At 34.2% G+C, this 72089-nt stretch overlaps 1 protein-coding gene across 4 annotated transcripts; it reads left to right on the top strand.

Moving 5' to 3' along the window:
• Window positions 1-50129: 50129 nt before the first annotated feature.
• Window positions 50130-67120, top strand: LOC127839315 (uncharacterized). Of its 4 annotated transcripts, none has more exons than XM_052367613.1 (11): window positions 50130-50312; window positions 53059-53081; window positions 53486-53533; window positions 56880-56986; window positions 58688-58759; window positions 59288-59349; window positions 59613-59665; window positions 61094-61203; window positions 62556-62627; window positions 66544-66691; window positions 66926-67120. In XM_052367613.1, the coding sequence occupies exons 2-11, from the start codon at window positions 53078-53080 to the stop codon at window positions 66994-66996; spliced, it is 747 nt and encodes a 248-aa protein (XP_052223573.1). In that variant the 5' UTR covers window positions 50130-50312; window positions 53059-53077; the 3' UTR covers window positions 66997-67120. The 4 variants fall into 4 exon arrangements, with proteins under 4 accessions (XP_052223573.1, XP_052223577.1, XP_052223574.1 ...); XM_052367614.1 differs by lacking the exon at window positions 50130-50312 and adding an exon at window positions 50959-50977; XM_052367616.1 differs by lacking the exon at window positions 50130-50312 and adding an exon at window positions 51057-51103.
• Window positions 67121-72089: the final 4969 nt, after the last annotated feature.

The following is a 72089-nucleotide window of genomic DNA, read 5'->3' as shown; positions in this document are numbered from 1 at the left end:
TATGTTGATTTTACTGTTATTTGCGGATGATATGGCTTTTTTAGACAAGTCGCCTGATGAAGTTCAAACACATTTAGATAACTTATACTTATATTGCAATTGTTCAGAGTTAAATGTGAACACTGCAAAAACGAAAATAATGGTATTTCGGAAGAGGGGTGGATTAAAAGAAAACGAAAAATGGGTGTATGATGGTCATGTTATTGAAATTGTTTACAACTTTAACTATTTAGACACAGTGTTGAATTATACTGGTTTTAAACTAAACCAAGAACATTTGGTTGGTTTAACCCTTAGGACCATGAATACATTATTGTCTAAATGCAATGAATTTGACATCAAACCGAAAATATTTTGCCAGTTGTTTGACTCTTTTGTGTGTTCTATATTAAACTATGCTTCAGAAGTATGGGGTTTCACGAAGTCTGATGAAATACAGAACGTATACATTAAAAAATTTGCAAACGCTTACTTCAAACTAGAAATGGCGCGGCAGAGGCCGACGCGTATACCCACGCCGCATTTTTGACCCAGGGAGCACCCCAGGGTTGCTAATGGGGTCATGCATAGTTGAGATTGACCGTATTATCATCAGAGATGTTCAGTATCAATTGGAAGTAAATCGGTGTAGAAATGAAGAAGTTAATGTAAAATAACATAAAACAAGAGATGTGTTTGTCAGAAACACAATTCCCCCCTCCTGCGCCGCTTTGATCTATTTAAAGAAATCATTTGGCAGGTTCAATACTTACCTCCCTTTAAAGCTCATTACTTCCCTTTGATTAGTTTTTTTTAACCTTTGACCTTGAAAAATGACCTTGACCTTTCACCACTCAATTTGTGCAGCTTCATGAGATACACACATTCATGCCAAATATCAAGTTGATATCGTCAATATAGCAAAAGATATGACCAATGCACCATACCGGGGGCATAAAATGAGTGAAAATCTCTGACCCGGCCCGACCCCAACCCCCATAACTTTTGACCCAGGAGTCAGATAAAAATTCCTAATAGTGCAGGGTTGCACATATGCTCATAGCTACCACTAGTGCTTATAGTGTAGGAGGAGATAGTGGCCAGGACGGACGAACGGACGGAAGACGGAGATAACCACAATATCCCCACTTTTTCTCCGAAAAGCGTTGGGTTAATCAAATTAAATACATATGATGTTGCATTTTATTAATAATTCGGTAGATATCCATTGTATGTTAACAGGATTGTTAAAATTATTAAATATTGGTTTAAAGTTATGAACAATTAAAATATCATAATGCGTACTGTGTACAAACAAGCCTTGGGCGATTGTAATAGAGGTTATATAAACTGGGTCTCACATGTTAAGAACATGCTAATTGTTAAATGATTTTAGATTTGGTTATGTATTTGAAAATCCAAACGTTGTACAAGTTAATAGTTTTATTAGCGAGTTCAAATGTAGAGTTGTTGACAATTAAAAAAAGAGTAGTACGGTAAATAAATGAAAGTACTGTAGTAGATATGCATAAAGCTTTTAAAAGCGGTTTGTAATATTAAACATATTTCGAATTACCTCCTCGACGTAGGCGATTATTTTTGTAAGATTTAACTCTTTCAGTGCTGGAACCGATTTTGGAAGGCCTTTGCAAACAGTTTGGATCCAGATGAGACGGCACAGAACGTGGCGTCTCATCAGGATCCAAACTGTTTGCTATTCTGATAGTATTCTTTGAAAAAAAAATCGTAGAAAATACTTATTTTAGAATTTCAGCAGACGACATTTTAGCAGACGACAAATTTCCCATTATGCAAAGGGTTAAAGTCTCTGCATATCCTTTGAGAATACAAACTGGAAGATACGCCCCAAAAACACGACGAAATGAACGTTATTGTTGATGTTGTAGTGACTTGGATTTAGAAGATGAATACCATTTCATATGTATATGCGTATGTTACACTGATTTAAGGAAAAAATGTATAAGCCGTAAACTTTATATAAACCAGTCTGTATATAAATTCCACAAGTTATAAGTTTCATGTGATGATGTGACAAATCAGTTATTTATAATGTATGTAAATATATCAAAGAAGCTCTTGTTATAAGAAATGCGATTCTAAATAATACTGTTCAATAATTTCATTGCCGCATTGATAGTTGATTAGTATGTGTACTCTTAAGTGTCTGTTTTAAGTTATGTAATGTTATTGTGTTATACCTAGTGACGTGACAGACAATAATATGTATACTTTAGTATGAAGACGATGTACTTGTGTATATGTCTGAATAAACTGTCTGTCTACTACAACACCAGTGCCTAGTCGATGCCACTCGTATAACCTATTTATGCCTAGTGGACTCTCCCATCCTTCTATTTTGGATCAATTCATTTCCAAAATTAGGGATGTCTAGTATATTTATTTCTATATTTAGAATACTTGTTACAGAAATTCCTTTAAGCAAACAGCGCAGACCCAAACGAGACGCCGCATCATGCGGCGTCTCATCTGGGTCTTCGCTGTTTGCCAAGGCCTTTTTTCAGGTCGCTAGGCATAAATGGGTTAAATTACTGAATAAACTGTCTTTCTGTCTGTCCACTAGAACGCCAGTGCCCAGTCGATGCCAATCGTTTAAATTAGCCTGCTAGTGCCAAGGCTGGCTAGACATCAAATTTAATTTTTGTATAGGTATAAATTTCATTATATAACCGCATTCCCAATCCGACATTTTAATTACTAGTATAACATTACGATTTAATAAACAACAACTTTAATATGAAATGTTTTTCGTCTTGGTCTCATGGGACCCTGAACTGTCGCGGAGCCCATGGGTAGTTGCCTATTCTGCCTCAAGGTTAATCCGGGACTTCCCGGGACTTATATATACGTTGGGTATTTAGACGTTTATTACAATATGCGAAAATCCTATCGATTATTAATTTAAAATGAAAAAAATCAACACACATTTATGTTGGTTATAACTTTAGTATATTTAAATTAAACTGAAACCTTGGTGTTAGTTTCTAATATTTACAGTCAAGTATTTCGTTAAATGGATGAACCGTACACAGAAAAGCATCGCTAATGCTATCAAGATACGGGTGAGCTGGCTCCGCTTAGAGATCTCCAAAACGACAAATCCTAGGATCATGTGAATAAATTCTTTAACCCTTCACATACATGTGAGATTTTATTTGAAAACCAATTTTGCGTTATAATATTATTAGGGATGGTAGTTGTCAACTAAATGCGTTAGCGTGAGAACTTAATTGAAAACCAAAAGAACCAGGGACATTTTGAGTAGAATAACTGATTGCCGTGATACACTTGGAATAATTAAAAAAATGGAGTTCAATAGGAGTTTCCAATGGCTTTTCCTCCGCCTGGAAAATTGTTAGTTTTGTAACGAGGGTTGGTGCGAGATACAGAAGACGTAACGTTCAAGCGACAACCGTGTGTCGTTTAAGTACCTGGTGTGAAGCCATGGCCACCTCGGACGAGTGTCTCATGTAAAAAAACAAGTTAAAGGGTTGAGCGGAATTATTGTCGTCATAAAATTACACTTGTTAAATATTTCAGTTGATAGGGTTTGATTATTTCTACTGAAATTATGCATACTCACAATTTAATTGTCAATTATGCCATGTGATAACATTCACCAACTATTTGTAAACTTCTGATATCTTTCAAAACCAATGAAGAAATATTAACTCGGTTAAACGTTTACATAAAATAAATTGCAATTGAACTCAGAAATCTTTCCAAAATGGCGATTATAAAACACTATAACTTTGAATTTTATATGCATTCAACAATTGTCTTTACAGTGTTTTTTCAGTTTTTAAATTCACAAAATACTTTTGCAGAAATTGTTTTCTAATATAAAAACATTTATTTTCTCAGAATTATTTTTGTAAAAATCTACAATTCTCGTATTCGTTTTCTTTATGGTGGTTAATTGAAATGTTCTAATATATCCGAAAAAACACTTCATGATTGCATGTAAACCATTTATACTTGCACAGTCAATATAAACATAATGAGATAAATAATGCCGAATTATTTCACGATCAGCGACTAGATTATTGTAGATTAAAAACTGAGCACGATATTCTGAAACAAACCGTCGGCGGATAACAGGGTTGTTAAAGTAGTGCCGTAAATTATCAAGTAAAAGGCACATGTGTAAATGCGCAATCTAACAAACTTGTGTGTTCGTTACTTAGCGCAGTCACACCACATTTAAGTTCACAAACATTATAACGTTTGGTTTGCTGTGCATCTATTGGAATGCTATTTTCACTTTATTAAACAATATATACGAAGTCACATTGATTTTTCGATCTATTTTTATTAATGAAGCCGACTTCAATGTTTGGCTTGGGGCGTAGCCCCAAGGTCCAAGGTCATAGCAATGACACCAATTTCTGAGCCTATCCGAATTGGCTGGCTGCCAAAACCCAAATTCCCAAACCTCCGATTTACCACTTAATTCATGGACAATAAAAGTATTTCTTCGCAGATCTCAATAACTCGCCTTGTAAATACAGAACATCACTGTATAACATAACAGTTTCATAAAAAAGTGTAAACAAAATTTATTTAAGCAAAATTGCTAAATATGGCTACGACATGGTTTTTATTGTTTACATATTCATGTAAGATCAAGTTCCTCACTTGACAATCTAGGCCGAAAAGATACGAGTACTTACTGAGACAGTAAGAAGAATGTTTTTCTGGGACATTTTTTGAAGACATTATATTGGTTTTTATAAACATATTTTGCAATACTTTTATTTTGCGTTCCAGCAAAAAGAAAATGAAAAAAAAAATTCACGATTATTCTCGGAAATAGACGAAGTTACCGGATAAGGTATTTCACTGCGCCGATCGAGCGCGCAAATCCAGCGCAAAAAGTTCTACATGCGACAAAGTACATACTCTGTACACCTTTCTTTATCAGGGTAAGTGGATTTTCTTTAGTATACAAATTACAAAGGAAGTATGAGTGTTTTCCTGATCTGTTAATTACTAGTATGTAATAGAAAGCTAATTTAGGCTATTGAACGTGATTTATTTGATTGTAATTTGGTGTTTACATACAGTACATACATGTCAATAATTGAAAGCGAGGTCAGCGCACTGACACGATTTTGATTTTGCACATCTCATAACAAACCAGATTTAATCAATGTCATTGAAATGAATTGTCAGTGCCACCAAAAACAACATCTATGCCACCTAAAAGCAAGTGTTCATCGTCAGGTCAAACAGGTGTTGAATGTCTAAACAAAACTGACCTGGATGCACATGACAATCAGATTGGCCGGATAAGGGGAAAGTTGAAGATACTCGCCCAGAGCCAAGGCGCCCAGATGAAGCTATCCCAGATGGTATCACACGAAAAGATTAGCTAATGAGAGATACAAAGTTTTGTTAACTCATGACTGGTATTCAAGAAATAAAGGCAATAATGCACATTTAAATTATATACAAACCATCTGCTGACAATATACAGGCAAATGCAAACTTAAGTTATCGGTATATTATAATTTGTTATGTATTTATTTGCAAAACGTGTCACCGTTTGTCTCCGAAGTGCCAAATATCGTAGAATTAACACATGCATCCATTTCGAAATTACATTAAATGTACACGCCCATACGCACATATGTTCAAAGGCTGACCGTTTTTTCAAGCACAAATGCTTATACGATTGTTTGTGTAGAATGATACGAACAGTAATTGTGTTGTCAAGTTCATTTCACTTGTATTACAACTTGTTATGATAGCTACATTCTTCATATATTAACACGAAAACTAGTTGATTTACAGGCCATGTGCATGCAAGAATAAAAAGGTTGACTAATTATATATGATAACGTAATGATAACGTATGGTGTGTTTTATTGATGAAGTAAGCTTGAGTAACATGTGTTGCTTGCTGCGCAAGTTCTCGATGAAATATGTCTGAATATATTTCGACGTGAACATACATATGCACGTTTTTGTAGCTTAATGATTAAGCAATTCTGCATTTTGCTGATGTATTGGAGAGCAATTATTCCCACCCAGAACACGTAAACAACATCGCTAGGGTGCTCCCAGATGGTTTTCAACTTATGAAACGTGGTGAGGGCGATTTCTGTTGGACATCGACCTGTTTTTTTGTCATGATAGTTTTCTAACTCTTCAATATTTGCGTTGTTATTTAGTTACATTGAAAAGCAAAACAATGATTGTACGTAGTTTATTTTAGGATTTCCCATGGGTTATAAGGGAACATCGTATGTTTAAAAATGGTATTGTACTAAAATCAAGCAGTACATACATATTGAGAAATTATTATCCGCTTGTGAAACTATTAATTGCTTTGATCACTGAATGCATATCCACAATGTGCCAAAATAAATATCATCATATTTATATTCATGCTAACATCATACATACTACAATTGCATGATTATGCAAGACAACTTCAAAGTTTCACACACGTTATTATGTTAAATAGTTTGTCCCTTTTTATGTCCATTTGCTCGTTATGTGCACAATTATAAAATAGGTATGTATATTTGTTTTAAAGAAATATTTCGATTATTAAATGGACGTGCTAATATTCCAAATGCATTATAGGTATCTTTCATATAAATACTGTTAGGAAACTTTCTGAAGGCTAAGTTTCCAGCAAAACAAATTCACGTTACGAAACGAAATTTTCCAAAATGGTATATGAACTGTGAAGGTATGAATGGAAATGTGTTGTCACTGAGATCAACTTATCGTTCGATTTTAGCAAACTGTTCATGTTTCTCAAAAAAAAAGTATTACGTAAATTGTTCGTACTTCGCTTGATAAGATGGGTCCAGTTACAGTTTTCACCTTGTTAACCTTTACATTCATTGTTGCAACGGCTGAGTAACTCTGTGCTCGCTCATTCAAATCCGACGTATTTCAAGTGTCGTAATCAACTGCGCATATTAGCATTGTCAACTGCACGCATTTTATCCTGTTTACGATGTAATTTAGTTGCATGCAATATTTTCTGAGAAATGCACATATGTTCAATGTCAGGTTGACATGTTGTTTTTGTCTTGTCAGAATGACATGATTAGATAAAAATATTGAGTATTTTGAATTAAATAATACACGGCAATATTTTCCGAGAAAGCGCACATGTGTTAAATGTCAGGTTGACATGGTTTTTTTTTAATGTCAGGATGAATTGATAAGTTTACGATATTAAAAAAAATATTGATTATTTAGAATTAAATAATACACGGCAATATTTTCCGAGAAAGCGCACATGTTTCAAATGTCAGGTTGACATGGGTTTTTTTAATGTCAGGTTGACATGAAAAGTTAAAGGTCTTTATACAAAATATCGAGTATTTAGAAGTATATCCTACGTGTAAACATTAACTGTAAGTAAAACAGAACTATTAACTCGTGCTTTGTTGAAATGATTTTATTATCAAACGGTAGTAGTAGTAGTAGTAGTAGTAGTAGTAGTAGTAGTAGTAGTAGTAGTAGTAGTAGTAGTAGTAGTAGTAGTAGTAGTAGTAGTAGGTAGTGGTAGTGGTAGTGGTAGTGGTAGTGGTAGTGGTAGTGGCAGTAGCAGCAGTATCAAATTACTGCATAAACATTGGGCTATGAATTTTCCAGATTTTTCATCAAAAGTCAATAACATTAACTGGAATTATTGACTCTTTTATGTATTATCTGCCTATGGCAATGTTGAGTGCGAGCTGCACATCATAATTATGCTATTGGTTTTTGTTCCATGAATAATGAAATCAAAGCACAATGCCTTATAATATGTAGATTATGTAACTGTTTCCATTGTTTATCAGTCTAATTACAACCATTTATTGTAATGGCCTTACATATAGATGATACAAGTGTTGTTTATTCATAGATAAATAATTGATGGAACTTGAAAATAATTTGATCTGGAAAAAATTTGAAAATTGGGAACCTTGATACTGAATTTTGTCAAACATTGTTTTGTTCCGTGAATATAGAGTTTTATGTTTTGCGTTCATTGTGTTATGGATTTTGTTGTTTTTCTGGTTTAAAATGTGTAAATAAATCACATGAAGAAAAGAGAAGCTAGTTGTTATTTTTTTATTTATTATTATATTATTATATAACACAGCAAAACATATCTGCAAGAATGTAGAGTGGACACATTATTAAAATAAAAGTTTCGTTCAACCCAGTACAATAAAATAGGCATCATTTAAAATGGACAAATCATAAATTATTACATGTAACTGTGTCATGAATCAAAACTAAAGAGCATAAAGAAGGCTATAATCTAATTAATGCACGTGCGTAAATTGTTTTACCAGATTGCCTGTTCAGTCCACACTAATCAGGGAGACACTTTCCGCTTTTGTCGTATTTTTCTATGAGCGAAAATCCAGTTATGGCAGGAAGTATCGCACCTGATAAGCCTGTGCGGACTACACAGCCTAATCTAGGACAACACTATGTACATGCATTAAAATCTCTTTTACAGAGCGAGCCTCAAGTATTTATTAAATGATTAATTACGTCTTCTCACATTTTTTTTTAAACACTCAGAAAACTCCCAGTAAAAGATGTTTATTTGATAGCAGGCGCAGGAAAATTAGTTGAACTTAAAAGTAAAATTATTCAGGAAATGTACATGAAGTTCCAAGCTTAACTAAACAGCACTGTCATTTCAAGCAATATATCGAAAAAATGTCTTGTCACTCGATAGTGTGCACGAAAATCGTCGATATATTTTGGTATTCCCATCCAATTTGGTACTGTATGATGTTCTTGTTTTGAGAGAGTATACTCAAAATAGTAAGGATACTGTATTCTTAATAACCCATCCAAACTAAAGCGCATTCCATCACTTACCCTACTTAACATGCGTGTTACAACTTCCGTTTCCAGACTAAAGTGTGCGATCGAAGTCGACCCTAGTTAACAGTAAAGATGGTATAGTTTTACAGCAAACGAAGTTGAACTACTTGTCTCTATTAAAGATAATAGCATATACAAAATATAAAAATAACAAAAAAATATGGGCTTCCATCCTGAGCTTAGAACCAGAAGAAAAAATGTGTGTTGATTGCGTGGAATTTCAGCCGATTAAACATCTTAAAGTAACGTGAACATTAACTCGCAACAATCACGCACCAATGTCGGAATTTTGACTACTACTCTAGAAGTGCTACTATATCTGCTGCAGCTACTATGTTTTGCGTTCATTGTGTTATGGATTTTGTTGTTTTTCTGGTTTAAAATATGTAAATAAATCACATGAAGAAAAGAGAAGCTCGTTGTTAATTTTTTATTTATTATTATATTATTATATAACACAGCAAAACATATCTGCAAGAATGTAGAGTGGACACATTATTAAAATAAAAGTTTCGTTCAACCTAGTACAATAAAATAGGCATCATTTAAAATGGACAAATCATAAATTATTACATGTAACTGTGTCATGAATCAAAACTAAAGAGCATAAAGAAGGCTATAATCTAATTAATGCACGTGCGTAAATTGTTTTACCAGATTGCCTGTTCAGTCAACACTAATCAGGGAGACACTTTCCGCTTTTGTCGTATTTTTCTATGAGCGAAAATCCAGTTATGGCAGAAAGTATCGCACCTGATAAGCCTGTGCGGACTACACAGCCTAATCTAGGACAACACTATGTACATGCATTAAAATCTCTTTTACAGAGCGAGCCTCAAGTATTTATTAAATGATTAATTACGTCTTCTCACATTTTTTTTTAAACACTCAGAAAACTCCCAGTAAAAGATGTTTATTTGATAGCAGGCGCAGGAAAATTAGTTGAACTTAAAAGTAAAATTATTCAGGAAATGTACATGAAGTTCCAAGCTTAACTAAACAGCACTGTCATTTCAAGCAATATATCGAAAAAATGTCTTGTCACTCGATAGTGTGCACGAAAATCGTCGATATATTTTGGTATTCCCATCCAATTTGGTACTGTATGATGTTCTTGTTTTGAGAGAGTATACTCAAAATAGTAAGGATACTGTATTCTTAATAACCCATCCAAACTAAAGCGCATTCCATCACTTACCCTACTTAACATGCGTGTTACAACTTCCGTTTCCAGACTAAAGTGTGCGATCGAAGTCGACCCTAGTTAACAGTAAAGATGGTATAGTTTTACAGCAAACGAAGTTGAACTACTTGTCTCTATTATAGATAATAGCATATACAAAATATAAAAATAACAAAAAAATATGGGCTTCCATCCTGAGCTTAGAACCAGAAGAAAAAATGTGTGTTGATTGCGTGGAATTTCAGCCGATTAAACATCTTAAAGTAACGTGAACATTAACTCGCAACAATCACGCACCAATGTCGGAATTTTGACTACTACTCTAGAAGTGCTACTATATCTGCTGCAGCTACTATGTTTTGCGTTCATTGTGTTATGGATTTTGTTGTTTTTCTGGTTTAAAATATGTAAATAAATCACATTAAGAAAAGAGAAGCTCGTTGTTAATTTTTTATTTATTATTATATTATTATATAACACAGCAAAACATATCTGCAAGAATGTAGAGTGGACACATTATTAAAATAAAAGTTTCGTTCAACCTAGTACAATAAAATAGGCATCATTTAAAATGGACAAATCATAAATTATTACATGTAACTGTGTCATGAATCAAAACTAAAGAGCATAAAGAAGGCTATAATCTAATTAATGCACGTGCGTAAATTGTTTTACCAGATTGCCTGTTCAGTCCACACTAATCAGGGAGACACTTTCCGCTTTTGTCGTATTTTTCTATGAGCGAAAATCCAGTTATGGCAGAAAGTATCGCACCTGATAAGCCTGTGCGGACTACACAGCCTAATCTAGGACAACACTATGTACATGCATTAAAATCTCTTTTACAGAGCGAGCCTCAAGTATTTATTAAATGATTAATTACGTCTTCTCACATTTTTTTTAAACACTCAGAAAACTCCCAGTAAAAGATGTTTATTTGATAGCAGGCGCAGGAAAATTAGTTGAACTTAAAAGTAAAATTATTCAGGAAATGTACATGAAGTTCCAAGCTTAACTAAACAGCACTGTCATTTCAAGCAATATATCGAAAAAATGTCTTGTCACTCGATAGTGTGCACGAAAATCGTCGTTATATTTTGGTATTCCCATCCAATTTGGTACTGTATGATGTTCTTGTTTTGAGAGAGTATACTCAAAATAGTAAGGATACTGTATTCTTAATAACCCACCCAAACTAAAGCGCATTCCATCACTTACCCTACTTAACATGCGTGTTACAACTTCCGTTTCCAGACTAAAGTGTGCGATCGAAGTAGACCCTAGTTAACAGTAAAGATGGTATAGTTTTACAGCAAACGAAGTTGAACTACTTGTCTCTATTATAGATAATAGCATATACAAAATATAAAAATAACAAAAAAATATGGGCTTCCATCCTGAGCTTAGAACCAGAAGAAAAAATGTGTGTTGATTGCGTGGAATTTCAGCCGATTAAACATCTTAAAGTGACGTGAACATTAACTCGCAACAATCACGCACCAATGTCGGAATTTTGACTACTACTCTAGTAGTGCTACTATATCTGCTGCAGCTACTATGTTTTGCGTTCATTGTGTTATGGATTTTGTTGTTTTTCTGGTTTAAAATATGTAAATAAATCACATGAAGAAAAGAGAAGCTAGTTGTTACTTTTTTATTTATTATTATATTATTATATAACACAGCAAAACATATCTGCAAGAATGTAGAGTGGACACATTATTAAAATAAAAGTTTCGTTCAACCTAGTACAATAAAATAGGCATCATTTAAAATGGACAAATCATAAATTATTACATGTAACTGTGTCATGAATCAAAACTAAAGAGCATAAAGAAGGCTATAATCTAATTAATGCACGTGCGTAAATTGTTTTATCTGATTGCCTGTTCAGTCCACACTAATCAGGGAGACACTTTCCGCTTTTGTCGTATTTTTCTATGAGCGAAAATCCAGTTATGGCAGAAAGTATCGCACCTGATAAGCCTGTGCGGACTACACAGCCTAATCTAGGACAACACTATGTACATGCATTAAAATCTCTTTTTACAGAGCGAGCCTCAAGTATTTATTAAATGATTAATTACGTCTTCTCACATTTTTTTTAAACACTCAGAAAACTCCCAGTAAAAGATGTTTATTTGATAGCAGGCGCAGGAAAATTAGTTGAACTTAAAAGTAAAATTATTCAGGAAATGTACACGAAGTTCCAAGCTTAACTAAACAGCACTGTCATTTCAAGCAATATATCGAAAAAATGTCTTGTTACTCGATAGTGTGCACGAAAATCGTCGATATATTTTGGTATTCCCATCCAATTTGGTACTGTATGATGTTCTTGTTTTGAGAGAGTATACTCAAAATAGTAAGGATACTGTATTCTTAATAACCCACCCAAACTAAAGCGCATTCCATCACTTACCCTACTTAACATGCGTGTTACAACTTCCGTTTCCAAACTAAAGTGTGCGATCGAAGTCGACCCTAGTTAACAGTAAAGATGGTATAGTTTTACAGCAAACGAAGTTGAACTACTTGTCTCTATTATAGATAATAGCATATACAAAATATAAAAATAACAAAAAAATATGGGCTTCCATCCTGAGCTTAGAACCAGAAGAAAAAATGTGTGTTGATTGCGTGGAATTTCAGCCGATTAAACATCTTAAAGTGACGTGAACATTAACTCGCAACAATCACGCACCAATGTCGGAATTTTGACTACTACTCTAGAAGTGCTACTATATCTGCTGCAGCTACTACCACTACAACAACTATTTCTACTGCTATTGCTGCTGGTTCTGGTGCTGCTACTGCACTGCTACTGTTACTTATACTACTACTACCACAAATACTACTACCACTACTACCAGTCCCACAACCACTACCACTACTACCAGTCTCACTACCACTACCGCTCCTACTATCACTACTACTACTACTACTACTGCTACTTCTTCTTCTTCTACTACTGCCACTACTACTACTGCTACTACTACTACTTCTGCTACTTCTAATGCTACTACTGCTACTAGTGCTACTGCTACAAATCCTGCTACTGCTCCTACTACTGCTATTTCTCATATTTCTGCTACTGCTGCTGCTACCACTGCTAGTACTGCTGCTGCTGCTTCAGCTGCTACTGCTGCTGCTACTGCTGCTAATTTTGATGCTGCTGCTCTGCTGCTACTACTGCTGCTGCTGCTACTGCTTCTACTGCTGTTACTGCTGCTGCTGCTACTGCCTCTACTGCAGCTTCTACTACTACTACAACAACTACTAGAGCTGCTACTTCTGCTACTGCAGCTAATCCTGCTACTGCTGCTACTCCTGCTACTGCTGCTGCTACTGATGCTGCAACTGCTTCTGCTGCTGTTGCTGGTACAGCTGCTGCTGCTGCTGTTGCTTCTACTGTTACTACTGCTGCTATTGCTGCTGCTGCTACTACTGCTGCTGCTGCTAGTGCTGCTGCTACTACTGCTGCTGCTGCTAGTGCTGCTGATAGTGCTGCTACTACTACTACTACTACTACTACTACTACTACTACTACTACTACTGCTTCTGCTACTGCTACTGCTACTGCTGCTGCTGCTGCTTGCTGCTGCTACTACTACTACTACTACTACTACTACTACTACTACTTCTACTACTACTACTACTACTACTACTACTACTGCTACCACTACTACTACTACTACTACTACTACTACTACTACTACTACTACTACTACTACTACTACTACTACTACTACTACTACTACTTCTACTACTACTACTAGTACTACTACTACTACTACTACTACTACTACTACTACTACTACTACTACTACTACTACTACTACTACTACTACTACTACTACTACTACTAGAATACCCTCGTCCGTTGACAAAACGTTCATGCTGGTTGGTAATTTCAAACTAGGTTTGCATTGTGGAATGGAGAGTTCATTATGTTGATTATGTAACGCTGTCTCTTTATTGTGTTAAGGATATTGAATAATATTAACAAATACGATTCTTTTATGAAATTATCCCTTGGCATGTGTTATCTAAACAATATTTAGATGAGTGTTTTACTGAACATTTAGTTATGTAAGTAACACATTTTAGATATCAGTCACTTCAGCCAATGTTCTTTGGTATATTGTTCAAAGCAATTATACAATAGTTATTTTAGCTCTGACAATTGCGGAGTGTAATATTGGCATCTTAAAATGGCTGAATTGAAGACTAAGCTTTGCTGAATTATATATTTAAGCTTTTGTAATGCGAACTAATAGGATATTTTGAAATGTTTCTTTTGCTCTCGTTCAAATTGTTGACATCACATGGACCACTTACACCGAGAAGTCAATACAGTCACGTGTTTATATGAAATAATTATTGAATGGTTTAGGCGTAACTCCTTCTATCAAGAGGACCCGGGTGAGAATCTCGTTGGGATCTCTATTTTATAATCATTTTTACAGCTATTGTTTTTAGAGTTATTTAACTTAAACTTTTTAGTTCCTATTCTTTAAGCTGTTACATTAAGACATTGAATGATATACTTTAACATACTAAACAATCCATGCACACGCTTAAACCGTCGGCTGACCGCGTATTAAAGTGATCTAAGTAATGTACAAGATAAGTATTGATGCAAAGCATCAAAGGGCGTCGGGAATTACAGTGTAAAAGGCACTCAATAAAGTTACATGGAACGATTTTTTTCTACTGTAAATATTAATATATTGGCCGATTATTTTAAACAAAATAGAAAAAGATACTGGTGTAACCGTCATCTATGATTTTGTATTATAACTCCCAAAAAACCATTGTCTATGATGTTGTGTTATGACCCCCAAATAACCATTATCTATGATTTTGTTTTGTAACCACAAAATAGTTCATAGTTCAATTTATTTACATTGGTTTCCATTTTTTACTGGCATCCGTGTACAGTTTTCATTAATGGAACAGAACTGTGTAGGTTTTAAAATATTTGCTTCATCTTGTAAGCGTAATTTCATATTTTTCTCAACTTCAAGGGGAGATAATTCTGAACTTATTCTTACGTTGCTCATTTACGATAGGGGTTGAGTACTCATTGCTATGAAAAGACTGTAAAAGTTTTAATGTGTTTACGAACCCCCCCCCCCCCCCACCCTCTCACACATATATTTCATGGGCATAATAAAAACAAAAAATGGTTACAATAAAACAGCATATTTATTTAAACTAAAATGTCTACATCAAAACAAAAAGTTAACATAGAACACAAATAAAATAATTTGATTCTACTGGGGCTCGAACCTTGGGCCTCTCACATGTGAAGCGAGCGTGTAACCACTACACTACAGAACCGCTTGAAAAATCACCTTCTTACTAAGATATTAATAAGTGACTGTAGTGTAACGGTTATCAATAAAGCAATAAACCGTGTAATCGCTGTCGTCTTGTAAAATTGAAGAAAATACTCGTTAACCAAAACTCGAATAGCAAAAGTCTTCTCTTTTGTTAGAAAAAACACAAAATAAATATATTTTGATTATGTTTTGTTTTTATACAAAACCAGAAAGTTCACCGGTTCGCGTATTTGCCCAGTCCCTGTGATCTTTTATTATTGCCCAGTCCTTGTGAACAGTTATCAATTAAAAGAATTAGCTTTGCATTATTGGCAATAAATGTTGTAGTAAATGTAATAGGCAGAAATGCAGTTCTTATTTACACTAATTTACACATAAAAAAACACTATGCAAGATATTCTGACAACAAAAATATATACATTGATCCGTAAAATAACTTCTTCTCCCATAAGCGAAAAAAACGTATTATATACGAGTCGCCGCACTTCAGTGCGACGCCAATGATTTGGAGGTCCAGGCATTTCCATACAGGGGAGGTAACCGCTGAGAGTAGTGTGCCAAACTCTCCAGCGGCTGCCTACCCTAATAATCGAAATATTCAGAACGAGTCACGATTGTACGTAGAGGTTTGCAGTATCATTATCATCACCATCATCATCATCATCATCACCACCATCATCATCATCATCATCATCATCATCATCATCATCATCATCATCATCATCATCATCATCATCATCATCATCATCATCATCATCATCATCATCATCATCATCATCATCATCATCATCATCATCATCATCATCATCATAATCATCATCATCATCACCATCATCATCATCATTATCATCATCCTCCTCCTCATCATCATCTTCATCGTCATCATCATCATCAGCAGCAGCAACAACAGCATCAACAGAAAAAGCAGCAACAGCAGCAGCAGCACCATCACCACAACCACCTCCACCACCACCATTATCATCGTCATTATCATTCGCCATCATCAATCGCCATGGCCACATGGCCATAATTGCCATGTTCGTTTTCATAACAATCATCATGATCACCAACACATATCATACTAATTACGACCACCATCATCAATAAACATCTACATTATTGACGATTTCATCTGATTGCGATTGTATTTGAAGATATTGCTGTTTCTGCATTATTTGAAGTGACTTACGGTTCATGTGGAAAAAGATCAACTTAAAGTTAAACAACAACAATAAACAAGATAGTGGTCATTGGTGCATTTCAAAACAACGATTTCAGCTTGTTATCATGTATGCAATATATTTCCATATAATTATTTTGCATGTCTGTACAGTTTCACGTAACTACAATTAGTTGCCATTTGAATATCGATTTCACAAATATGTAATGACGATAAAATAAAAGTTAACGGCAAGCATACACAAATCACCAGGAAACTGATACGACTCTAAACAGTGATTTCAAACAACTAAACGGCATTGTCCTACATATTATTTCTATTTAAAGACGATGCAATGAATGTAATCATTGGTAACGTATTTGTATAGTTTCATGTGAATATTATCGCAACCAGAAATTACTCAATTAAAAACAAACCTTTTTTAAAATATTGTTTAAATAATAATTATATATTCCTAATGACTAATTAATATTTATATTTATGCTATTAATTATAATTATTATTAATAACAAAATATGTATTAAATATATTTTTTGTTAAACTAACATTAAAGACGCAGATCAACCTAAGGTATTTATAAAAATAGAAAAATACTAGAATGTTGTTTGTTAATTATACACATAAAAAGTACCTTAGTTTAATGATTGTCTTGTTTAAGTATAGGTCAATTAATTAAAATAAAATATTCAGCTCCGAATTGTATCCTTTTCACTCGTTTTCAAATGCTCGAACAATACAAACGCACTTGTTGTTGTTTTAAACTAACAGGGAATTAACTACGTCTTTTGCATAAATATCTTTTAGGAACAGAAATTATAATCTTAAAGCAGAAAATGTATAATACTTCTTGCTTAAGAATATTGAGTCCAATAAGCAGCACATTTAATATAATTTATAAAAAATTCTGTTTGTATCTATCCAAATATCGTTTTCTTATATATATATATATATATATATATATATATATATATATATATATATATATATATATATATATATATATATATATATCGCGTATTCGCACACAGCACAGTGACCCGGTAGCTGAACATTTCTACACCGACGGACATTCCATGGATGATTTCCAAATAATTGGACTCGAAAAACTCAGCGGGTCGGACGAGAACCGCAAAACCATGGAGCAATTGTGGAAGTCAAAACTAAGGACATACCGACCATATGGCATCAACGTGCAAGAATAAACGTTAATAAAAGGGCGCGTAAACAACGTTGACGCCGGAAATGCACGACGTCATTTCCGTTCATAATAAAACATCTGAAAATAAAAAATGGCCGCTGATGAAGACCGTCAGGTTGAAAGCTTTGGGAAAAAATAGATACAAGACTAATAGAGACTTTGTTGATATATATATATATATATAATATTATTATAGGTGCTACCTAATTTACGGGCAAAAGCTTTTAAAGTTTTTTTTTGATAACCATGTATTTTTAATAAAATACATGGACATGATTGTGTTCAAAATATTATAATTGTTGCAATAATTAAGTAATGCATAAAAAAATCAATCTTAAAACGAGTTACATGTTCCAAGCTTAAAGATCTAGCATCTTATTTTTTTTGTTTCCTAGCCACAGGAAGTTATAGCTGGTTCGGTGTCTGTGGTATAGTGGATGGGGTGTCTGCTAACTGGCTTAGTCACTGGGAGGTCTCTGTATTGAACCCTTAAGTGGGAGCATTCTTTAGATAACCCTAAAGACATACTATGGCGTACCATTTGGGTTGAGTCAAGAAGACCTACAAGTTAAAAAGAGAAATGTACGGCGAAGTACAATACTTGTACGTCGACATAAATATAAAATACACTTCAAAGTATATATTTGTACGTCAAAGTACAATTTGTACTTCGACATACATGTTTGTACTTTTACGTACACATTTTCTGAACAGCCAATCAAAACACTAGTCTCTTGAGCCGCTTTTCCTTCAGATTTATTCATAATAAATGTTTAAAATCTCTTTTTTAATTGAGGACAAAATGGTAAAAATATCAGAATGGCAAAAAAAAACAAATAGAAGTTTTAAGTATTTAATGCATTGAAATAGATTATATACAAATTTAAAGAAGATTCAAGTGTTACCTTTTTAGAATCAAAATTATTCAGCATATTGTGAGTATTTATTGATCATGCGGGGCGGAGTATCACGACCGTCCAGCGCATTACTGTGTAGGAAATTCCCAACTGTAACCAAACAGTTACAAAGCATTAACAGGATAAATAATGTATTATAACCTCCCCGTTGGTCGTATTTTGTGATAACCATAACTTGCATAAGTCAGAGGTTAATTCCGCCACGCCAGGTCAATAAATACGCACACTTTCTATGAGTTAGCGGTTGATAGTCGCATAATTTGGTATAAATCATAATAATAATAATAATAATGTTCAATGTCAAATATCTCTAAAAGCAACAGACGTAAGGTGTCTTCTGATTGGCTAACACTCAAGGGTCGGTGAAAATTGTACGTCGAAGTACATTTCTCGTTCTACCTAGTACTTCTTGTAGACTTTCGACGTCATGGTACGTCATATAGACACTAAGTACTGGTCCTACCCAGGAAACAGTTTGTTTCATCAAATGTCTCGATTCAACTTGACAGCTTGCTTAACCAGTTGCATTTAGCATACAGTACACTGATTTAACATAATCAAAATCATGTGATGTGTCAAATCAATTTTGATTGACAAATTTGACAGGATTGTTTAATCCAATAAGTTTTAGACTGTCAAATAACACACACTACGTATTGAAAGCCATACCTGGAGCTTTCTTCTGTATATCACTGACTTCATCAGAAGAATGATTTCTACTGTTGGGAAACGTTAACACCACTAATTGTCTTCTTATGTATTATCAATGTATAGTTATGTGTAACAGCATAACAACATACTTGTTTCGCAATTAAAATATTTAATAAATACAGGTATCTTGCAGGTTTCTAATTTTCTTTCGCAAACTATTGTTGAATAGTTTAAATTTTGTCGCCACTAAAAACTAGCCATTTTGTAGCAATTCTAAAATCACAGTCTAAACTGCATACACTTAGCTCTATACAGAGCTCCAGAAAAGGATTTGTGAAATTAGAAAGAAAAGGAGTAACGCTTAAAATCAATTAGTACCTGTACTACCATATCCAAAAATACAGGTAGTACTGTACTACCCTTGTTCTTGGATATTGAAGGGTGTATAACTGACTTTACAGAAACATTTGCAGCAATTATAATAAATATATGTAGCTTCTTAAACAGTTACTGTATTAGGTTTTCCATTCTGAATTATGATGCAAATACAACTACACATTACAACTAATGACTAATACTATTTCTTCATTTTTCTTGACAAGAAAACACAAGCCAACTAGTAAGCTAAGTAAATGAACACTTATTTCACTGTCTCATTCGTTTCTCATCATTTTTTCTTACGTTTTAAGCCACCGATGCAATCAAATCATTTAATATCGGGGCGACAATGTCTTTTTCTGGGTTTACATATTTAATGTCAGGATGGTTAGACAACACCGTATGTAGCCATTTTATGACAACAAAGTGTTGTTTTGAACAGCTTTCGGTTAAGCCGGCATTCAATTGCGCGCAGACATATTGTTTTTGACAGATTTACAAGTTACAGGAAATCACGCGACAGAATCGACAAAAATATATGAACCCAGTCTACAATTTGTCGGTAATTTAAATTAACGAAAAGCGTTGTTAGGTTAGGGACCAATAAAATAAATCACGCCGTGCTGACGCAGACGTATCGGTACGTCCAGATTGTTTTCATAAATGCGTAAAATGGATATTAATGCCGTTATTGTACGTCCAGTTTATAAAAATAAATGCGTAAATCTTCATAAAAAAGGCGTATTTACGGCTGTACGGCCCTTATCTGGAGCTCTGTCTATAGTTACAATTTGAATGCAAATATTAGAATGCATCATGTTATACCATCCATATTTTTTTATTTAAACATTCAAATAACACATAACACAGTACATATATAAAAAGGTATGTGGTATTGTGTGCAGATACAAAACACTTCACATCATTTATTTGCACATAAAATAATAGTTACAAAATAAGTAAAACTAAAACACTGTCATCTACCTACATTTCAAGAATATTTACGTATATGAAATTACAAAGTGGTGTTATTGTATTACCTTTTACAAAATTAAGATTGCTGGTTTTGTACTAGCCATAAATCATTTATCATGGATTGACAAGTAACAACCAATTTATTAATTACACAATAGAATGGAAATCATATTAATTGCATTATGCATTTACTAAACAAGGTATTTGCTACTGTTTAGAATTACACTATCTTACTTAAAATGATCACAGGTACTTAGTGCTTTTAAATACTTGTGGTAAGTTTTGTATTACTAGTTTGACAACTATCGGCAGACACTTGTCGATATACAGACAAAATTTGCATGGGAACTTTCATATTTTTTCAGCATAATTGCCTTCAAATTGTTAATTTAACAACCCTTTGACATTGTTTGCACATCTGATCTTATTATACCATAGTTGATTTTTGTTTATAGATAGACATATATAGACTTTTCAAAGTTCTATAAAAGTTCACACATGTTCCATCCAAGTAAACAAACAGAACCAATAAAGATCACCACAGATAATAACTGTGTGTATAGATTGGAAATTTTGATAGTTCAGGAATCCCTCCTTTGTTGATATCTGTAAACCAAAACTGTCAGTTTTGCTGGATAGAATGGCTTGTATGATGCCCAGCAGAACAGCGGGTATGATGATATTAAAGGTGGTCCCGTGTTTGAACATACTAAGCTGTTCATTTGTACCTCGTGTGTGATCATATAAAAGGTTGTCCATTAGTACCTCGTGTGTGATCATATAAAAGGTTGTTCATTTGTACCTCGTGTGTGATCATATTAAAGGTTGTCCATTAGTACCTCGTGTGTGATCATATAAAAGTTTGTCCATTAGTACCTCGTGTGTGATCATATAAAAGGTTGTTCATTTGTACCTCGTGTGTGATCATATAAAAGGTTGTTCATTTGTACCTCGTGTGTGATCATATAAAAGGTTGTCCATTAGTACCTCGTGTGTGATCATATAAAAGGTTGTTCATTTGTACCTCGTGTGTGATCATATAAAAGGTTGTTCATTTGTACCTCGTGTGTGATCATATAAAAGGTTGTTCATTTGTACCTCGTGTGTGATCATATTAAAGGTTGTTCATTAGTACCTCGTGTGTGATCATATTAAAGGTTGTCCATTAGTACCTCGTGTGTGATCATATAAAAGGTTGTTCATTTGTACCTCGTGTGTGATCATATAAAAGGTTGTTCATTTGTACCTCGTGTGTGATCTTATTAAAGGTTGTTCATTAGTACCTCGTGTGTGATCATATTAAAGGTTGTCCATTAGTACCTCGTGTGTGATCATATTAAAGGTTGTTCATTTGTACCTCGTGTGTGATCATATCAAAGGTTGTCCATTAGTACCTCGTGTGTGATCATATTAAAGGTTGTCCATTAGTACCTCGTGTGTGATCATATTAAAGGTTGTCCATTAGTACCTCGTGTGTGATCATATTAAAGGTTGTCCATTAGTACCTCGTGTGTGATCATATTAAAGGTTGTTCATTTGTACCTCGTGTGTGATCATATTAAAGGTTGTCCATGAGTACCTCGTGTGTGATCATATTAAAGGTTGTTCATTAGTACCTCGTGTGTGATCATATTAAAGGTTGTCCATTAGTACCTCGTGTGTGATCATATTAAAGGTTGTTCATTTGTACCTCGTGTGTGATCATATTTAAGGTTGTTCATTTGTACCTCGTGTGTGATCATATAAAAGTTTGTCCATTAGTACCTCGTGTGTGATCATATAAAAGGTTGTTCATTTGTACCTCGTGTGTGATCATATAAAAGGTTGTTCATTTGTACCTCGTGTGTGATCATATAAAAGTTTGTACATTAGTACCTCGTGTGTGATCATATAAAAGTTTGTCCATTAGTACCTCGTGTGTGATCATATAAAAGGTTGTTCATTTGTACCTCGTGTGTGATCATATAAAAGGTTGTTCATTTGTACCTCGTGTGTGATCATATAAAAGGTTGTTCATTTGTACCTCGTGTGTGATCATATAAAAGTTTGTCCATTAGTACCTCGTGTGTGATCATATAAAAGTTTGTCCATTAGTACCTCGTGTGTGATCATATAAAAGGTTGTTCATTTGTACCTCGTGTGTGATCATATAAAAGGTTGTTCATTTGTACCTCGTGTGTGATCATATTAAAGGTTGTTCATTAGTACCTCGTGTGTGATCATATTAAAGGTTGTCCATTAGTACCTCGTGTGTGATCATATAAAAGGTTGTTCATTTGTACCTCGTGTGTGATCATATAAAAGGTTGTTCATTTGTACCTCGTGTGTGATCATATTAAAGGTTGTTCATTAGTACCTCGTGTGTGATCATATTAAAGGTTGTCCATTAGTACCTCGTGTGTGATCATATTGCAGGTTGTTCATTTGTACCTCGTGTGTGATCATATCAAAGGTTGTCCATTAGTACCTCGTGTGTGATCATATTAAAGGTTGTCCATTAGTACCTCGTGTGTGATCATATTAAAGGTTGTCCATTAGTACCTCGTGTGTGATCATATAAAAGGTTGTCCATTAGTACCTCGTGTGTGATCATATTAAAGGTTGTTCATTTGTACCTCGTGTGTGATCATATTAAAGGTTGTCCATTAGTACCTCGTGTGTGATCATATTAAAGGTTGTTCATTAGTACCTCGTGTGTGATCATATTAAAGGTTGTCCATTAGTACCTCGTGTGTGATCATATTAAAGGTTGTTCATTTGTACCTCGTGTGTGATCATATCAAAGTTTGTCCATTAGTACCTCGTGTGTGATCATATAAAAGGTTGTTCATTTGTACCTCGTGTGTGATCATATTAAAGGTTGTTCATTAGTACCTCGTGTGTGATCATATTAAAGGTTGTCCATTAGTACCTCGTGTGTGATCATATTAAAGGTTGTTCATTTGTACCTCGTGTGTGATCATATCAAAGGTTGTCCATTAGTACCTCGTGTGTGATCATATTAAAGGTTGTTCATTAGTACCTCGTGTGTGATCATATTAAAGGTTGTTCATTAGCACCTCGTGTGTGATCATATTTAAGGTTGTCTATTAGTACCTCGTGTGTGATCATATTTAAGGTTGTTCATTAGTACCTCGTGTGTGATCATATTAAAGGTTGTCCATTAGTACCTCGTGTGTGATCATATTAAAGGTTGTTCATTTGTACCTCGTGTGTGATCATATCAAAGGTTGTCCATTAGTACCTCGTGTGTGATCATATTAAAGGTTGTTCATTTGTACCTCGTGTGTGATCATATTAAAGGTTGTTCATTAGCACCTCGTGTGTGATCATATTTAAGGTTGTCCATTAGTACCTCGTGTGTGATCATATTTAAGGTTGTTCATTAGTACCTCGTGTGTGATCATATTAAAGGTTGTCCATTAGTACCTCGTGTGTGATCATATTAAAGGTTGTTCATGTGTACCTCGTGTGTGATCATATTACAGGTTGTTCATTAGTACCTCGTATGTGATCATATTACAGGTTGTTCATTAGTACCTCGTGTGTGATCATATTACAGGTTGTTCATTGGTACCTCGTGTGTGATCATGTAAATCTTGTACATTAATGCCTCGTTATGATCATAAAATTAAAGTTTTTACCTCGGATTTTCTACATTCTCCCTCATAGACATATTCTTCTCAAACAATGATTAGTAAGAAATATATGCTGTGGAATGTTATTTAAATATTTTAGCGCAAACAGGTAAACAATCGCATATTGTGAATATTTCTCTGCATTAAAAAAATCTTAAAAATTTGGTTATTGTAACGTTCAATTTGTACGGAAACACGTCTTGCATCATGCGTTTACTGATGGCATCGTATACTAAAATGCTTATATGTTAAAAACATATTTGTTCGAAATGTGTTGTCAACTTGGAAAACGTCTTTATGTAATGAAACATATCACATCTTTAATTATAAGAAAACTATGTATATGCCTTATGTAAGAATTATGTGTTCGATGCATTCGGTGGATTATTGCAAACTGATACAAAAATAACATGTGTTCCAGCGTTTAACAAACAGTGTTTGAAACATCTATCCATCTTATATTTCAATTGTATAGTCGTAAAAGCATTTGTCCGATAATGTATGACTTTATCAAAATCACTCGAATCGGAGAACACAAACGTTCGGTTACGTTCTTCTGTCGACGCCACCCACAGGCATATGGTTTAATATCGAAACGGACTATAAGACAAGCTTATTAAAGGGGCCTTTTCACAGATTTTGGCATGTTTTGAAGTTTGTCATTAAATGCTTTATATTGATAAATGTAAACATTAAATTTTAAAAGCTCCAATAAAAAATAAAAAATAAAATTTAAAAAGGAAAAAAAAAGTAGCCCGCAGCAGGGCTCGAACCAGTGACCGCCGGAATCCTGCAGTAAAAACGCATTAGCCAACTGTGCTCTCCTGCCAAGCATACATAAAATGCGTATTTTATACGTTATATAAGCAATCTTCGTAGTTTCACAAATTTAAACGACAACAACAGAACTCTCCAAATTATTCAATCGTTTCGCATTGCAACGCTTTATAATTTTTAGGTTTTTAAATCGTCAAAAGATGCATATAATGGCTATATTAGACCATGGCAAATGTTCAGTAATACTGTTTCCTCACAAATATCATAAATAAACCGAAAATTTGCGAATCTGAAACAACTTTTTTCCATTTTGTCAATTTACTAAACGGTGAAAAGATCCCTTTAAGAGCGGATTTTAGAGTAGATTGTTACACATTATTCGGTCAATGTATGATGAACTGAAATTATTTGTAAAACACACGGGCGTTGTCGGTTTTCTTAGGCGGCGAAGTTGAATTATTGCAAGGGGAGACATTCTCGCCTTCACTATGTTCTCTTTTCGCTAACGACATCGAATACTTTTTAAATAAAACCAATGAAAACATAAAAACGTTAGACCAGCTATATATATTTATTTATAATTGTTTTAACAAGATGCTGTACTTTTTTTCCGAAACACCGAAAAAGAGTGGACATAATTCACATAACGAGCCCGATGTTTATAACAATGAGCAAATAGAAATGGTTCAATCATTTAACTATTTCGGTTTTCTGCTATCAATTGATGGGTCATTTGTACAACAACTCAAACGTTATCAGATCAAGGCTTAAAGGCAAAGGGATCGTTATTTTTTCACTCAGCAAAGAGCTGCATGCTCCTGTTAAAATAATGTTGAATCTGCTTGAGTCGTATGTTACTTCACTACTGTGTTATGCGTGTGAGGTTTTGGGCTTTCCAAATGCTGAGGATATTGAAAGAGTTCATAGAAGATTTTTGAAACGAAAACTTTGTGTCAAAATGAGTTCTCCTAATACAGCAGTATACGAGTAAACTAGGGCGATACCAATTATATATAAATAGCTATGTACGAATTGAATACTGTTAAACAAACTATTATATAGTACACTATGTTATATGAGAAACGGCGCTGAAAATATAATTCGATGTGACAATTGGATAACTAAAGTACGAGACTTGCTTTAAAATACTGGTTTTGTAGATGTATGGCTGTATCAGTAAATTCCCATGTTTATATCCCAATATTTTAAACTAGACTTATTGATATGTAAATAAGTTTGTGGCATCATTTAAATGTAAAAAGTTCAGTACCATTTTACAAAGAGATGAAACATCGATTTGAATTATCTGATTACCTTAACATAATCCAAAACTTTAATTTAAGAAAAAAAAACATATTAAAATTAAGACTGTCGTCATATATGTACAAAATTGAGTCTGGGAGACAAATAAATATTCCTAAAAACGAACGTAAATGTAGTTTATGTTACTCAAACTATATCGAAGACGAGTACCATTTTGTAATTGTGTTTCCTCTTTATAAAAATATTAGAAGAGTGAATATCGACAAATTGTACTATAACCGACCTAGTTTGCTTAAATTAAAACATTTGTTAACAAATACTAACACTAAAGTTTTAACGAAGCTCGCGAAATATTGTGATATGCTTTTAAAATGCAAACGTTGAGTATAATAACTGCCTTAGTGCATTTTAAACACATTTTATATACTATTGTTGTCACTTTCGAATTGCTATGCATGTGCTTATTGCTTATATATTGTCAGTTTTGTATTTATAACAATGAACTAGACTTGTTCAAGTTATATGAATAAACTCTTTGTTCTGTTCTATAAAGATTAGCCTTGTTGTTTCCCTTTGAGGGAGGACGTGTTATTTTTGGACAGAGCAAAAAAATAAATAAAACATAGTAAAGTGAATATTTTCACTGGATTAAAGTGGTATTTGTGAAAAATGGAAGTTTTCTTGTAACGAGGTAATACGACTTCATTTAAAATTGAAAAACAACTACAATGTAAAAACTTTTTATAGTGCACATGGTCACGCTATGCTTCAAAAGAGGATGTCGCCATATTGAATGTGTACATTTTGACATATGTGTAAACTGACAATAATACACACGCCTGCACAACAAGATCAAAATATGTATACTTCTCAAAAGAAAATAGTAAATGGCGGATAAGCGAAAGCACATTAGTACAAGCGGGAGTGAGTTAGAGTCAAGTATAAGTGAAGTAGTGGTAGAAAAACAAAAGAAGAAAAAAGGTAAAATAGTCGCATCAAAAGGAAAAACGATCCCTGAAACACAGGGTGAAAGTATGGAGAGCCAAATTCAAGATTTGAAAGTCGAACTGAAATTGATGAGCGATAAGTTGACATCGTTTATAGATAAAAACGACTCATTTACAAAGGAATTGGTAACTAAAATAACAACACAGGTTAAAGCAGAAATAGTTAAGCCATTTGAAAAGAGAATTGAAATTCTAGAAGCAAAGTTGTTCGAAAAAGAGCTCGACAGTGACAAATTAAATAGGAAAATTGAAAGCCTTGAAAATGATCTGAAGAAAGCAAAGGAAAGTGAACAACATGACAAAACATGCATAATTAGGGTCATGGAAAAACAATCAGGTAAACTCAACGAGCTTGAGCAGTATGGAAGACGGAATAATATCCGGATAGCAGGGTTAGCCGAAGCGAGCAATACTAACAATAACAATAAAACGACAAGTGAAACGGCAGAAGACACTAGCAAGGCAATAATAAAATTTCTAAATGAGAAGATCGAGGGGCTTAATCTTTGCATAAACGATATTGACATAGCACATCGACTAGGCAAGAGAGATACCAATAGTAAACCAAGAGCAGCAATTGTGAAATTCGTGTCCAGGTACAAGAGAGATCAAGTGATGAAAAATAGAAGGTGCCTGAAAGGTTCTGGCATCTTTCTAAATGACGACCTAACAAAGCTGAACCAAGCTGTTTTGATGTCAATAAAACGTAAACTGAACCAAGAACGAAATGAAACAGCTTGGTCCTGGGAAGGGAAATTGTACGTGAAAACAGCAAGTGGTACAATTACCCAAGTACGATTTGACGAGTACAGCAAATGGACAGGGCCAGAATGGAACACCATACTCAAACAGTTTAACAATTCATAATATGTGTGCACTCTATCTTTCATCGAACAGTATACGCATAAGCGTTTTTCACGAGGAAACGATGCTTGAAACCATGCACTGGTGATTTTTGTTAAAGGGATATGTTGAATCATAATTTTGTCACATTTATAAGACATCAAGCTCTCCTAAAAATAGAAAATAATAGTTAACGAATTATTTGTATATTGACATACAGTAGTTTTTTTGTGTTTTTCAGCTTATAAAAACAAAGTTCGTTTATCAATGCATAAAAGCGTTCGTTAACTGTATTATAAATACATAATTACAGTTTAACTATATGCGTTTGTGTGAATTTTAAATACGATTTTGGATAGCTATGTACAATCTAATGAATTATTTGTATACTGCAAAAGGCTAGTTTTTTTCAATCTATATCAAAAAATAAGTTTTTTTTATTAATGCAAAAAATTATAAAGCGGCAAAAAGGTATTATTTGTAAAATATGTAATAAGATGTTCAAGTAGACCGATTTTATATGAATGCACCTATAACAATTAGAATGATAAAATATATGCATGCATTTTTGTAATATATAGCAAGTGGTCCGAATGCTAATCTAATAGATTTTTTTCGCTTTTTCGCTCCATTAGATAAGCTGATAATCGGATAGTTATGCAACAGGACATGTGTTTAATTTGTCAATTAGGATAGCAATCGATACAAACTTTTGATATGCTTATTGTGTCCAAAATAAGGCTAATCTAATGTGTTTTCGCCTTTTTAGCTTCATTAGATTAACCGATTATTGGATAATATTGTGACAAGTAAACGTCCTAAAAATCAATTATAGATACATAATTGTAGTGATGCTATATACATTTGGTATCCTTGATTAACTCTTTTCAAGGTAACCACTTACATGTAGAAAAACGTTATCATCTTGGATGTAGTTGCATGAAGACACAATCATATTGTTCAGCGATGCATAATGTATTGATACAGACAGTCCAGGCGTGGATAAATTTTATCAAATTGTAAAACATCAAAATTGCAAAAGAATACATTCTAGATCACCCTCGAAGTTATAGTGTGTCTTTTATTTAGTGGTGATAATGATTTTGACCATAATGTTGTTGTTTTTCTTGGTGTTATTGTACTGTATACGAATATATATGTGTTTAGTTTTTGTAAGACAAACAAATTTACTCTCACAAGTGCAAACGCACGCACGCACACACGCACGCACACACGCACGCACGCACGCGCGCACGCACGCACACACACACACACACACACACACGCACTAAGACACACACACACACACACACACGCACGCACGCACGCACGCACACACACACACGCGCACACGCACACGCACACACACCCTCACACACACACACACACAATCACTCCGATTGATTAGCTAATTATCCGATATTTATGCTACAGGATACGTGTTTAACTTGTTGAATAGTATGCATTTACTATAGATCTAATGCAGATTTGTACCAAGTTGTTAAAAATGTAAACAGATAAATGATAAGATGGCAAAAGATTAAACTGGTAGTATGCTATTTGTACCCAAAATAAGACTAGTCCAATGTGTTATTAATCATTTAAACTGCATAAGATTAACCGATTATCGGATATTATTGCAAACTTTCTATAAATCAATTATAGATAATATTTATAGTTTCGTTACATATATTTAAGTGAATTTAACTACGATTTGTTGACATCTTTGATTAACTTAATCTTTTAAAGTAACCACTAACATATGGCAAAACGATATCATCTTGGATGCAGTTGCATGAAGACACAGTTATAGTGTTCAACGGGGCATAATAATTGATACATACGGTTCTTACGTGGAGAACTTTTACCAAATTGTGAAGCCTCAAAATTGAAAAAGAATATATCCTAGATTACCCCCGATGCTATCGTTTTTTTCAGTGGTGATAATGATTTTGATCATAGTGTTGTTGTTTTTCTTGGTGTTATTGTACTGTATACGAACATGTATGTAATTAGTCTTCTTTAGAGAAAAACAAATCGGCTCGCACAAGTGCAAATACAAACCCACACGCGCACACACGCACGCGCATACACGCACGCACGCACGCGCATACACCAAACACACACACATTCACACACAATACCGCGTGCGCACACGCACGAACGAATGCACGTACGCTTTTCTGGAATTTTTATACGTTTGCATCCATAGATAGACATCCATATAAGTTGAGCTTAATGACTTATAGAAAAGAAAAAATGACAAAAGTAACAAACCACGCAAAAGAAATAATACACTCACATTGAACATGAAGTATATATGTGTATGTGTATATATGTATATGTATATGTATATATATACATATTTACACTCATGAGCTAATTATATTCCTTTTTTTATAAATATTTCATTTATACAAAAACTAACGACCACGCACTATTTTTTTATTATACATGTTATTCATGTCTTTAAACTCGTTTTTAACACAACTCTCTCATCTTAATAGGCAAGATCCATTATACATTATCCATTATTTCTTTTTACTTCTTCTTTCTATGGAATATTCATCTGTTTGTATCCCTAATTTTTGTTTTCTATTTTTGCTCGTATGTGTAAACATCTTATGTCTTATAATAGAGACTAACTGGATATGTTTAAAAAAAGAAACTAACTGGACAAGCACACACAAACTATCATTAACATCACCCTCCACCTTTTTAAATGATTAAATTATGTACTTTAAATGCTAAAGGGCTAAACAACAAAGACAAACGCATTAAAATCTTCAAATGGTTAGACGACAAAAAATATAGTATATGCCTATTACAAGAAAGTCACTTGACACATACTTTAGCACAAACCTTAAAAGATGAATGGGACGGAGAAATTTATCTCAGTGGAGAACATACAAATAAACAAGGCATTGCCTTTCTGATAAAAAATAATATAGGTGTCACAGTCGATAACTTTAAGGAAATAATAATTGGCAGACAAGCAAGTATAGATATCAAAATACACGAAACACAAATAACATTAATCAACGTCTACGGCCCTAACATAGACGATTCCACATTTTACGAAACATTACAATCCTTTATAATCAATAACCAAGATAAAAATATTATAATCGGTGGTGATTTCAATACTGTCCTGAACCCATTATTAGATAAAAAGAATGGAAACCTTTATACTCATACTAAAAATAGAAACATTTTAAACAACATAATTGAAAACTACAATATGATAGATATCTGGCGTACAATATACCCAAACGAAAGCAAATTCACCTGGCACTCAAACACAAAACCAACAATATTTTGTAGATTAGACTATTTTTTAATATCTGAATCACTTTGCAACATAATTGACACATGTAACATAAAACCAGGGTTTATGACTGACCACTCTCTAGTTGAACTTAAACTGCACAATATACAACCTGAAAGAGGCCCAGGATACTTTAAAATTAACAACAGCATCTTATTAGATACACAATATCAAACACAAATAAAACAGGAAATATTAAATACAGTTCAAAATAATAAAGATGCAAACCCAAACACCTTATGGGAAGTAATTAAAGGAAATATACGTAACACAACAATTAGATACACATCATTTAAACAAAAAGAAACACACAAACTTGAAAATGAAACCATCAAAACCATTGAAACACTTGAAAAACAATTGCATCAAACAAACACAAATGATACCACCGACATTGAAAATGAAATAACTTTAAAAAAGCAAATATTAGATGGAATTTATCATACACATCTCAATGGAATAATACTAAGAGCGCGTGCACAGCATGTTGAACACAATGAAAAAAATACAAAATATTTCGCAAACATTGAAAAACGTAGAAGTGAACAAAAAACTGTACACAAATTAGTAGTCAATGGCAAAGATATAACAAACAGAACTCAAATACTAGAAGAACAACGTTTATTTTTCGAAACCCTCTATAAACGAAAAAATGTTGAAAATAACACCCTTTTTAAAAATACACATCACGCTTTAAACCAGGAGGAAAAACAATTGTGCGACGGATTGCTTAATGAATATGAATGTGGATTAGCTCTAAAAGAAATGCAAAATAACAAAAGCCCAGGATCTGATGGCATCACAATCGAATTTTATAAAATATTCTGGAATGATATAAAAGCACATCTAATTAATTCACTTAACTATTCATTTAACAACGAAAACTTAACTACGCTACAAAAACAAGGTATTATATCACTTATTCCAAAACCCGGAAAAAACTTAGAATCCTTAGCAAACTGGCGCCCGATTAGTTTACTAAACAATGATTATAAAATTGCAACTAAAAGTATAGCAAACAGAATAAAAAAAATATTACCATCAATCATTTCAAAATCTCAATCTGGTTTCATAAAAGGACGTTACATTGGTGAAAACGTTCGTCTTATCCAAGAATGCATAAACTATTTCAACAATTCAAATAATCCTGGTCTAATATTCTTTGCAGACTTTGAAAAGGCATTCGATTCGCTTGATCATTCATTTATGTTCTCTTGCTTAGAAAATATGAACTTTGGTGAAAGTCTCATTCAATGGGTCAAACTGTTCTATACCGATATTAACAGTATAATTATTAATAATGGCTTCTTTTCGAACAGTTTTAACATCGAACGAGGGGTTCGACAAGGATGTCCACTCTCATCATCGCTATTTATTATTTGCATCGAGTATCTATCACATCACATCCAATCAAATAAACACATAAAAGGCATATCACTAGAACCTGACGAAGAAATCAAACAATCCCTATTTGCTGACGATGCAACTTATTTTTTAAATGACAATTACGATTCTTTCCATAACCTAATAGAGTCGCTAACCCTTTACGGAATGACATCGGGTCTTAAACTAAACAAAAGTAAATGTACTGTGCTTCGAGTAGGTAAATTAAAACAAAGTAATGTTCAATATAAAAAAGAAATGAAATTTAATTGGACATCCGATGAAGCCACAACGTTAGGAATTACTTTCACAAATAATGAAAAGGATACAGTTCTTAAAAACATACTACCTAAATTACAGAATTTTAAAAACTGCTTAAAATCATGGCATCATCGTAAACTTACACTAATCGGAAAAAACACAGTATTGAAAACGTTTGCACTTCCTAAATTGATATATGTTTTAACAGTCCTCCCAAATCCACCAAATAATGTTATTAACGATATAAAATCAGCAATACTTAACTTCATATGGGACGGTAAACCTGATAAAATAAAAAGAACTCAGTTAATTCAATCTGTAGAAAATGGAGGTATTCAATTAACGAACATTGACTCATTCTTGAATGCAATCAAATGCAGCTGGGTTAAAAGATACCTAGATAATACCAATACGAGTAAATGGAAATTATTCTACCAGAAAATCCTAAAAAAATATGGTGACTCCTTAATCTTTGAATGTAACATCAGCAATACTATCTTACATGACATTGCAAACGAAAACATATTTCTATCTGATGTTCTATCAGCGTGGAGTGATGTCACTCATAACTTAGAAACCCAAACTAGCAGTAAAACAATTCTATGGAACAATAAAGACATAACTTCAAACAATAAGACGCTTTTCTATAAAGACTGGTTTGAACGAAGCATTAAATATGTCGACCAATTATATGACTACAGAATTAAGGATTTCTACTCTTTTGATAATATATGCTACATATACGGAATACCTTCAAATAATTTTCTGAAGTACTACACACTAATCAAAAGTATACCCATACATATTAAATCTGAAATCAATACAAATAATACACCATGTACTCAAACAACATTTGTAGAAAACATACTTGGAAGAAAAAACAAAACAAATAAAATATTTTACACACTACAAATTAAAAACCCTACAGAAAACTCCAAAATCCAAAATAAATGGCAAGTCCTTTTTGAAGAAAATGAACTTAATTGGAAACACATATTTACCATGCCATATAAAGCAACTATTGAAAGCACACTGAGAAATTTTCAATATAAATACATCCATAGAATTATAGCTACAAATAAATATCTCTTTAAATGCAAATTATCTAACTCAAATCTGTGTGACTTCTGCTTTGAAAACATTGAAACTATAGAACATCTTTTTTGGGAGTGCAAACACATCCAGCCTATTTGGAATCAATTAATATCTTTTCTTGAACAACAACAACTTAACGTTAAACTATCTTTCTTAAATGTAAGTTTCGGAATTAACTCATTGAAATCAATAGACTGTAATAATATTGTGAATTTTATGGTTATATTGATGAAATATTTTATCTTAAACATGAAGTACAAAAAACAAGTACCAAATTTTAATTGCTTTGTCCATAGTCTTAAACTAAAAATCCAGATTGAGAAAGAAATAGCCCTCAGTAATGACACATTACAAATCTTTGAACAAAAATGGAATCGGATTAAATTCTCATAATGTTTTGTCCACTTATATACATTTTACCCTAATGTTAGTTTATCTCTCTAAAATAGTTTTGTTTATTTATTTTTTTTAATTTTTATTTTTTAATCTGACAAGATCATTGTGAATATAAAACAAAAAACACAAGTCCAGTATGCTTTCTTCCGACTTTATACAACTCATCATTTTTCATAACTATTACTCTGTTGTGCTTTTCTTTTCTCTCTAAAAAAAAAATAAATATATATTAGCATATCTTGTAAAACATGTCTGAACTTTATTGCTTTGTATATCACTATATTGTATGATCATATACATGTTTACATTGTATGTATGATATTGAATAAAAAAAAAAAAAAAAGATTAGCCTCCCTTATTCCAAATCAAATAAAACACCACGAACAAATACGATATTAGTATTCCACATGAACCGGCGACCCCAGAAGAACATTTTTATATAAATGTTCAAGCGACACCAAATCTCGGGATATATTGACTTTTAAAGAGCATTTAAATCTGCATTATGTCAGTTGATATATAGACCATTACAGAATATTTAAATCTGCTGATCATGTCAGTTAGAATCGTATATATGTGAAGTCATGTATATCTGTTAGACGTCAAATGATTCCATTTGTGAAATCATACAATACCTTCAATAAATATTAGGTAAACTCCATGAAAGCAGGCAGTCCCGATTCTGAAAAGAATGAACACCGAATAGAAATACATGTATGTGTAATATTAACATAATGACCAGTTCTGTGTACTATATTTGGTATTATAAAGTTACTGCTAACAGGAACAGAACTATTTAATCATATTAGTACAGAAGAAGTGCCATCTCTTGTACACAAAAAACATCAACTTTCCTGATAACGCTTATCTTAATCTAATGGGTTTAGCGTAAACGAATGCATAGCTTAAGAATGCTGGGTATATTAATTCAAAGCTATTAAGATAATGTTTATTTAGTTACCAAACGATGGTTTTGTATGTGTTTTTGAAAGCAAAGTTATTGTTATATATTTTAACAGATAAATTCGCTTTTTGTAATTATTAATCAAAAATTAATCAGCCATGTTCGTCAGCATTCTCTATGCATATCTCTGAACATGTATATATTATTTCAATTCAAAACAAGTTTAACATCATTCAAGGAAATAATTGGTAAGTATATTGAAGTTCTTTCGTCAAAGAGCTCATGTTCTGATCAAACCCGAGAACACTGGACCGCCGAAAGTTCAGGATTAAACAGTTAACAACTTATTTTAAACGCTATATAAGCAATACAAAAATTCTCCGTATTAGCAATTAAAAGCGTAACAAACGCTTACTAATTTTACCGATTTTGCTGGATGATTATCCATAAACACCCAGGCATTTAAAAAATGTTTCTCAATCAGGAGTTTTATGCAATTTGTTTTAATAGAAATGTTCACATTCTTTGACTTGTTTGTGGCAAAAAAATGTAATTTTGTCAAACTGTTAACAGGTACTTTTTATGTTGATAAACTTATGATATAGAAGCTGTAAATAAATATTTAACAACAACGGAACACAACGCAGAACTTCATTTTTTATATTTAATATCGGTAACAAATTAACATCAGCAACAACAATACAAAACAACCACCATTTCTAGTCTCTCATAAAGCTGTCCATGGCTGAGTCGTCAGCTATAGCGTCAACATTACCACCGTCACTGAACATAGAACGCAGTCTTGTTAATGTCCTCAAGGAGACGTCATCATTAACGTCATCAAAGACGTTCTTCTCCAACTCGCTCATGGTATCATCTTCGTCAAAGGCGCTATCCACTTGTGACGTCACATTGACGTCATCAATGATACGAGAGTCACACTCGCTGACGTCAAAACCACGAACGAAATCTTCATCAGACAGGAACGCTACATCCATGTCACATGATGAATTTGTAGAGGCGGCATCCATTCCGTCTCCTGATGTGCGGTCCGGAAGTTCAAACCTGGTTACATCATCAGCACCATCCCCTCGCGTCCTGTGCGGAAGTGATATATTGAAGCAAATCACTGGTGGGACACGGTAGACACTGCTTATATCCTTAATATAGCACTTGTTCAATGGTTTGGCATTGTTCAGATTGTTGTCCAGAGATGAACCTTCGTTCCCTTCAGCGTCAAAGAGCTTCGATCGAAGACGTTGTAACTTCCTCTTCGCTCGTGCAATTGACGCTCGGTTCGAAGCCAACTTGGAGACTTTACGAAGGACGAAATTTGTGACATTGTTGTCAATCCTTGACTGCACTCGCTTATATACTCTCGTCTCCTGAGGCAGAATTTTCTCTGTGCCCTTTCTGCACTCGAACATAGCGTAGCAAGCATCGTCTGAAGACGTAATACCGCGGATGACGTCATAGCACGTGGTGTGTCTGCTGATGTGACAGCGCATGCGCACGCCATCCATATCCACAGCTATCTCGACTGATTTCTTTCCAGTTGCCATCTGAAAAGTAAAGTACGTAAAAATAATCGTTTAACATAAGGAAATAAGTAAGCAACGACCGATTTAATATACTTTATAAATAAATAATAATTGAGTAAAATTAATTAATATCAGGAAATAAATTAATCTGTAAAAATAAATCAAGAAAGGAATGTACCGGTCAAAAATACATTAGTAAAGCATAAAATAAATATGTTAACGAAATATTGAGTGAACAGATATATGGTCAATTCTGCCCGATATCAATTGTGTAATAAAAATATTATTGCTCACAATCGCTAGAAATATAATTTAATAACAATTAAGTTAAACTGACTTCCACAATTACCTTGAGCAAGTTATTTTTCCTACACAAAATTCACTGTCGATATTTTTTAGATTAAAGATATATGGATAATCGTGGGCTTAATGTGCGTATTATTCAATGTCGATTTACAGATTGTAAGTGTGCCGATATATCAAGTTCACCGGGAATTTATTCGTGTCCAAGTTATTACTGTAATCACACAACACACGTCTAGCGCCAGTATTTCCACGGTCAGATTACATCCTGTCGCATGTTGCTAATTGGCACGCGTTTAATGATAGTTGCAAATTAAGGACATATTGACTGCACGAGTAATTAGTTGAGTAATTACTCCCAATCAACTGGTGCGAGTATTTTGTACAAGGCGTGAATACATTGGGTCTAGACAGACAGAATTGAAATTATGTAAATGACTTCATGATTCTATTCTTTGACTGATTTTGACATGCCTTTCTTCTTCTTTGTTTTACCCACTATTTGTATACATCGTTTTGTGTTGTACTTCTCGAATACATGTACCATGTCTATGCTATCTCAAACACATACTGTGTATTGGATATAAATTTGCAATATGCTGTTTAATGCCAAATAAATATTATGATTTGTTATGTTATGAAAGTGCAACGTTTTATTTGGTGAAAATACTACGCATGAATATTTGCACAATTATATAAATGTATGCAGTACATGATGTGTTTTGAAAAATTCATGTAAATGTCGACTGAGCTTTCACCCACCATTATTGCGTTTCTATAAAATTCTAATCACAATCTGTAAAAGACACATAACAATTTTGTACTAAGATTGGTTGATACATTCATGTGTTACATGGTTTTACTCTGGTGTACACACACAGGCCATTAAAAGGAAACTGTCTGAGGAAACAGTCTGAGTTGGTTTGAAGCCACACACCTTATTTAGCATAGTAAATTTAAGTTAAAATAAGGAACATATTTAATATATGCCAATTAGAATATATCTGGTGGTAACAATGTATAAATCAATGTTTTTGCGCTTTTAAACTTAACAATAATCGCGTTTGTCGAAATGGACGTATACGTCTAGAAAACCGTCTTTCGGTTGTTAAAGCGATACCGTTTTAAAAATAATTAATTACTTGCTAAATATTATATAGATTTAATTGTATTTATGCCAATTATAATATATCTAGTGGTTACAAGGTAGAAATTCGTCTTTGTTGCGCTTTAAAACTAAAAAATATTCGAGTGGGTCGAAATGAATTGACGTATACGTCTTAAAATCATACTTACGGTTTTTAAAGCGGTACCGTTTGACAAATAATAAATTACTTGCTAGCTAACTAGGCTCTAGATTAAGTGAAACTTTTGCACAATTTGATATTGCATCTATATGTATAGATCAACATGTATTTCATTCCAAAGTCAGAGGCAGGTTGTGTGGCTTTAACGATGTACTCTCATCAAAACACTTGATCTTAATATTACATGTAAAACTATGTAGGTTTTGGTAGTACGTTGGCTTAGGGATCGAGAGGTCCCGGGTTCGAATCCCACCCTGACCACTGCAATCTCCTTGAGCATGAAATTTATCACACATCTGCTCCTCTCCACCCAGGTGTATAAATGGGTACCTGTGAGGGAAATAAGCCAATGTGCCGTGGCTGCATACTGCGCCAAGATGTTAACGGACGACTTATGACCCAGTGATCAGGGAAAAACTGTAAAGCGCCTTTAAACGCATATCTCGAGTATGAAAAGGACTTTATAGAAATGTGGTATAAAAAATGTCCACAGTAAATAATTCAATTTCGTGTCTTAGTTGTAATGAAAGAAATGATTTTTATGATACATCATAAAAACCAGATTGCTATTGCCAACCTTAGATTAAACAACTTCCATGAAATAATACACATACCTAAAATGCTGAGTATTGTAGATCAAGGCACTAATGCGCATATTAAAATGAGTAAACATATTTTAAAAGAGCAAATACCAGCTAGAATAAGATCCTTAGTGGACTGGTTGGCAATGACCTTCTGTATTAAAGTCAAATGTATATATTCAGATAAGAAACGTTACATTATTGACATTGATGAAATATATTTCTTTTAAGATAAGAAGCAGTTAATATTCATTATGTCCATATCAATAACCTGATTAATATATATTGACCAAAAGACGCCAGTGAAAATATACTTATACATCACCCTGACAATATTAGCTATTTCTAATTTGAAAAAGGGGGGTAACTCCAGAGATCTTGATACAACAACAGTTTGCTGTCGTCAAGTACTGTAGTTTATCTCCCTTATAACAAATATAACGATATATTTTCACCTAAATATATAGGAAACGTCATTGCTGCACATGATATATAACCACGCGCGAAATAATAAATATGTAATGAATACAATTATAGAAGTATTAACTCGGAACTTTATAGTATAGTGTAATAGATATCTATATTATAGATGCAAACTAAATAATAATTTCTATTATGCAGCCACGACATATCCTTATAGTACTATATACACATAGTAAGCTGTGGCTTATAATTATGTCGCCATATGTATACACACAGTTACAGAGTAAATATCTATAAAGAGATTATCTAATTACTTGAAGCTGTGTTCGTATAATAATTTTCTTTCTAAACAGACTTTTTTGCAAAAAATGATACGTTTAAATTATATATTTATATTCGTATTACTGCGAACATATGGCGAATCATAATGCTACTGTCTTTACATAAAAATTCGAATGTTTATAATAATTATAATTTAAGAGAAATGCTTTACGCCTTACGGTTGGATCTGGCCTCAAACCATAATTCTGGTAGAGAAAATACCGATCATATCACATACAATGCACGTGTAAGAATAAGGCCGAAATTGAAGTTGTTTGTCTCCAAAAAAGAGTTTGAAGGTTGTTTAACGTGTTTTTCTATACTCAACTTATTTCCACTTTAATAAGGATGACAAACTCTCTATGAAACATTTAGGTTTTAATCAATTACTACTCTGTGTGTGTGTTAATGGCAAAATCTTTGCAACGTTACCATTGATGTTCTTTAGCGTTATTTGGGTACTGGTATGTGTTTCTGTGTGTGTGTTTTATTGCCAAATCATCTGCAATTCATACCTAAAATATCCTCATTCTTGACATTGGCATCTCTCCATAAGAATTATTGATTAATTTCTGCAGTGAACATCAACATTCAATGGACATTTTAGAAACTCAACTAATCTCTAGGTTTCTTTTTCGTTATGCACATTGTGTCACACGGGTATACATGTACTCAAATTGACACAAACAACAGAGTTTAAATGATAATACATAACCTCCATAGATAACTGTTTCTTTTATTTGTACATATATAAATTGATAGTAAAAAAACACTTGTTTTCACAGACTTCCGAATAACAACAACTTATAATTTTGTTCATGTACTGAGTACATGTATTTCCTTTGTTGTTCAGACCATATCCTGTCTAAATGCAAGTTATGTTTATAAAATAATATAAACATTGAACACGTTTAGATTGTCAATGAAAATACAGTGCCCATTTCGAGTTTAACGCCTCCTTATATTTCAAAACCTATTCTTTTCGGATCATAGTATTACTTATTTATACGATTTGTGTGTGGAATAAAGATTTTGTACTATGCAAACATGTAACGCATGGACACATATTTTACTACACAATAATTTTGTAAGAATTTTAGGTTAAATGAATTTTAAATTAGTGCATAATTTGAGACTTTTTGGGCATTAGACTATCAAAAATGGCCATTTCACACACAAATAAAAATTGATTGTATATTTTACACAAGCGAGACAAGATATTGACAGAAGTAAGGCTTTTTTACGGTTTTATATAGAGTTTACCAGTCAGAATATTACTGTACGTGGTTATTTGTTGAAAGAAAGTGTCAAGATAATGAAATTATATTTTAATGCATTAATTAAAGACATTTTAATATGATGCAAGTATTTAACATGCTTCTTTACTATTTCTTAACAAACTGAATTTCACAATTTTTACAAGTTGGTGACTCGTTTTTTATCAATACCTTCAAAAGTTCGCGACTCATTTTTTTCACAATTTTTACAAGTTTGGGACTCATTTTTTCCCGAAGTTAGGGGGTCATGGCTGCTTCACAAACTGAGGAAAAAGCCGGCATATATCAAGGGATTTGCACCTATTAATGCACTGAATTTATTTTGCGGGGAATATAAATTCAGCACATTTAATTGTTTTATATCCTGATTGGGCATTTTAGTTATCATACTTTTCAATGTGTAACTGAAGACAACTTGTACAAAACACAATCCCAATCATAGAACAAGCTCAGTTGCATTTAGTAATTTGCTTGAAAACATCATATGACAACACATGCATTAAAAATCTTACAATGCTTCATAACTGAGAATTATCTAAAATGCTTAATTGATTTGAAGAACGAAAATTAATATTTGTTAACTTTAACATACAGTTCGTGAAACATTATTTTCAAAGAAACACATGCCAGTGCGTAAATCTTGGCATTGCGTGATGTGCCATTTCAACAAATATTTCGCCCAAAAATTTGGCAAAATAAAGTTGTCCCATTAAACAACAGTTTTCCTTATTGCAATAGCCAAAACTTTCAACACAAGATGTGGTAATGTAACATGCATTTAACAACATACAAATGCTAGTTTGTAATTTTTTAGGGTACAATATATTCCTTTGTAATTTCATATAACATCTATTCCTGCAACACGCATCATTATCGAACTCATCCAAGATATCATTTGGACTTAGTATGTATCACATTAAGTGTGAAAAGCGTTTCCGAATAATAACTCGTCATGAATTGACCGGTTTGCTTGATACTTTACATGTGCACTGGCCTTGGAAAGTAGATGACCCCGAATGAAATTGAGCTCACTAGGTTAAAGGTCAAGGTCACTATAACACTAAGTGGTTTCCGATTTATAACTCGTCAACGAATTGACCGATATGGCTTGATACTTTACATGTGCATTTTCCTTGTACAGTAGATGACCTCAATTGAAATTTGGATCACTAGGTCAAAGATCAAGGTCACTAGCTTACTTTTTGTAAAAATCGTTTCAGATCAATAACTCGTCAACAAATTGACCGATAGGCTTGATACTTTACATGTGCTTTGGCCTTGGACAGTAGATGACCCCTATTGAGAGGTCACTAGGTCGAAGAACAAGTTCACTATCACAAAAAGTGGTTTTGGATTAATAACTCGTCAACGAATTTACCGATTGGTTTCATACTTCACACGTGGATTGACCTCAGACAGTAGATTACCCCTACTCTAGTTGAGATCACTAGGTCAAATGTCAAGGTCTCTATCACGTTAAGTGGTTTCTGATAAATAACTTGTCAAGGAATTGACCGATTTGCTTGATACTTCACGTTTGCATTGGCCTTGGACAGTAGATTAAACCTATTGAAATTGAGGTCGCTAGGTCAAAGTCACATTCACACTTAGTGGGAAAATGGTTTCCGAGTATTAACTCGTCAATGAATTGACAGATCTGCTTGATATTTCAAGTGTGTATTAGCCTTGGCCAGTAGATGAACGCTATTGAATTTGGGGACACTAAGTCAAAGGTCAAGGTCACTATCAATCTAAGTGTGAGAATCGTTTCCGATCAATAACTTGTCAGCGAATTGACCGATTGGCGTGATATTTCACTTGTGGATTGGACTATTACGTCACAAGTGAATTGGGATTGGACAGTAGATGACCCCTATTGAAATTGATGTCACTAGATTAAAGGTCAAGGTCACTATCCCAATAAGTGTGAAAATCGTTTACGATAAATAACTCGTTAAAGAATTGACCAATTGGCTTGATACTTCACACATGCATTAGCCTTGGCAAGTAGATGACCGCTATTGAAATTGGGGTCATAAGGTCAAAGGTCAAGGTCACTATCACAATAAGTGTGAAAATCGTTTCCGATCAATAGCTCGTCAACCAATTGACCAATTGTCGTGATCCTTTACATGTGCATTGACCTTGGACAGTAGGTGACACCTGTTGAAATTGGGGTCACAATGTCAAAGGGCAAGGTCACTATCACGCTTAGTGTTAAATTCATTTTCGATCAATTGGCCTTGTACAGTAGTTGACCCCTATTTAAATTGGGGTCACTAGGTCAAAGGTGACGGTCATTTTCACACTAAGGCTCGATTGGTCACTGTCGGCTCGGGTATTACTAACATGTACCCCGGGTACTCTTAAGTATACTTACATGTACCCCGGGTACGATAAATATATTTAATCGTACCCGGTCGATATTAGACTGTAGCCGAGTTGTATTCCCGCCTGAAATCCGATGTCGTAAAACGCGCTACCGATTATCTTAAACAAACTTCTCTTTAAAAAAACTGCGTCAACATGCTTTGTGAGTATGAGTTTCTATAATATAGAGGCCATTTTACAGAAAATTGACATACATGTGTATATAATTAATTAAAAAAAAATAGCCGACAACGACCGATTTAACGTTAAATTTCCCGGGTACGTTTTAGTATATTTACCGTACCCGGGGTACATGTAAGTATACTTAAGAGTACCCGGGGTACATGTAAGTAGTACCCGAGCCGACAATGACCAATCGAGCCACACTAAGTGTCAAATCGTTTCCGATCAATAACTCGTCAACTGATTTACCGACTGGCTTGATACTTCTCATGTGCTACTAGTATTGGCCTTGGACAGTAGATGACCCCTTTTGAAAATTGGGTCACTAGGTCAAGGTCATGGTCACTGGCAACAATGAGTGAGAAAAGCGTTTCTGATCAAAAACTCGTTATCGAATCGACTGATGGGCTTGAAACATTCCATGCACATTGGCCTTGGATAGTAGATGATTCCTATCTTAATTGGCGTCACTAGGTGAAAGGTCAAGGTCACTGGCGCACTGAGTGTGAACATTGTTTCCGATCAATTACTCGTCAAATAATTGGCCGATTGGTTCGATGCTTAATATGCGCATTGGTCTTGGACAGTAGATTACCCCGATTAAAATTGGGGTCACAAGATCAAAGCCCTTTTTAGGGGGCATATGTCTCAACACTTGCTGGCACTAATCTTCTGACTTACTTTCATGATGATCGGAAATAAATGTGGCATCTATAGTGTAAACAAGGCAAATGCTGACGCCACGCGACGGACTTCCTTTTCGCAAAGCGGACCTCATTTACACTTCGCTTAATGCAACACAAAAAATAACAAAAAAAATGATACGTCACTCATTACCATGACCTCTCCCCTCCCATGTCAAAAAAATCACACTTTCTTTCACCTCTTGCCCCCCCACCCCCTAGAGCGTGACGGAAGGTCCATTTAGCATTACTATTAATTTTTAAGTGCTCTAACTTCGGTTGAATGTTTGATTTTGTTAAGATAGTTTATAAGAGTCAAAAGCCTAACGGACAGTCCTTCAGGTATATAAAAACGATTTAAGCCTTTGAAAAAAAGATATAAAGAAACTAAAATAGAAATATAAGCGAAATATCCAATAATTGTAAAAATAAATGAAGTCTTGTTTAGATTTCTTAAACCAAATGCCTCTTAATTATGTGTTCCTCGTGTGCCTAGGTTAGTATTTAGGGAGTCAATGAAAATTCAAGCCTTTTCACAGAAACAAGATGATTTGCTTGGACTCGGTCAAATCGAAAAGACAGTCGAATGAGTATGTGTTTATTTTCTATTAAAAATCTTTATGTTACAAGAACAAGTATTAAATAACTTAAAATACATTTGCAATTATCCTCCATTTATACTCGCAATAACGCTAACAGGAAACAACTAGATTAAATTCCAAGTAGTATTTGCATATTTAGCCCTTATTTGTGATCGGGCTTTATGAAACCTCCTTTTCGGTTACCCACAGAGATGAATAACGATGATCTAAGATTTAAACTATATACTGCTTATTCTTAAATTTTGTAATCAATAAGAAACTTTAATTAATTATAATAATTATAAACTAGACTTCATCGTGTCTCATGAAGTTCTTTCTGCGTTGCTCGGAAACATTGGAAATTTAATCGAAATCAATGTTTCTGTTAATGTTGACTATTCTACTTAATGGCTTAATTCTGGGCTAATAATGCATTTCAAACTGTTTAAACCCCTTTTGCTTTGCATAAACCTTTCCAATACGTTGTCTCAAGCTGTGATCGTTTATATGTTTTATGTCATGTTGTATGTATAATAATGTATACTTTTGTATAATCAGTCATTTGCCTGAATGTAAACGACTAACGTTGGTTTATACGGATTTCTTTCCCGATAATGTTCTTGAAAAAACATTATTCCTATACATTCAAATACTTGAACCATAAACCGCATTTGTAAAATAAAAACATAATCATTTTATGCACTCCGGTTGCTTGTATGGAAATATTAGTGATTTAAAACGGTAAAGTACCAGTTTCAAACCTTAAAATATAAAAGTAAACATTGTCGGAGATTTTACTGTGTCACTGCGAAATTGGCATTATTTCCATAACATTTGGCCCTTCCGCTCATGAGGCTGCATCATGTGATGGTTCTGAGTGTGTCACCGCACTGCCATCTTATTTACTTTACTAGACGTACGAAATGTTCAACACATTCAAAATCATAACTGCAATTTTCTGCTATTTGGTTTAATGAATTTTTATTCAAAATAAAAGTGGTCTTGCTCTGTGGGGGGGGGCAACCAGAGTACCCTGTAGAAACCCAACCTGTCCGGTATCCCGATCAACCTGTCCGGTAACCCAGCCTGTCCGGAATCGCGACCCAACCTGTCCGGTAACCCTGCCTGTCCGGAATCGCGACCCAACCTCTCCGGAATCGCGACCCAACCTGTCCGGAATCGCGACCCAACCTGTCCGGAATCGCGACCCAACCTGTCCGGTATCGCGACCCAACCTGTCCGGCATCGCGACCCAACCTGTCCGGAATCGCGACCCAACCTGTCCGGTATCGCGACCCAACCTGTCCGGTATCGCGACCCATCCTGTCCGGTATCGCGACCCAACCTGTCCGGAATCGCGACCCAACCTGTCCGGAATCGCGACCCAACCTGTTCGTAATCGCGACCCAACCTGTCCGTAATCGCGACCCAACCTGTCCGAAATCGCGACCCAACCTGTCCGGTATCGCGACCCAACCTGTCCGGAATCGCGACCCAACCTGTCAGGTATCGCGACCCAACCTGTCCGGTATCGCGACCCAACCTGTCCGGATTCGCGACCCAACCTGTCCGGAATCGCGACCCAACCTGTCCGGTATCGCGACCCAACCTGTCCGGTATCGCGACCCAACCTGTCCGGAATCGCGACCAAACCTGTCCGGATTCGCGACCCAACCTGTCCGGAATCGGGACCCAACCTGTCCGGAATCGCGACCCAACCTGTCCGGAATCGCGACCCAACCTGTCCGGCATCGCGACCCAACCTGTCCGGAATCGCGACCCAACCTGTCCGGTATCGCGACCCAACCTGTCCGGATTCGCGACCCAACCTGTCCGGAATCGCGACCCAACCTGTCCGGTATCGCGACCCAACCTGTCCGGTATCGCGACCCAACCTGTCCGGAATCGCGACCAAACCTGTCCGGAATCGCGACCCAACCTGTCCGAAATCGCGACCCAACCTGTCCGGCATCGCGACCCAACCTGTCCGGAATCGCGACCCAACCTGTCCGGAATCGCGACCAAACCTGTCCGGTATAACGACCCAACCGGTCCGGTATCGCGACCCAACCTGTCCGGAATCGCGACCGATAACTAAGCTTAGATGCGTCGGTAGCGGAAATTTAACCTTGATCACCTGTGTGTGGTGCGCGTCAACTGCGCTTAATGAACAGCTTAGCAGATTATCGGTTTGTTATACACTCTTAATCAAATAACATGAATATTTTCTCTAGAGACTGAGCCTCTCGTGAAACAAACTAGAATATTGGACTTGCACTTAACAAAGTTACATGTTCTGTAAACACAATCGTAGAAACTCAATTTGAATTATTGTTGTCGTCAGATATGTTACACAAGGCTTTATGTTTGGTTAGGCTAACAACCTTTTGCAATAAGTAAGGATGTTACGTTTACACCCACTTTGATATATACATGTATATTAAAAGCTATTTACACACAATATTCATTATGTTCGTTGAAAGTTTCAACTTGAAACACGTTTTTCATTGTTTTGAATGATACAACATGACTACAGTTGCTGCTTAAAGATAACAATTGAACGTTATTTTAGTTATTTTACTACTTTCTTAATAGGTCTGTAAAGCAATGTAGGCACTTGTGTCCCGTTAGTAAAATCTAATCAAGTACTGTTGTACTCATTATACATCTAGTCTGACACTATTCACCGCTAAATTTTGAGCATCCTAGTTCGTAATTAGTTCAGACTAGAACGATATCATATATAGAATGACAATTGACCTACCGATTCGACCTTTTACTGATAATATACACAAATAGATTTGAAAGTGTTAAGTTTTTGCGTTACATGTTTCCCGTAAACGAGTTGTAGTTTCCAACGCTATTCCAAAATTAGGGATGTCTAGTATATTTGTTTCTATATTTAGAATATTTCTTACAGAAATTCCTTTAAGCAAACAGCGCAGACCCTGCTGAAACGCCGCACTATGCGGCATCTCATCAGGGTCTACGCTGTTTGCGAGGGCCTTTTTTCTACACGCTAGGCATAGATGGGTTCAGAATTTAACTGTTACATTTATTTAATCGTTTGTGGTAATGAGAAGGTACACTTTTGTACAATGTGGTGTTTTGATGTTTTGTGAGCATGAATTCTTTATTAGTAAGTGTAATTTTATGCTGTAATCTCTGTTAAAAATCCTGTAACATCTGTTTTTATCACACGCAATGTTGTCCGTAAAATATATCTAAATATATCTATCTCGAGTTTGTCTATCCACATTTATGCGATAATGTTTGTATATTTGACGATTTTTTGTCGGTTCTTTATTCGTCATGTTTATTATTCTTTGAGTTAATTCCTAGTAATTACATTAAAACGAAAATACGTTTCCCGTGTGCAAGTATTTGACTTTTTGGTAAGTTCCACTCAAATAGCGTGTGCATTTTGGATTGATCATTGTATTTTCATGTACATAATTTAATGATTTAATAATACAAGTCGGTTATAAAGATGCATAATAGGTATTTCATAATGTAGTCACAGTATTATACAATTACTGTTTGAAACGGTAGGGTTGTGTTTTCATGAAATGAAATAGTAGGGCGATGTCTTAAACAAGCGTGTCACGTGAACTATCAGTATATAAAGCGCAGCTCCTGTGGGAGCAGGCCGGGCTACCGTAACCTCGTGAAGAGGCCAGTAGGACCTGTAAATAAACTCTGAAACACACACGGGAGCAGGCAGTCTGCGTTCGATTGCCGAACAGATCACAGCGTTTAATACGTTGCAGAAACTAGAGACCATATACCATTGGAAGTATCTGTGACATTAGATGCCTTTTAAGTGGGGGTGACCCAGGCAACTTTGCGCATGACATACCAAAGCTTGCTTGGTAAGCTTGAGACTCATATATTAGTCCGGGTCACAGGTCTCCTTGCTAATATTAGACAGTGCACGCTTCTGGTCTTTTAGGTCAGTCTAAGCCAGGGACATTTCTGTGACATTGGATGCCTTTTGAGTGGGGATGACCTTATCAACTTTGCGCAATATACCATAGCTTGCTGGGTAGCCTAGAGACTCATATATTAGTGCGGGTCACAGGTTTCCATTGGCAATATAAGTAAGTGCACGTGTCAGTTCTCCTAAGTCAGCCTGAATATGATAAGCTCCTAATTATCGCTTGTGCTATACTAATCGATTGTCTTCCTTGCATAACGCAATCAGGGGACATTGCAGACTCGTTGCTATAGGTGTAAGACACCCGAGGTGACCAAACTCATCCAAGACGTCCGAGGTGACCCAATTCATCTCAAAACACCAAGTCAATCCAAGTTGACCCATGTCATCCCAAGTTGACCCAAGTCGACCCAAGTCAACCCAAGTTAACCCAAGACATCCCAAGTTATACCAAGTTGACTGAAGTCACCAAAATGATCAAATACATCCAAGTCACACACGGCATACGAAACCGGCTTTTAAGTGATTAAACGTTTATCATTCGAATAATTCAATACTTATAAATCATTAATAGTGTAAATACTCGTTGATTCTAGTTAAAATTGAGGAAGTTGAGTATCTAAACAAACGACTAGGGAAAGCCCCAGGACAATCCGTGTGTCGAAAAATACCACTGGTGTTTGTTGCCATTGTATATTTGTTACATTATTAACCCATTTATGCATAGCGTCCTGAAAAAGGGACTTTGCAAACAGCGTAGACCCAGATGAGACGCCGCATCATGCGGCGTCTCATCAGAGTCTGCGATGTTTGCTTATAGGAATTTTAGTAAGTAATATTCTAAATATAGAAATAAATATACTAGACATCCCTAATTTTGGAAATAAATTGATCCAATTTAGAAGGATGGGAGAGTCCACTAAGCATAAATGGGTTAACCCAAACCTTACTATGATTACATGTATAACTTCCTCTTAGACTCTTTCGAACGCTCACGATTTGGTCTTTTTTTGACACTACTGTTATGACACTTTACCGAATATGGACGTTCTTGAACGAGTATTAACCTGCCATACGTTCTAAATTCCCACTATCACAATTATGAATATTTATTTAAATCGTGGTTGAAATCGTCAACGTAGCGTTTTGGTGTTACTCGAGATAAACATATTCTGTTATCAGAACCTCAATTGTGGTTAAAATGTAAGTAATATAAATTTATTGCTTGACATTTCTATATTTTCTATATACGATTTCGATTTTTTACACACATTTTTGTTACTTATTTCAATTATTAATGCAACTAGCAAACGTTAAAAATTGAGGTTTCATGTTGTTTAAACACTTAAACCATAGCCAAACTGCAATTGTAAATTTGTGTTACGAATCAGTAAATATCTGTGTGTTTTATTATGAATAAATATTACAGTAAAAAAAAGGACAAAAAGATAGAAGGAAGTATATATTTAATCAGTTTTTGTATCGAGAGTTATAATACAGTTAAAACACATGACATTTTTTAAAATCTATAATGGTACATGATTTTCTGTGTAAATTGATTGTTTATACATACATTACGAAAAAGATACAAAACCAAAATAAGAAAACACTGATATTTTACTGTTTTAATCTGTATTTCTTTAAATTGTATCCGGTCTACTACCATTTGTTACTCTCCGACGCATGACGATGCTGAACTCCTGGTTCACAAGGCCTACGTCTAGATAAGATGTATACGTCAAGGGGAAACGTGTTTACTACAGAGTTAATCAGAACACTAATGCTCTGAAACTAGTTATTGTTAGCATAACAATAAACCAAACTGAAGAGAATGCACCTTAATCATTTATCAGCTCAGTCCTTGTAAGGTAAACATTATGCTGTGACCAACAACTAAATAATCAGATTGATTCACAGATTGGAATATAAGCATCTAAAGGCAGAGGGGAACTGGCAAGGAAAACCCTCTTAGTGTGCATGCACATGTCTAGCTGGTAACCGAACCATACTCTTAAAAAATCGTCAGTTCTAAATCATATATATTGTTCTGAGAAATAGGGCCTAATTGCAATTTCTCGCAACATGTAGTTTACACTTTTGCGACGAGCGTCATACACGTGTAACTCAGACTTGTTTAACAGGTTCACTTCTATCACATATATATGTTAGACTTGATCTTGATGCATGAGCTGTGCTCAGTTTAAACAGTTAATAAACACTAATATTTATGCACAGTCGTTTATATACTCGTGGTCTTGTCGTGGCTTTACGTGTGATCACCGTCGATAATTTCAGTGATACACAGTTGCATCATATCGTTATGGAGCGCATCATTTTATAATGAAAGTTATTGTAAGTATCAATAAGTGCCATCGAGCACGTAGCCGTTAACACAATCGTGATTATTGTGCTAGGCAATTATTGATTAGAGGATATATATGAACAATCCTTAGAAACGTAAATGCCCGTATATTAATGAAAAATCAAACTGTAATATATTGTGCTACATAGATCCGTCTCGCAAATCGCATTTGAAGGCCACAACTCGCATTGGCTGGTAACGGCATCTGTACTTAAAATCAATAAGGCCAATATTTCCATATCTCTCTCACTTGTGTAACAGGGAATAATCATTAAAAAATCCAAGAAAAGATTAAATGTATTAATAATAAAAATTAAAATAACTTTTGATAAATCATGTGAACATTTTGGCATAGTAAGTTTTGAACCAACAGGAAGACTAATTGTAGAATTAAACTATTTGATGTCACATACCAAATATTATAAGTCCTTCGGTTTTAGAAATATAACACGTAATTCTTCATAAATATTGCGACCTCTAGGTCGCAGAAATCTTTGATCAAGGGTCATGGATAGAACTACTTACTATATGACCAATACACGACATTACACACGTGTTAAAAACATCAGTACAGATTTGAATCAATCTGAGGGGCTTGCGGTTACAGAAAACATAAGTCGCTGTTTTATTAATATAATGAAAAAAAAACTAGCTCAGATTTAAATTCTATGGGCATTTTTGAATTAAAGTTTATACTATTACGTATTTTAACCTGACGGCTTAAGAATAGAGAATTAAGAAATAACAACATTCATATACAAAGAAACCCCTGGGCCTGTCACAATATTGACGCTTAGGAAATTATTTCAATAAACAAAATTTGAGAAATCTACATTTTACATATCAAAATCTAAATGACACTTAAAGTGATACATATGCGTACCAGCAGGTGAGCAATTTACATGTACATATCTGTGATTACTTTACGTGATCTCGATTAAATGAAGGTTGCCATGACCATTTTTTATTAGAGGTATATTGATAGAACATATTTATTAACTTTTTTTCTGGCATTCGTTTATTGGAGTAAAGGTATTTTTGCGTTTTTATTCCATATTTTTGCAAATCTTGTCGCGAGGAACTCAAATAATTATTTGTGATATTGATTAACAGTATTTCATGACTTTGTCAAGGGAGCCGTGCGTGATTGGCGGACTTATCACGTGGTTGTTCCTATCTTGCTGTCATTTACATAGAACGCTCATCGCGAGGTTTAAACCTCTATCAAACCATTCTTCGTAGTATGCGAATATTCTGGTAAATGCTCATTTTGAATTTTTAATTTGTCTATACAAAAGTTCATTGAGTCTACTCACGGTTCCAGTATCTTACCAAATTGCCGACATGGAGTGACCATAATATGTTTCTAATACATGGAATTGTTTTTAAACAAAATTCACTGTTTTCATACTTAACGAATATTGCATAATTCGTCTGTTTTACTTGATATCTTAAAGCCATTAATCACGAAATGACAGTCACACGCACAGCTTTTGGTAAGACATCAGCAAAAACAGTGAGCAACATATTTTTATATTGTTTCATAATGTAATACATTCTAATATAAGATATCCTTTACGTTTTCAGCTAGACAACATATGTGAAAATGAGTGAGTAAATATTTATCTTATGCATATTCTAGACTGCATTATTCTGGAGTATAAATCTTAATGACTTGTTGGGATTAATATGTGGTTTTAGGGTACAGGTTCGTTTTAATAATATCAAATATGCGTCATTGTTCGTTGAATACCCAAATTCATTTAAATGTTGTATATGAAAATAAATCATTACCGTGTTTCATAACAAGACATTCGTTAACCATTAATTTACCCGGCGATATTTGAAAAACATGAAATATAATAGTTTATTTCGTTTTTTTAATGAATTTGACGTTAATATTGTATTTTATGTTAGTTAGTGTAATTATTTAATGCATAAGTCCCTGCTGAATTAGTTATATTTTGATATAAAGTGAAATTTTGTGTTTATTAGTATACTTGTTTATTTTAAGATACATGTAAGGAACTTGCTATTGGGATCACTCTCTTCCTGATTGGTGGTAAGCTAAGATTTGTATCAAAGTCTTACAAAGAACCTCTGATTTCGTGCAAGAACGTGTCTATTTTGCTTTAAATGTTTATGTTTTGACTACTCGTAAATACCTAGGACATTTTGCATGTACAGTTCGAACGACATTTTGCGAATGATCTAGTTAAACTTTTTGTATTTGTGTTATTGTATTATAGATATACTAGAACAATTGACCAGTTGCCAACTCCGCCCACATTTTGTCGATTAGCCTATCAGATATCGATTTTTCACTCACCCCTCAGCAACGCTTATCTGGCTGCCATTTTGTAAAAGTGCAAACACCACAAAAGGACGATACAGTGGAGGTATCTCATTATATTATAAACATGATTTACAAAACAAAATTAAAAGAGTTGATAAAAATAAATTAGGTATATTTTGGATAAAATGTTGTAAAACTATGTTTAACTTTGATCAAGATGTGTATTTATGTCATGCATACATCCCACCAAAAATCTCGAATCGCAATAGCAGCGATATTGATTATTTTGAAATCATAGAATCCGATATAGAACGATATAAAATCCACGGAAAGATATTAATTACGGGCGATTTAAACAGCAGAACCTCGAATGAGAGCGATGTTTTAGATTTTGATCGATATATCGATGATGACGTGACATTACAAAACAATGTTTACATCCCGCCGCGAGTAAGTAAAGATCACGTGCTTGATGCGCACGGTAAACGCCTCATCGAGTTTTGTCAATCAAGTTCACTTATAATCGGTAACGGTCGACTACATAATCACCGCGACATCGGGGAATTTACATTTCATTCATACAGTGGGAGTAGCTTTGTAGATTACCTTTTATTAAGTAGCCGAGATTTTGACTGCGTTTCGCATTTTGATATATTAGATCAAAATGAATTTTCGGACCATTCGGGGCTAATATTTTGCCTAGAGTCTAAACACCAAATACCTACTTGTACACTACCAAACAACGATGACTATAAAATCCCATGGGATGTCTTAAAAGCCGAACAATTCAAATCTTATTTGATTGAAAACCAAGCAAACATAAATTCGTTAGCAGATCAAATCGATACTGGGGGTGATATTAATATAATATCCTCACATTTTATGGACATTTTGAAAACAGGTGCTGCCCAAGTATTTGGGAAAAAGTACACCTCCTCGCAAAAAAGACAATCGTCTAATGATAACAAAAAACCCTGGTTTAACCAAGAATGCCGTTTAGCAAGTTCGGAATTTAAAAAATATCGAAATATATTTCTTAAGGATAAAACCAATGCAATTAAAAGACATGCATTCTTAAACTCAAAAACTAAATACACACGTACAAAGCGCAGAGCAAAATGTAAATTTAAGACCCACGAAACGCACTATCTTTCGAAATTGAGCAAATCGAACCCTAAAGAGTTTTGGAAAAAAGTAAATAAACAGTACAAAAAAGTACAAAACAAAGCGAATAATTTAAGTACGTCTAACCTGTACGAGCACTTTAAGAACCTTTACTCCACTGAAGAAACCCCCGAAAATGCCTTGCCCGAACACACCGTAAACACCCAAGATATCGAATTAGATAGAGAATTTAGCATAGAGGAAATCATTAAAGCAATACGTTCACAAAACAACAACAAAAATGGTGGTATTGATAAACTATGTGCAGAAGTCTACAAATGCGCAACCAGCGAACTAGCGCCGTTTATGCTTAAGTTATTTAATAGACTACTCGACAATGGGGAATACCCGGAGTCATGGGGAGAGGGCATTATTGTACCTATCTTCAAAGGCGGAAACATAGAAAATGAAGCGAATTACAGAGGAATCACTTTAATTCATATCCTGCCAAAAATATATTCAACTGTACTTTTAAATCGTTTGGCGAAATGGTCCGAAAAACATGAAACTATCATAAAAAACCAATTTGGTTTCCAAAAGGGTAAATCAACAATAGATTGCATCTTCGTCCTGCATTCTATAATTACAAAAACACTTAGTCAAAAAATGAAATTATATTGCGCCTTCGTGGATTTTGAGAAATGTTTTGATAAATTGGAGAGAACATTTATTTTCCAGAAACTTATTAATGAAAATGTTAGCTCCAAATTCGTTAAATAAAGTGCATATTAGACTATCTGTTAATGAAACCACGAAATTAGGCCTGTATTAAATAATGGTTACAATCAAAATTTAATTTATATCCAAATAAAAAAATCGGTGACTTTTTAAAAATAACACAATAAAACAAAGATCTAAACATTTTAAATAAACAAAAAACCCATCATGATATGGATATGTCATTTGCATTTAATAAAAATATTTTCAAAATTATATATGAATAGCCACCGGGTTCACTGTCAGACGGTTGAATACAAGTTCAAAATCAATATGAAATAAATGCTCATTTTTACAACGGATTTTTGATCACCTCCCTATATAATATGTATAAGAAACGTTTCTGATAGTCAGTCTGCCGTTAACTCATTTATTTTGATTACGCCATTTCTCTCTAAAGTTTTTATGATTGTATTAACGTTTTACAAAGCAGTTTAGGTTAGTGTGCGGCTTCAATAATTTATTTTATAGAAAAGAGCATAATACATCATTACAAATATAGAATTTCCCTCACGTACAAACATGTAATCCGCTATAATTGCGATCTGCTTGTCGGAGTTTTCTAATCATTAGACACGTGACTATGTGGGCGGAGCGATCGATAATTTGGCGACTGGTCAATTGCCGACCAATATATTTTGATAATTGATGAAAAGCAAAACGTTCAAGGTTTCAGGTTACATTACACTAAATCATTGTGTATCCCTCCGTGGTCCATTCGAAAGTAGTGCCTATTTCTAAAGAGTTCCTTTTCTCTTCTTGAATATAAGCCATTTAACAATGTGAGACATGTCTTTTGTGGTTATTTGTAATATCCTGTATGTGTCTGGAGTACTTTGATGCCTTGGATTGGAAGCTTACTTAAAAGATGAACTTTTGAGGGTGTGTTTTCTATTGTGTGGGGCTTTTGTCGAAATTAGGATTCCGAAACGCGTTTTTCTACGGTGGGTTCATTCGACAGCGATTTACTTTCTTAGAAGTTGCGAGACGGTATGTTTTTGATTGCAATTATTGGAAGATGACAGATCCATCTTTAAAATGATACCAGGTTCGGAAAAATTGATACGTCGGAAAGGCAAGAAAAATGCTGTGAAAGTTGTCAGTTTTATAATGGGACCCTATGGGAATCGGAATTAGTGTAATATAACCTTCATTTTACATTCAATTGACGAACAATGTTTACGACTCCGTAAATTGATCAGAAAATATCCTGCTAATGTATAACATACAGTGTTTGCCCAACCCCTGGACCAGTATCAACTGCGGTGTCGACTCTGTAACAACGCTCGGACACTAAGCGATTGCATGAAACTGGCGATATGCGACAACAGGACCGAGGTTAAAGAGAAGTCATCTGTTATTATTTATCAGATAGTCAAATAATCGTTTTAAAACGCATGATACGGCGTCTCATCATGGTCTGCGCTCTTTGCCTAATCTGTAAGAGATAGTCTAAATATAGAAATAAATATACTAGACATCCTTTATTTTGGAAATACATTTATCCAATTTAGAAGGATAGGAGAGTCCACTATGCATACATGGGTTAACGAATCCTAATTTATTACAGTTATTATGACATGCAGAAATCTTCCAAATCGCGATTTAAACTAGCTTTCCTTAGGTAAGTTTACTTAATTTATAGTTTATTCACAGTCTACGATTGAATGTCGCACAACATGATCCCAAGCTGAAAAGTTATGTTAGCGAATTTAGCAAAACTATTCCGCAAAAAAATTAGGGTCGAGTCAAAAAGAAGGGTCGATTTGGATTTTGAAAATAGGCCACTTTGAAAAAAAAAATATTATTATAGTATTTTCGAACTACTAATATTCTGACTGTAAAGTTTGTAGTGTGTTATGGTCCATCGTTTGACTTCTGCCATAGTTGTAAATAAAGTATGGGTAAATGCATAGCGCAAACCATGTTTTTAATTAAAAACTGTTAATAGTAATGTGTTATACAGTTGTTACTTGATATAGTGAATCCATTGTTGGGTATACAAGGCCATCAAAGAACGTTCGCGGTTTATGTTGCCACGAAACGCTTCCATACTTAGACGTCTTAGACAAACAACGGCGCGCACATTTCTTTCAAGACAGCGTCTAGAATCGCTATCGAATGGGGATGAGGAATTGCCAAGAATAATTACACCGAAAAAATCAATATATGACCATCTATCTATTCGGTTTAATTCCAGAAGACTATGCGCTATATCCAGATCGTGATACGAAAGCGTCATAGGAACCTCAACATTAACCCATTTATTCCCAGTGGACTCTCTCCATCCTTCTAAATTGGATCAATTTATTTCCAAAATTAGGGGTGTCAAGTATATTTATTTCTATATTTAGAATATTTCATAAAGAAATTCATTTAAGCAAACAGCGCAGACCCAGATGAGACGCCGCATTATGCGGCGTCTCATCTGGGTCTACGCTGTTTGCAATGTCCTTTTTTCAGGACGCTAGGCATAAATGCGTTAATTAAAGTTAAGAATTGATCTGATTTACTGGAAACATATGATACATTTTTTAAATTCTTAGTTCATCAAACATGAAACTAAATTATCAGTTTGCATACATTTTTCATAAAATGCCCATGAAAAAAATAAATCAACGAAAACCCACTAACAGTAACAGTGTCTTATCAAAGAAGCCATACTTATTTTGGTAAAAAAACTCGTTAAATATTTATTAAGATTCTGAAACATGTAAACATGCTATAGAAATATCAAAACCGTTGCTTATTAGCCAAATATGACGACGTTTAACCCATTTATGCCTAGTGGACTCTCCCATCCTTCTAAATTATATCAATTTATTTCGAAAATTAGGGATGTCTAGTATATTTATGTCTATATTTTGAATATTTCTAACAGAAATTCCTTTAAGCAAGCAGCGCAGACCCTGATGAGACGCCGCATCATGCGGCGTCTCATATGGGTATTCGCTGTTTGCCAAGGCCTTTTTTAGACGCCAGACATAAATGGGTTAAATAAAACGTTTATCTGACACATGAGTGTTGTCTCGTTCACAGGAATGTTATATGGAGCAGGTGATTACAGACGCCTTTACATCTCAGTACAGAGGAGGCTGCCGATCAATTACAGTAAGGATGGAGCTTAAACTAATGCCACTCAATTATGTGTTGCTTTGAATAATATTGTCTATTTATAAAACAACAATGTTATTGACCAAACAGTAAGGTGAATGTCTGAAATAATGAAACGTCACTTACATGTGTTTGCATAATCTATATTTGGATTCTTGATTATAATAAATGTATCAAGTATTTGTACAAATGTGGGAAACTCGTTCATGTGCTGTTTTTTTATACCCAAGATCTGTATTATCATCTGCTGAAACAAGAATTGAAATTGTGTATAACATCAAGAAATGGCTTAGGCAGGAATATAATTTAGATAAATGTGTACATCATTTAAAGTAACGTGTATTAATTATTAAAAGTTTAATATAAAAACAAAATGTTATTGGGTGTGTAAAATACATTTTCTTCTTACCTTGCAATATGCAGAATTTAATGTTATTAAATTTTGAGATTTTTTTGGTAAAATAATTCTATGTTAAGCAAAGGACAATTACGGTGTTATATTGTTTGCTGTTCTGGTGCTTATAGCAATGCAATGGCGGTACAGCAGTTGCAACAGGAAAGCGGGATGCGGGCATCGTTTGCTCCCAGTGAGTACGCCCTACCCCACCAACCTAATTCCGAAATTACTACGGCAATTGTATTCACCATAAGCCTCCATTTATTCGTACTTCTAATGTAACACTTACACTTTTCAATGTTTCTCGAAAATATCTGAATGGATTTCGTACAAACGTGTATGTTAACTTAAATAGGTAAAACGATGCTGACTTGCATAACGTTATAAGCATTGCACTTGGTGAAGCGCGCAAATTAAGTAGATACAAACAAAAAGTGTTTTTTTATTTTTCAGATGCTGCGGATATGCAAATGATTGTAACAGTCGCCTTTGTGGGATTAGACAAGGTGCGTTTTGTTAACACATAACAACAACGAGATCTGCAATGTATTTTTATCACTACGCGGTTTTTGACAAGTTACAAAAAAATACACGACTAACACAAATAGATGAATACAACACGGGTCACTGCCGCTGAACTGTCAATGCCAAACACAGTATTCGACGTTTTAATCCGGTTAAGCGCCCAAATCTCAAACATGGCCCATATGTTTAATAAAAACAGTCAACTGCATATGTGGTTACCTTAAAGCATAAGTTATCAAACAGCAATAAAAGGAGATACGTTTCAGTTTTATTAAAATATTGCTACTCAGTTGTCAGATGTAAATTTAAGCCATAGAAATTAAACATTCTTAGGCACGAAAAGAACATGCATCCATTACATCTCATCTTTTATTTTAAAGCAAAGTGGCGCAGTCTAACACTTAGGCTATGCGTGTGAGACCATTAAATTATTGTATAAAACAAATAAGCATGCACTGTTTTTATAGAATGTTATATATAGATATAATGTAACCAGACGCGTGTATTTTGGAAACCACCCGTTAAACATTGCAATTTCAGCTTACTTTTTAGTTGCATAATGTTCACAGTTGAGTAATATTAATTTGAATACTAAAACTTATAAAAGCCTACCGCTTAATCGCTTCACTCCGATACGCATGTGTCACCAGCATAATACAACTGTGTATCAACTGTTAGATTTACATGTCACATTTTTGCATTTGTGGTCACATTTTCTGTCGGAAAACGTACCGTTAAGAGTGTTATAGACGCCTGTTTTGTTTTGTTTTTAAATTCTTGGCAATATGTTATTTTTTTCTAGCCTTAATACCTGTTTAAACACCAATTGTTTGCATTGACTGTATGTTTTATCGATAAACAATTTGTACCTTGAGCGAATTCTCAAGTAGATCTTGCCCATACAATTTTTATTCTCTGTCCATATACTTAAGAAAAAGAAGTAAGGTAATACGAAACACACATATTATAACAAATTAAGTTGCACATGTATTGGAAAAATTGCATTTCATAAATAAATATTGTTAATCATTAAGAACAAATTCGTGTTTATTTTTAATTATATATATATATATATATATATATATATATATATATATATATATATATATATATATATATATATATATATATATATATATATATATATATATATATATATACAGTATTCGTGGTCAAAAACTTGGCAACATAACATTTAGGAGTTTTAGAGTGACGTAACTGTTCATTTTGGCCATCATGCATTTGTGTTAGCTTTGCTTGTCTTTCTTTTAAACACGTTTCTTGTAATATTTCTTCACACTCTCTGTGCAATATTTTACAAATTGTATTTGCCAACATCAATGTGTTTTTTTTTTCAAAAATCAATATTTTGTACAATTAGTTCTCAACATTTAATTTTACATATTTAGATAATCTCGCCTCATCCCTGTGCTACTTCTGTGACGACATGAAATCGACCCAAGGATCGGTGTCTCGTCCTGAGGACTGCATCACATTCACCGCATGTGATTCTGATCAAGTACTTGTTTTGTGTGGTTGTTTGCTTAGTATTGTGTTGTTTCTGTGTTTACATCAAAGCGCTGAAGGCACTGAAGTTGTTCGCTGTTGTATAATCTTAGACGCAACTCAGTTTTCAAAATTGTGTTATAGCTTTTTTTATCGCAAGTTTGAAATGAACACAACTTATTCACGTTTATAAAGAGTGTGTCTTTAAGCACAAATCGAGATGTGTTGTTTTTTCAAATCATTAATAAAAAAGATAATTTAAGCTTCATTTTGGGAAAACAGGGCTTAATGCATATGCATTAATTGCTATCCCAGTACCAGAGACTCTCTTTTAACGAAAAACACCATAAAATCAGAAAGTGTCGTCCTTGATTAGCTTGTGCGCATTGTACAGGCTAATTAGTGTGCACAGGCTAATCTAATTTGACATGCATTAAGCCCCGTTGTCCCTGAAAGCAGCCAATATGTACAGATTTCAATGATAAACACTAGACCGGCCAATTTCGTCTTACAAGCTGTTAAACAATTTTGATTACATACATACACTGCAGTGTACCAGTGGTGAACTATAAACAGTCAGATTCGGTGGTTATTGTTCCTAGCGTAGGAGAGTAGACGCTTCTTGTATTCGTCGTCTGCAAAATTTTACTGCAGGTAGTGCAGACAGGCAGTAGTTATCGTGCCTAGCGTAGCTAACAGTAGACTGGCTTGCAGTAATTGTTTCTAGCGTAACTAACAGCAGACTGAGTTGCAAAACTGCCTGAACATTTGTTGTGAGCTAACGCTCACAACTAAAAACAGAACTTAATTATAGGCATAGATACACTTAATCAAAAAAAGCAGTAGGACGGTAAAAAGATTTTGGAAAAATGTACTAGTTGTAAGTCGCATTTAGTTGGTTTTGGAGTAAGAACAAGGAGGGGAATCACTGGTTACGTACTCTAATACTTTCCGTTAATATTTTCACTTTTTTTTACATATTTGTCAATAGTTACATGAAACAATTGTGTTATCAGCATTCATTCAACTGCTTGTAGTTGCTCATTTTTTAAGCGCTCGTGTCACGTTAATTCAAGACTGAATGTAGATATGTGTGTGGTTTGGCGGATAATTAGAAAGGTACATGCGCAGATTGATAAAATGTAGTGTTCCATTGTCAGCCTAAGCAAATAATTATATAATATTTTTAGTAGGCGTGTTGAGGGATTAAAAGGTATATGGATGAAGGTTTGAAGTTGCTTATTATGTATACATGGAACGTATGGTGTTAGTTTATATGCATAAAGGTATGCTTGGTGGGTATACATTGATAGCTACGAAGGTATGTACATGAACTGGCATAAAAGTTCACATTTGTTATTGAAGGTCTGCTTTGCTCGCAATGAATACAGCCCAGGATCGCCCGTGACATTTAGTTACGGATGCCAGAACACGTTTGTAAGTATCATAATCAGAATATCAGAGTTAATATTAGCACTTATATACCATACAATTGTATTGTTCGGGCATGTTAACTCCACTGAACATCTGTATAGTATATATCCAGATATTGTCAAGTTTACTAAATCCTCTTAAAATAACCATTCGCGATATGTTGAAGACAAACTCTCTTTGGACTGCTGTTTAATCGCAAGAATGAATATATTCAATTGCGTTTATGTTATCACTTGTATGTTATATTTTATAAAGTTTGAAAAATAAACTACATCTTTTAATTAACCTGGGTATTTACTGATAGGCGCGCGTGATGCACAGATAAAAGCGGAAATACATTATTTACTTCTCAATCCATCCGTTTAATTTCAGTATATGGAGCATGTCGTTTATTATGGCAAAACAATAAGTGTGTCATTCTTTGGATGAATATAACATCGATCATATCATGCAATTAGTACAAAAATTATGATGAATTTCGTAAATTTGATCACTTTCCGCATATGCAATATATATATATATATATATATATATATATATATATATATATATATATATATATGTGGGCTATGCCCTGCAAATACGGGGTTTAATGACAGAATTTTCGATTTTTACTTGTTTACATATTATTTGAGTTCATTCATTTCTGGCTAAGAATCTGAAAACCTTTTGTTCACATCTCGTCTTCTTTAATATTAATGCCGTTTTTTGTAAACACTACTAATTGTCAATGCCAATTAGTTTTTGCGAATTGACGTTGCAGACGTAACAGCATTAAGACGATGTAATTACTTTGTTTGACGATTAGCGATTAGATGAATAAAATTAATAATAAACAGAAACATAAGTGTTTATATAAATTTATTGTTAACGCATCTTATATTCAAACAAGAGATGTGTTTGTCAGAAACACAATGCCCCATTCTGCGCCGCTTTGAAGCCATATGTTTGACCTTTGACCTTGAAGATTGACCTAGACCTTGACCTTTTATCACTACAAATGTGCAGCTCTATGAGATACACATGCATACCAAACATCTAGTTGCTATCTGAAGCGACATAGAAATTATGAGCATTTTTCGAAACCTAAATGCGAAACCTAAATGCAAAGTGTAACGGAAAGACAGACAGACGGACAGACGGACGGTCCGATCACTATATGCCCTCCTTCGGGGGCATGCAAATCAAATAAAACACATCTATAGTTCAAAGAAACATGAACTCCATATATATTATATAAGCTTAGCTGTCTTAAACTTTATTTTAATTATATATACAAAAAATTATATCTGTTCATTTTAAGAATTCAATTGATGAAAGAGTAATCGGTATAGATGTAACAAAAACATATGTTTAATTATATATATATATATATATATATATATATATATATATATATATATATATACATGTTTATCCTTCATCATCAACTATCGTGTGATAAAAAAAGGCATAATAATGTGTTTCTTTAAGAACTGTTCAACTGGATTGTTATGACCCACCACCTTAAGATTCAATATAACAATAATGCTGAGTTGAGTATTGACTTGAAAATGAAAGACGATATGAAAAGAATGCACCTATGTGGTTATGCTATAGTGATGAGTATTATTATGATGTTGTATAAACTTGTTCTTCTACCATCTGTCCCGCTGCTTTTGCTGCAACGTCTGCTGCGACGTTCAATCATATCGCATCCCTGTTCACAGCGCTATAACAACATCTTAATAATTTCATTCATTAAGGTGTAGATAAGGTGTTATCGATAGAAACTTCGTGTTTTTAGCTTCAAAATTGATAGGTTGTTGCTTCAAATAACATTATACATGATCCCTGAGTTCATTTGCTAGAACAACAGTATGTCACACAAGGCCGTAAACGCTCGCTCGTTCTCTTTCGCGGACATTATGTCACGTTTATTAATCGTGAAAAAATAATTAGGTTATATATTCAACAAAATTATTTAATTGCGTTTTTTTATAATATTGCTGTATACCACTTGATACTGGATTTTGCTAGGTCTCCAAACGTACCAAAGTTACTTTGATGGAAATCGGTATTTTTGTTTAAAGGTTTGTGTGGTACCAAACAATAATGAAAACTTATTTAAACATATAAAAACATGTGTTCGTGATTATTATGTTGGGACCACATAAAGTCGGGATTATGCAAGATCTTATGGTATAAGCCAGAGGACACAGGTCAGGCTACTTAAAATCGAACACAACATTTATTTAAGATTATGCAGGTATTTATAAAGTGCAACTATTCATGTAATATCATGCTTGAAACATTTTATATACAATTGACTAAAAGTTTACCTTTTGTCTTCTATCAATTTTACTTAATATGCTGTCCACCTTTCTGTCCGTCTCTACATCCGCAAATACTTCCCTCGACAAATGCATGTGATATAGTCATGCACTTTTGTATACATACAACAAGGGATGCCAAAATTGAATGCAAAATTTAACCTTTTTTAATAATCCAGAGATTAAATGCCAGGAAATCGTTATTTAAAATTTCACGAAATAATGCCATTTCAGTAATGGGTACTTCAGCAACCATAGTTATGCACTTTAATAACATGGTGTGACAACTGCTGTTTTAGAATCAACTTGTGTTTTTATATTGTTGTTCAAAATAACAATTGGAATTTAGTATGAAACATTATATGTGTACTGATGTGTTAAAGCAGCTGTTGCAAGTTAAAGCACATTTAATACTGATAGTAATCGGGCGAATGGAAAGGCTGAACAAAGTAAAAGTCCTTTATTTAATCAATATGCATGTGTTCATGAACATTACATTGATATTCAGGTTTTGTTTTCATACAAATAGCTAAAGAGAGATATAGAGGAGGGTGAGAGGGAGAGATGAGATGGGGAAATAGGGAGAGAGGGAGAGGGGTAGAGGAGGTGAAGGGTAGAGGAGGTGAGGGGGTTGAGAGGGAGAGAGGGTTGGGAAAGAGAGTGTGGGGGAGAGGGGGGGGGGGGGGGAGGGGTAGGGATAGAAAGAGAAGATAGATATGTATATACAAGGAAATATAGCAACATTAATTGCGAGATATACATAATTTCAATTTAACAATTTAAGACGTAATTGTGGTTCTTGATATAAGACCTTATTGTGACATTTGATTGCATTCCCTACACCCCCTCATAGTAATTAAAGGTGTCTAGAACAGACCCCGTTTTTAATATTGACCCCTTAAGTATAGTCTGAAAACTACCGAGACCGCGTAACTGGCACTATGTATAAGTATATATATATATATATATATATATATATATATATATATATATATATATATATATATATATATATATATATATATATTATATATTATAATACGCTACACTGCGCAAAATGCTACCCTGATCTAAAAGGTGTACAATGAATGGCTCTGTTCATAAGTCTTGTATAAAACGAGATTTAGCAGTTACTTGTGTTTACTTCATATTAGCGTTCCTCGGAATGTTACAATTCTTCGTTTGTTGACTTTGTGGTGAAAAGTAAACCGTTCAGTTTTACAAATGCAATTTAATATAATTTAAATTACATTTTTATGAGTGTTCATTATGAAAATGTTTGTTTTTTGGTGTTCTGTGTTTTAATTCAATTTAAATATAATTGCCTTTTTACTATTAATTCCATGCATAGATTTCTTCAAGGCAGGGACCAAACTTTAATGATTTTGCTTTGTGTAATTTTCTGTAGAGAATCGGATCACTGTTCTTTTATAAACATATAGCGAATAATATATAAATTTCTCCTGATTATATTTATTGGCATTTGTCCTTTGTAATTATTTAAGGAATCGGGCACTAACCTTGAATTAGAGGATGGTTACGATAATGTTTTCTCCTGATAATCTGTATGATATTTATTTGTGCTATATTATGTATTCTATTAACAGATATGTAAGTTATTGATGAGACGAGTGTTTGAAGATATGGATCATTGTCATAACAATACGCTCCATGAATGTCAACATGCAAGTGTCCTATGCAACGTTTGTTGCGGGGATTCAGGCTGCAATTACGGAGATTGTAAATCAATAACAGGTTAGAATCGTTTTAGAAAATTCCGTTATTACATTAGTTTTGATAATCTGGGTTTTTCATTTATGATTACCAATAAAACGTTATGTTAGATGTTAAAATTAATGAAGATCATGTATACATTTTTGTAACATAATGCACATTTAAAGCTTAACGAAAGCTATGCTTATCTTAAGCATACACGTACCACAATTCCATTTCTAACGAAATTATAATATTATTCAAACATTCTTTCAGAGCGTCTATACCGCCTCCATAAGAGCGGGAACTTCAACATGACAACACTCCAGACAACATCAAGGCCATAGGCTACAAACGTGTTATCAATGAAATTAAAAATCCACGAATATCTAAGAAAGTTAATATTCATTGTTTACACGAAACCAAATGAGTCGTTAAACCAATAAAATCAGAATGTTTATCATCTCCACATTTCTGTTCTGGCGCTATGTGTTTTAATCTATACTACGAACATGGGTGAATGCTGATAACATTTCAGCAACGTCCATCCTTGCGCATATGCGCATTATCCATATATCAAATGTCAAGCTAAATAGGCTAATAATAATATATTGTTCTAATATTCCGCCACAAAATATGTCCGTAATATAACACATTTATATAGTTAGGGAAGAAATGAATGTCATCTTAAGGCTGCATAAAGGTCTGTACGGTAACACGGCATATGAGTAATAAAGCAAGTATATCGTTAATTATTCTGTCAGGTTTGCCCGTGTATCTGTGTTTCTTTCTTGTCTCTTCGTATGTACACAATCGTCCGAAGAAGTTTTAGACTTTTAGCAAAATTAATAAAACATAGTGTGTTATTTATGATATGAGGTTGTGTTTGTTTTTCACCCTACGATAAAAAATGCAAATGTTATATTTTTTGTCAATTTATTAATATTTGTTACAACTGATATTCAACGTCATGCGGAGTCGGGGGCTATTATCAGGCACTGTGACCAGCTATTTCTATTTGGCGTTTATTATGACTTCTCTGTAATAAGAGGTTGCAGAAATCCACATCACCAAGAGCAAAATCTTACTAAGAGTTCCACTGTTATTTATTTGAATTATGTTACCCCTTTGTTACCAGCTTGTTCGTTTATAGGTCTTAAAAAGGTATTCGTTCGTCTTTTAATGTAATGAATAACTATGCCAGTGTAGTTAAATATTAACGGTGCAAACATTATCAATTTGTTTGGACAAGTTGTCCGTATCACAACTTTGTCACAATTTGACAAAGTTTGGATGTATTTATGTGTATATCATTGAAAAAATATACATGGAAGGTCTAAAGCCCTTGATCACAATAATTGTACATGATCACATTAATAAGTGTACACATCTTGAAAACATACAGGAATAAATGACACCGTTTACTCTATCGTCACGCGTCAGGAATACGATATAACCTAGTAGATATACCAGTATATTCTTCATAGAGAAATTAGTCAAATTGAACAGTCTGCAATCATGTAGTTTATTTCGTTCCTCATTCAAAGGGTCTCGTCATATTAAATATTCTGTCAAAGTTAATAACAAACAATTGTCTAACACTACAATACTCTAAAAATAATTGGTCATAAGTTTTATAACAAACATGTGCGAAAACGATCGGTCTATTTCGTCAGCAGCTGTTTATTTACAATAAATGCATTTTAGGACACGGATACTTCCTTACAGACAGTTCGCATCAAACTCAACCCCTGTCGGATCAAAGGACACGATGTGCGGAAGATCGCTAGTGGTTAAAATGTTCGGAAAGTTTAACCAAAATAGGAGTAGAACCTGTGCAGTTGCAAAGTTGAAAAGGGCTATATATCGGTTATTTTTTTTAAATCAGAAACCAATTATAGATTTATGTTTTTGGCAGCTTTGAAACTGCCAACTCTCCAACGCAAATGAACTTCAAGTATCGGAAATGTCGATTCGAAGCATAATGGTTTCGTGCTGACATATCCGCGTGTGGGCGCCTTCAAACCTGTCGACACGCCACAACGACGATTCAGGGGCCCCAATTGGTACACACTGAAATGTGCGAAAGATAGATATTTATATGTCGTGTTGTCGTCGTGGACGTTGCAAACTTGTCTTGTCGGCGTTTCTATTGATACACTGGTATGTTGACGTGTGCTTACGTGTTTGAAATTATCCGTACTGTCGTCATGTTGTTTCGGCAAGCGATGTAATGTATCGTTCTGGCTTGTGGTCTTGTTTTCGTGTTGTCGCCCTAAGAATCGCCAATACACCAGTATGATGCAAAAGTGATGCCACCATACACAAGTTTGACATGTAGCATAGTAGTATGTTTCGTCGACGTAGAAAATAAATAATTTTGATATAAACAACACAAGAGCATACTTAGTATGCATATGCTCAGAACTGTATATAATTCAAGCAACTTAAGAGTTGTCACGTTGGCAATTGTGTCAAATCAAAATTTAAAAAATTGTTTTTTTCCTTCTCGTTATTATTCTCATAAAATCACATTCTAGCAAAATAAGCATAACTATATTACAAAAAGTAAGCATGAAGAATTTAACACTATGATATCAAAATGACATGTGTTGATGACAGATTATCAGTCTGAAGCTACCCCGCTACAGCGCAGAGTAGAAAATAACGAACCAAACACATATGCAATGTTTTCATTGAGTCCCATGAACGATATATAACTTAACTATAACCAAAACCTACAACATACACATGTGTTATTTCGACAATGTACGCTTGATTATAGGAAACAACTTAAGTTAAGCAATGCCCACATGAAAAAATACTATTCAAAACATGTTCATGGAACAAATCATACAGAACATTCTCCCCTCAAAAACAAAATAAGGTCTGTATTCAAAACATTTACTTTCAAACTAAATGAAAACAGACATCCGTTTAAAATATGTAATACTAATTCTTTTAAGCATAATTTAATGGCTATGGCGCCTTTTTTGTATTGAGGTTTGTTATCGATATTTCAAAATATAAATACATGCATATTGCCAAATGAATTGAATAATATCGTTTTTAAAGAAAAATATATGACATAAACTTAAAAAAACAAAAACAAATACATACCTATTGTGTTATTATTATTAAAATGTATTTTTAAAAGACTTTTTTATATTTCGAACAGAAAGTCCAGAGGCGTTTTTTGGCTAACACACGCATGTATGTGCCTTAAGTTCATTTACAAAGTCGAACCTAAAAAAGCTTAAATTGCCATAAGCAAAGTTCACTTACCCGGGTAAGAAAAACAGTCTTTTATCCGGTCTATATCAAAAAGTGTATCTGTGGTTTCTTTTATTTTTAACCATCCAAGATGCAGCTATGAAAATTCTGGCAGAAAATGTCTCGCGGAGAACGACCCCGTAGACATGGTGTGCATACCTAAAAAGTTCAGGCACTCTCCCTGTTGTGAAGTTTGCATTGAAGTAGGTTAAGATTTCCCTTTCTACCAATGTAACATCCGGCAAAGAACACTAGTCTATGAAAACAGCATCGTGACATTTTAAAGCAATAAAACATTTTCTTTTGTTTACTAGTCAGCTTAGTTGTCACAACAATTTTAGAATCTGTAAAGTATGTTCTGATTATCGCTAAATAGTAAAAAACTTATGATCATACAATTTGGAGAGGAACGTAGTCAGCTCTTGTGGAAGAGGTTTCACCATAAGTGAAATGTGTTTATATGTGTCAAATAAATCTTCGTTTATTTCTCTGTCGGAAGGTATTTGACATAGCTGGTATAGCTGATACCTACATATACCATATATAATTATAAAATAGTTTTAAAAGGTTACACCTAGTTTGGGAAAAAATGCCAATATTTTTAATAATGCAGCAGTTTTACAGAAATTGTTTCATTTTAATATTGATAATTGGCAATTGATAATTGCTCTTTACACTGGCAGAATCATCAATGTTCTGTTTAAGAAATAATATTTTTCTGTCATGGTTTGTTGTCGAATAACCCACAGTAAGGAGTAAAGATGCGTAGGAATTAAATCACGAGTGCGAAGCACGAGTGATTTGATATCACGCATCTATACTCCTTACTGTGGGTTATTCGACAACAAACCATTATAGAAAAATATTATTTCGATTCTAACACGATTCTAATTGATTTGGATCAAGCTTTTGAACGTGAACTATGTTTCAATACTCCGCCCTTCTTAGTACAAATTTCACTATTTAGTGACGTCATTGAATTGTAGAAACATATGACGTCGTTTTCATTCATAAATATTTTGCAAATGACGTCAATTTCATTGAGAACACAAATCGTAGAAACTAAATGACGTCATGTTTATTGATGCTACTGAAAAGCTTACATGCTATAAATGTTTTTTTAATTATGTTTCCTAACAAATAACATTCTTTGTAGGCGTGGTTACCCAGTGGGCATCCAACGTTGCTGCAACGTTGTATTTAGGTTGCATTCGAACGTTGCAGTTTGGTTGTACCAAAGGTCTATATGAAAGTTTTCCCGACGTTTTTTCCCAACATTGCTGCGCTGCGACGTTTTTTCCCAACTTTGCTGCAACGTTGTATTTAGGTCGCATTAAAACGCAGTATAATATAAAATAAATAAAAAAAATATTTACTGCCAACCACTTCGATTAGTATCGGCAGTTATGGACATTTTCGAGTTCGTTTCTTAGAAAGAACTATTTTTTGATGTCTATAGAGGAGTTAATGAAACGCTCCCCGAGTGGAAATCGAACCCACCAACTCCCGATCGCCAGGCGGACACCTCATTAACTACACCACGGCGACAGTTGAAAGTTTCAGACAAAAATGTTGACTATTAATTTTTTTGAAACTTTGAAACTAGATTCTACCATTTTAATGCATAACACAACGTAAACAAAATATTTTATCCGGCGATTTTGAGTTAAAGTTCATCTTTAGCATCTTAAAGTTTAAGCAACTGATCTGTAAAATTAAAAAAAATGAATTTCTAAAATTTACAAGAAATCATATTTTCATTGATGCTATGCATGAACTGTATTATTATAAAGTACGATTCCTACTCGGGGAGCGTTTTATTATCTCTTTTATTATTTTTTTATTTAGACACCAAGTACTGGTTCTTTCTAGGAAACGGACTCGACAGTGTGCATATCTGCCGATAATACTCGAAAGAGCGGTTGGTAGTAAATAGTTTTTTTTAATGCAACCTAAATACAACGTTGCAGCAACGTTTTGAAAAAAACGTTGGGAAAACTTTCATATACACCATTGTGACAACCAAACTGCAACGTTTGAATGCAACCTATATACAACGTTGCAGCAACGTTTGGAAAAAACGTCGGGAAAACTTTCATATACACCATTGTGACAACCAAACTGCAACGTTTGAATGCAACCTAAATACAACGTTGCAGCATTGTTT

Source organism: Dreissena polymorpha, chromosome 7 (assembly GCF_020536995.1).
Source record: "Dreissena polymorpha isolate Duluth1 chromosome 7, UMN_Dpol_1.0, whole genome shotgun sequence".
Lineage (NCBI taxonomy): Eukaryota > Metazoa > Mollusca > Bivalvia > Myida > Dreissenidae > Dreissena > Dreissena polymorpha.
Note: the sequence above shows the minus strand (reverse complement) of the source record. Positions and strands in the feature narration are given on the sequence as shown.

Coding starts and splice junctions, on each gene's coding strand:
- LOC127839315 (XM_052367613.1), top strand. Junction 53,534..56,879: donor CACTCTCTTCCTGATTGGTG/GTAAGCTAAGAT, acceptor TATAACATACAG/TGTTTGCCCAACCCCTGGAC. Junction 59,666..61,093: donor CCTTTGTGGGATTAGACAAG/GTGCGTTTTGTT, acceptor TTACATATTTAG/ATAATCTCGCCTCATCCCTG.